Genomic DNA, 68369 nt, shown 5'->3' with positions numbered 1-68369 from the left:
AGAGAAAATCCCCAGAAGTGGCTTTTTTCTCTCTGAGTTCAGAGTAGTGATTTGGGAGGCCCATTAAAAGTCCTGTTTTTGTGGGTGTGGTAGAGCAGGGAAGGGGGGTGATTCATAGTTGCCTTCAAAAGTTATTCTGCTCTGAGATACAGTGGCAGATTTCCACTGGAGTTGCTGTGGGAGTTGTTTGACTCAGAGTATGAACTTTACAAATTGTTTCATCCTCAGAGGTGAAGGTATCAAAGAGTATTTCGAGAGCTAATTTTTACCTTCCTGAGTTTGGTCTGTGGAAATACCTTCCAGGGGAAAAGTCTTGCAGGGTTTGTGTGGGCTGGCACATTCTCTTCTCCCAGAGCAATTGGGTATTAACTTCACTATGTGCATATAAGCTGCTTTTTTGGGCTTAAAGCTTTTTGTATTTAGATTTTTTTTTAAAGGTTCAGGAGCATTGATTGTCTTCTAAATTCTTCCAAAAACACTTCACTGTGTTTCTGTAAGTCCATTAGGCCAGAATGAGTTACCACACCAGTATTTGCTTGTGCAGTTGGCAGTCACTGAGCATGACATCAAAATGTTGGCTTTTGATGTGTTTGAATACAACTTAGCATCTGAAACTTCGAAAAAACCAAACCCTAAATTGAAAGGAGGAATGTTTAGAAAACATGGATTGCATTACTCATAAATAATGTAATGCCACCCAGTGAGGCCAAGTGACAGAAATGAGGCAATTCATGATTTCTGGCAGAAGGAGCTCGATCATTGAAGCTGGCATTTGAATCAAATCTCCCCTATGTATTTTTTTAATCCAGAATTCAGTTATTTTTTTGCTAGTGATGAGATTTTCTTAGAGCTCCACAGGCTGGGCCTCTGAGTAGAGGCCAGAGGCCCTGTGAAAGGGAATCTTTTCATTTTCCCCTTCATGGAGAGCTCTTCCCGGTGCAGCTGGAGGCCAAGACCTGTTCCACAAATCTGCCTCATCTTCCTGAGCCAGAGTAAGTTGTATTTACCTGCTCAGGCCTTGATGGTGTGTTTTGGGCTGTTCCAGCACCCATCCAGTTGGATTTAGAACTGCTGTATAAACAAAAATAAAACTTCTAAATTATCTCTGTTAATAGAGTTTGGCTTTATAATGCTGAAGCCACAATGGGAAAGAAGATAATTTTTTTGAAAGCTTGGTGGGGATGGCCCTTTCTGTAAGGAAATCTGCATTTCCTATTAGCATCCTGCTGGAGATCACGATTTTGCTTCATTCTGTAAAAACGTCGTGTGTGCCAGAAGCTGCAGTTTTTTGTACAATGGTGTGTTGGAAGCATTTGCAGGTTTCTGAGCTCCTGCTCGCTGTGTTCAGGCTTTATTCCGACAGGGCTTCTCTGGTTGCTAGGTAGGTGCAGCCAGCATTTGGATGCAGGCCAGACGTGTCCGTGTGCTGGCTGGGCTGCCGAGGAATCGCCGTCCCTTTCGGCTGTTTAAGCTTGATTGGAACATCGGCACTTCCACGGAAGAAAAGATTCTCACTTAGAGCTCGTTGAAACCATTAGAGGGATTTCCACAGTGGAACTGGGGGAGCTTTAAGGTCCCTCCCAAGTCAGATCATTCCATGATCTTGAGACGTGCTCCCTAGCTGCACAAAGACCTCCCAAGAATCTGTCTGAGGCACCAGTTTTAGTTCCTGTTTGTGTGTTCATTGTTTTCTGTTATAAATCCGTTGAGTTTTAGTGCTGGGGACTTCACCGAGCTGGTTTTATGAATTGAGCTCTGCTCCAGCACACTGAACAGACTTGGTTTGGGGGTTTTTCTTAGATTTTTAGGAACATCCTAGGCATATATCTGAAGGGAGCCTACAGGGAAGATGGAGAGGAACTATTTACAAGGCCTGGAGTTACAGGACACAGGGAATGGCTTCCCACTGCCCCAGAGGGCAGGATTAGATGGTATATTGGGGAAAAAAATCTTCCCTATGAGGGTGGTGAGGCCCTGGCACAGGGTGGCCAGAGCAGCTGTGGTTGCCCCTGGATCCCTGGAAGTGTCCAAGGCCAGCTTGGACAGAGCTTGGAGGAGTCTGGGATAGTGGAAGGTGTCCCTGCCCATGGCAGGGGGTGGAATGAGATGATCTTTAAGGTGCCTTCCAACTCAAACCGTTCCATAATTCTATGGTATGTACATACCTGGTGCTGTAATGGCAGAGTGTAATGGTTTCTTTGACACAGAGAAGTTTCTCCTCTAAAACTTGTGGGCAGCTGAGCAGTGCAGAGCTCCCTGGAAGCATCGAGGGGCTGCTCCATCCCCTGCAGAGGAGGCCTCACGGTGCTGCTGCTCTGAGAAAGGTTTTTGAGCCTTGACCCACTTTGTTTTTGCAATGGTTAAAGGACTTGAAGGAAAGGATCTGCCACTCGGGCATCCTGTACTCTGTAGAATAATAGTACTTTGAATATTTTTGGTTTGTGTGTTTATTTCCATGGGCTTGACACAGGACTTAGGCATGAGATTGGGTGAGTCACTGATAGATCAGCGGTGGAACCATCCCCAGAGTGTCACTGGTTATTTGTGTTTTATTGGTGTTTGAGTCACAGCTTTGAAGCCCCTGACACAAGACTTCCATAACAGAATCTGGCAAGTCAGTGTCTCTTGAAAGTAGGGTCTTCTGAGTGGGTGCTCATGTATTTGGGCACTAATGGCATACTCACGTTTTTAAGTTCATTTGTCCAAGGGAGTGGATGATTCACACAATAATAGCAAAATAGCTGAATTTTTAAAAATTATACCTGAACTGTAGTGTAGACCTGCACTTCTGATTCGTTTATTGGTCACTTAATTCCTGTTTGCCAAAATCTGTGTTCTAACTTCTTCCAGGGTGAGCTGGGTAAGCAGGACACAAGGCTGACCAAAGAACCTTTTTAATGTTATCTTTATTTCAGCAGTTTTGTTAGTCTTTCCTACCGATAGGAACTAAATATAAACTATGGTGTGTATGTCTTCAGAATATTAAAATGAGCTGTTGACTTGTTTATGCCACTCAAATGTTTGGTAGTAACTTCTTTTTGCTTAGGCTTATATTCTGCAAATATAGCTGGAGTAAATTGTAGAGCTGCTTTTACTCATGTGAGAGTATTAAAATGAAGGAAAAGTTGAAGAGAGCAGATGCTTGGAACAAGTTTTGCATAAGCAGAGTCTGTGAGCGGGTTTTAAATGATGCTTCTTGGTTTCTGTTTTGTTTTATCTTGTGGCTCCAAGCCAGCCCCACTCAGAATTTTTCAGTAGTTTTCTGGGTAGAGCCAGACAAATGCTACAGAGGAACTTGGCTTTGATGTTCACCTGTTCTCAGGACACGATTTCCTTCAAGATAATACAGGGGTTTTTACAGAAATTATGGAGATTAATCAAAAGACAAATAAAAAAACATTTTTCCCATCACTTGACATTTTAACTCTGCTATGAAAATGAGTGGGCTGGAATTGCTGCCTGCGTCACTGAGTAGGAGGAGAGGGGAGAACTTTGCACTACCTCGTTCAAATGCTCTGTAAATCAGGACATTTGTACCAAGAGTAAGTTCTTAAAACTCAGGCTACCAAGCATTTTGGGTTTGTTGTTGTTTCTTAAGTGGGAAGAGGTATTTTTAAGTGGAAATACCAGTAGAAATTCTGGGAAATGGGCTGTGTTTACTACTGTGTTGGTTTGTAAGGCATGAGTAATGCAGATCTTGAGTGGAGGGTTCTCACCTAAGTAATGCAAAGCAAATTAAATAGATGAGAATGGACCAAATCTGGGAAGGTATTTTAGCTGCTTTTCAAAATACCCATCTCAGTGCAGATTTTGATGTTTCTCTGAGCAGTTCTGGGTATTCTTCTCTAGCCCACAAGTAATCAGGAGTTTTACAATCCCGTGTCTTAATCTGAGTCTTTACTATTCTGGCAAATTGGCTTTATGGGGGCAGTTAGATGGGAGGTAATGGTCTTACTCTTCATCCATTTTCAGCCAGCAAAGTTCAAGAATAATCTGTCTTCCAAGACTAAGCTGATATTGGCACTGAAATGAAGAGTTTATCTCAAATCCTGTTCATCAGTCCAGAGCTACCTCTGTATTTTTGTACTCTGCAGCCCCTTGGTTATTACCAGGGTGTTCAGAAAAGACTTGAAAAACTTTCTACGATATTTTTGGGGTGGTTTTTGTTTAAGGGTTTTTTGGTTTTGTTTTGGATTTTTGGTTGGGGTTTTTTTAGGAAATCTCCTACACAAAAGCTCCTGATTTTATTCATGCTGATCTCTGAAGCTCATGAGTAAGAGAACAGTCTAGATGTAGGTGGAGGCTTAAGGATTAAAAATGGGCAAGCATTTGTTTGGAATTGCATGGGCAGCATCCTGTTGGAGACAGCTGATTTCCTTTCCTCGAGTGTGCTGGCTCTGGTGCCCGCCTGGTTGTCCTGAGAGTTGGTTCAGGGAATTGTCTGTGGTGCTTATCTCCTAATCTGTGGGATTTTTCCTTCACAGGACCCGTGGGGGCACAGCCCCTGCTCATGGTGCCCAGACGTCCCGGCTATGGCACCATGGGCAAACCCATTAAACTGCTGGCCAACTGCTTCCAAGTTGAAATCCCAAAGATTGATGTCTACCTCTATGAGGTGGATATCAAACCAGATAAGTGTCCTCGGAGGGTGAACAGGTGAGAAGATACCTTTGTCTTGTAAATTGTACCGATGGGCATGTTGAGTGACATCAAGAGCTGTGAAAGGGAGAATTTCTTTCCTTTTCCCCACGTCCCAGCTGGGAGGTGAAAGTGCTGCTGCTCATTCAGCTTCAAGAGGAAGTCAATATTTATTATCTTCCTGAAGTACTTTGGGTTAATATTGCCTGACCAGGACATGGTGTCTGGAAGCTGCTGCTGTGTGGGACGGCTGCTTTGCACGTGCTGAAGGAAAGCGTTTCCATTCTGTAGGATAAGGGAACTGTGGTGTGTCAAGTGAGACGCAGTTGTGCCACTGAAATGCCAAGACTGCCCAAAGAATTCAGATCCCAACAGCCTGTTACAGTTGGAGGTGTTCCAAAAGTCTCTTTCTAACTACTACTCACATCAAGAAGCATTTTTGTATAAGCTGAAAATTTCATGATGGTTTTTCAAGTATAATTTCAGTGCTTGTGTCGGGTTAATCTTTATTGCCATCAATTTATAATAAAGCAAGGGAGATGAATCTGTAATTGTGTGCAAATTGGATAAGGCTTTTACATGATTTTGTAAAAACTCAGGTTATTAAGGACTTAACAGACAAGTCTTTTTTGTTAGGGCATTTCATGTTTATAACAAGTGTAGGCAGAATTCAAAACTCTCATCAACTGAGGAGCAGATAAACATTACTGCAGACAGTACTGGCAGAGCTTCCAGTTGGGGGTTTGTGCTGTTTTTCACAATACCACTTTGTGGGTTTTTTCCAAGGTAACAGTGTCCTTGTTTTCCATAATAAAGATAATGCAAAGGCCTTGGTAATTTCTAGGAGTTTATGAAATTATTTCAGTACCAGCATTTCCCAGTATTTGAGCATTTGCATTGATTCTGGTTTTATTCTGTAGTGTTTATTTATTTAGTTGAAGTATGTGAAGCACCTTTTGGAGGAATAGCAGTGGGTGTTTATAATTCACTCAAGTATTGTTTATTGCAACTACTTCAGCAAAACAGTGGGGAGTGGGAGCCAGCTCAGGTCTGATCCTTCTTCAGAAACATCTTCAATGTAAATATCCCCCTTTCCAGGGACGTGGTGGACTCTATGGTGCAGCATTTTAAAGTGACAATATTTGGGGACCGTAGACCAGTTTATGATGGGAAAAGAAGCCTCTATACAGCCAATCCACTTCCTGTGGCCACTACTGGGGTAAGATAACTGAGAACACATTATGTTGGTAGCAGCTTCATAGGAGAGGAAAAAACCCAACTTTAAATATTGCTGATTTCAGAAAAGCTGGAAGTATCTGTACTGAAACGGAGTCCTTCTGGTATATTTCCTGCAAATTCCAGTGTATGTAAATGTTCATGTAATAGTTGCATTCAGAACTTCCTGTAGAATTTAGTAGCTGCTTTCTACAGGTAAATCTATTAAAACATTTCATTTTATAAACTGTAATACATGGTTTTATGATGAATAAAGAAACAAACCAAAATTTTTCTAGAATGCATTGCTTTCTGATTTGAGGTGATAAAAAGTTATATGATCCTCTGCTGCTTGGTCAGGGCCCAGTTCTCTTCGTTTTGTGCATTTGGTAATGTACTTTCATCAAATGTGCTGTGTCTTCAGTATCAGAGTTTTTGAGTCTCTGACCCAGTTATGGGAAGGAGTGGAATCTCAAGGCTACCAGACTCCAGGTTAAACAGCTGCTTTTTATTTCTGTCTTTTCTCCCCTGCCCAGGTGGATTTGGATGTGACACTACCCGGAGAAGGTGGAAAAGATCGTCCCTTCAAAGTGTCAATAAAGTTTGTTTCTCGGGTGAGCTGGCACTTGCTGCATGAAGTTTTGACAGGAAGAACCTTGCCTGAGCCTCTGGAACTAGACAAACCTATCAGCACTAACCCTGTTCATGCTGTCGATGTGGTGCTACGACACCTCCCCTCCATGAAGTAGGTTCACTGTCTTCCTGCAGTCTGTCTTTACCTGAAGTATCCCCACTGGGAGACCTTCATCCCCATTTCTTCACAGGTGAAAAGAGAAACTGCTCATTCCCCTCTGCAGCTCAGCTGGTGAGCTGAATGGGGAGCTTGTAGCCAGTCTTGTGCAAGTGTTTCTGTAGGCAGAGCAGGTGATGTGTGTGTTGGAAAAGATCAAGAAACAGCAGACATTTATAATAGGCCTTAATTGAAATGCTGAGAGGTTCCAGTGGGCTGTAGCACTGCTGTCCTGGTTCTGCTCAGCTTGAGCCAAGTGATGGCAGTCCCTGTGAAAAGCACGAGTCTCTTTAATCCATCAATACACTGTCACCAGTGCATGCTTCTCATGTCTGAAATACATGGCTGGGACCAGATACCTGTCCTAACAAAGTCTCATATTTATTATTTTATCTCAGAACCCTGAAATTTAGAGGAGGCCAATTTCACTTGATTTGGTTAATGAGAGTTACTTTTGAAGTTTGCTGGCTTTAGGCAGCAGGATGGCTTTGCTCTGATGGGTTTCACTGGGTGTAACTTACTCCTAAAAAAAGTGGCCTGTGGTTTTGTGGAAGCCAGTGTTCCCCAGCTTCCCTGGATCCGAAGATGTTAACCTCTGTACTAATGCCTGTGCATTACAAGACAGGAGGTGTGGAGGCTCAGGAGCAGCTGTTTTCTACCTGTGAGAGAAACATTATTTCCTCTAGTTCTTTGTTTTCCCCCATAGTTTTTGCTTCTCTCAATATATCTTATATTCAAAAGTTCCTTATGAAATAGGAAAAATAGTATTTGAGGGTCAGGCCAGTATAGACAAGGCAGTTGTACAGACTCTTCTCTGATGGAGATTCCACTTTCTTGAAGCAGAAGATCAGGAAGAGTAAGTTAACTTAGTTCTTGATTTGTTGTAAAAACTGAAAGTGGTTTGTGCATTGCTAAAAATAGTAAATGTTTTGTCTAAATTTAAAAGCACTGCAATAGGAACAGAAGCATTCAGAGTATTTTGTTTAAACTTGCTTCTTGGCACAGATTGCTGGTGCACAAAATTAAAAAAAATAATAATGCTGTGTGTTATTGTAGTGGTTATCAAACTATGCTAAACCATGACATTCATAATCTTTGTTACATGAATTTTGTGTTTGGAAAGCAAGAACATAAATATGTGGCCACCTTTTTTACCAGGTACACCCCTGTGGGCCGCTCCTTCTTCTCAGCTCCAGAAGGCTATGACCACCCCCTGGGAGGGGGCAGGGAGGTCTGGTTTGGGTTCCATCAGTCAGTCCGTCCTGCCATGTGGAAAATGATGCTCAACATCGATGGTAAGTGGAGATTCGGGGCTGAGATTCAGACCAGACGTGTACGACAAAGGCTACCTAGAAATTCTAGTCCTTTTTCTTTGCATTTGTCATCATGTCAATGTTTGAGCAGATATTGAGCTACCATATAAAAGCCAATATCCCTGCATAAGAAGGAATTGCACAGGGCTTGTTTTCCTACTTAACTTCAGTGTTGGTACATCCCCAGTGACAGAGGCAGGGGCTCTGTGCAGCTGTACACAGTGAGTGGTGCTCAGTTCCAAGAAAACTCTGTAAAACATACCCCAAACACTTCCCTGAATAGGGCTGATTGGGATGGGCTTTCTTATGCAAAAGCATGAGCTCTGCAGCACTGTACTGAGTCCCAGATGAATGGATCTGGGATCGACTGGTGCCTGTGTCAGACTCCTGTGTCCTTTGAGCACTCGACTATTTAGTTACTGAACACTCATTCAAAAGTGTCAGTGGTGGAGGTGCAGGTGCTGCCTGAGGTTTTCTCTAATTCACATTCAGTTCTCACTGTCTTTGAAATGCTTTACAAACCCAAGGTAAATTGTCTTGCTCTACACTGAGCACTCCAAGTCAGGTTGTGTTTAGCATCTGTCTTGGAGCATAATAAAATATTGCGGATGTTGAGCTGTCTTGCTGAAAATTTGCAAGTCCACGTGTTCTGGTTTACGTAAATTGTGGGTGATTCTCGTGTGATTGAAGTCACATGGTTTATTCTTGTAAAACAGCAGCTGTGGCTTGAAAAACGAGAGTTAACAATCTTAACCTGTCCCAGAAAGAACCAGTGCTGGTATCTATATGCAAGGTACTGAGAGAGCTGCAGTTCAGGTAGGAGAAGAGGATGAATTTACATCAATTGATGATGTACTGTGCTGTTACTTTGTGAGGCAAATTTTTCTTACCAGCATTAGCAAGTGTAGTAGTAACTCTTGGAGTAGAAATTTTTCAGTCCTTCCTGTGAATGAGAAATTTTAAGCCCTTTGTAAGTTGGTGGTTCGTGGAGTTGTTGCTCTGTTTCCTGATTGGAGGCTGTGAAATTGCCTTCAGATCCCATCACTGGAGGTTTTTCAGTTGTTGGGTGAGATTCTCCTTGAAAGTGTTGCTGTGGGAGACAACCCACACACTGCCAGGGTGGGGAGTGTGAGGATTTGGGGTCACTCAGAAAGCCAGAGCAATGTCAGGCATCCGGAGGTGTTGGCTGATGCATCTTGTGAGGTTGTGGGCTGCTCAAGTGACACATGGCTGAGGAATGTTGGGTTGTATGAGCACAGGTGTGTGGCGGGTTTGGTACGTGAGATACAGAAAACTGATAAATGCTTGTTGAGTATTTCTTTTCTGTTGTTGCCATTCAAAGTTTTAAACGTGGAACAGTTCATGTCTGAGCTCTGTCTAGTCCCACCTCACCTTTCCTGCCAAAGGTGTTGTTTCATTTGCTTATAATTTTGTCAAGAAGATGATTTATGACCTTCCTTCCATGGAATAAGTCAGCTGTCCTGTTTAAAACCAGTATATTGTCACTTAAAGTGATTGTGTCGTTAGCATGTGGGGAGGGTAGGAGATTTGAATAGATCAAGGGCTGCACTCCCCACTACACCAACACAATTTGTGCGTAGTCAAAATAGTGCTCATGTCTACACTAGATATTGTTTCAGTAATTGAGCAGATTGTGTAATTGAAAAAATTATATTGCATGTTGAATAATGTTAGCTTTTAATGTTCAAAAGTCTGCAGTAGAGAGGTATTAATCCTGTGTCTGCAGCTCCATACAGAGGTGAAAGAGAATTGCAGCTCTCTAGAAATAAATGTTCTCTGGGGAAAAACCTCTTCAAACCCCTGAAATTCCAAGTAGTAGCAGGATGACTGTATTGGATACAGATGTGTCACTGTGGACCTTCTGCTGGCTTTTTGGTATTTTACTCTCGCAGAGCTTGCTGTTCTGTTTCTAAATGTGCTTGAGGTTTACGTGGAATCCTAAGAAACAATGATGTGAGCTCACAGCGCTTCACAACACCTTGACTGGGGTTTTTTACACTTAATAATTTGCTCTTTGTAGTTTCTGCCACTGCCTTCTACAAAGCACAACCTGTAATTCAGTTCATGTGTGAAGTCCTTGACATTCATAATATTGATGAACAACCAAGACCTCTGACTGATTCTCATCGGGTAAAATTCACCAAAGAGATAAAGGGTGAGTAGAAATGGGTCTGTTTTGTCCTAGGTAACTCAATTAAGTTAATTCTAAGGGAATTGTTTTAACTGGAAGCCTGGTTAACATGCATCAGAAGGGCCTGGAACTGCCAAGAGAATTTTAGTATCCATGTGTGTAGCTCTAATCCTGAGAGAAACAATGCGGCTCTGCGGAAATGGGAGCTGAAAAACATTCCCAGTGGCTTAGAGGGAAAGAGGGAGCACGTTGTTCATTGCCTGGGCAGAGGTAAGTGGCTGGTGCCAACCTCTCCTATCCCAGGGTCCCTGAGGCCACCTGGCATTGTGTGTGGGCTCCTGCTGTTTAAATGCTGTGGCAAAGTGAACACTGATTTCAAGGCTAACACTGATTCTTTGGAAGAGTGTTGTTACAGTGAATTCTAATAACTGATTGCCTTGTGGAAAAACAAGTACCACTTGCAGCTGAAGGCCAAATTCCATTCCAAAGGAATTGCATAAGCTGCTGGTTTGAGTGGTTTCACTCCATATATGCTACTTGGGTTTGTATTTTCCCATATCCTCCATTCCTGTGTAATTTGCAGAGAGAAAAGCCTTGAAGGAGCTCAGCTCTTAAACACTCGATGCAAGATTAGACACTAGTGAAATACTGGGCAGCTAAAAAGTAAATTTGAACTATAGGCATAAAGGGAACAGTCATGACTGAAAAAAGACTTACAGGAGTTATTTTGTGCTAGTCCTAGCATGTCCCCTTTTACATCTGCCTGTCTTCATTCTGTAGGGCAGGTAACTGGAGACTGAGAAACTGCCTCTGCTTGATCTCAGGTGCCTCAGAGGCTCTGTTACCAGAGCCAGAAAATACTGAAAGTTACCCCTTTGCTGCTGTAGGGTCTGGGAGCTCCAGCCAGGATGTTACCCTGTACAGCAAAACAAGCCCTGCATTAGAGCTGGCTGTGTGTGAGCAGCACTGGGGGAGGGCACTGCCTTGGTAGTGTCACAGCAGAGTAATGACAGAGCAGAGAATGAGTTCCAGATATCTCTGTGTTCATCAGCCCTTGTCTGTGGTCACAGTGCCCCATAGTTCTCTATTTTCTCTTAATGCCATGTCAGGGCAGTGGTGGTTTATTTTTGACTGTGCCATCCTCTGAGTTCTTCATGCAATTAGTGTTGTCAGGGAGCAAGGCGGTACAGTCAGTGCTTCTTTGTGGTGTCTGTGTCCCCAGTAAACGAAACAGTCTGGTGTCTGGTACCTGGGGACCTGATTTTGGGTGGGTGTTCAGTCAGTGGTCCCCAATCCACACGAGCCTCGACAAGATGAGCCATCCAGTTGGTCTCTCAAAGGCCTTTACTACTGGACTTCACTAATACTAGACTTTACTACTGTAGGTGAATCCTTTGAGTACCCAGGCTCTGTTTTTAGCTGCCTTCTGTCCTGTGGAGCTGGGGAAAGACAGCAGTGTATGAATGCTGTGCAGCCCTTGTGTGATAAGCTCAGTGCTCCCAGCAGATGTTGAGGCTGCTCTGTGTGAACAGCACAGTGTGTGCACAGTCACAGCAACAGCCCCCAGAGCCTCTCGGAGCTGCCACTGTCATGATTATCGTGGGCAGAGATAAGTCTGGAGAGGCTCTGGTGTGTAGGCTGTGTGCTTTGAGACGAGATGCTCAAAATGCAAAGTTAAACTTGGTCAGTGAAATTAAAGAAAATTACAGGCTGAATGTGGACACAAAGCTGGGGGGAAAGTAGAAACGTTTGTTTTTTGTCTTTTAAATTTCAATTACATTGGAACTGATAGTTTGGAGAGATGTACAAGATTAAGGATGAGAGCAAGAGGATATGGTGAAAACAGCTCTCCAAGTTCAGTCAATGCTGTTTAAATGAAACTGCTACAGAAAATTCAAAAGACACTGAACGTTAAATATTCTAAAATGTTCTAAATATCTTTCTGAGGATAGTAATCAGGATTAGTCAGAACTCAAATTATAATGAAAGTAAAAATGTTTCGAGAATAATAATTTCTTATATTTGTGCTATTTGATGCTGACCCCAAAGCGGTTATGCTCATTTGAAACCTTGTGTCTCCTGTGTACATTTTTGTGTAGTTATGGCATCAGTTTTTTTGATGCTTTTATGCAGGTCTAAAGGTAGAAGTGACTCACTGTGGGACAATGAGAAGGAAGTACCGTGTCTGTAATGTAACGAGACGGCCTGCAAGTCATCAAACGTAAGAGGCTTTTTGTCAGAGCATGAAATGTGTGATAGTTTCACACTGAGTAACAGGACCATTAATTTTGGGATGATGGTATTTGACAACTAATATTTTACTAAAATGTCTGTCTTTTCAGCTTTCCTTTACAACTAGAAAATGGCCAGACTGTGGAGAGGACAGTAGCACAGTATTTCAGAGAGAAATACAACCTCCAGCTGAAATACCCTCACCTTCCTTGTCTGCAAGTGGGACAGGAACAAAAACACACCTACCTGCCTTTAGAAGTAAGAGCCTTACTCTAATAGATCAGCTGGGTTTGGGTGGGTTCTATCAGTTTGCAAAACATTAAGAATCGATGCTCTTTGCAATACAAGTGTGTTTACAGGTTTACATGTTCATCACTCTTGAATTTCCCTAAAGACTGTCTGCAACCCAAAGGGCTTTAAAGTTTAGAACTATGAGAAAGAACAGGCAGTTGCTTAAACGTGCTGGGGTTGTGGTTTATAGTGACAGCATAGTATTGTGTGTGTACAGTGTGGTGCAATCTGAGTGCTTCTGGTGTGAGTTAATACTCCTGGTTTCCCCTGCAGGTGTGTAACATCGTGGCTGGCCAGAGGTGCATCAAGAAGCTGACAGACAATCAGACATCGACCATGATAAAAGCAACAGCCAGGTCTGCCCCAGACAGGCAGGAGGAGATCAGCAGACTGGTGAGTGCCTCACTCCCAGCTCAGTGGGACACTGCTCAGAGTGACATTGGGCTGGATTACATCCATGCAAAACTTCCTAGTCTTTTCATTCCTCCTCATCCTTTAACTTAACAGATTTCAACTACTTTTTTTTAATAGGATTTATTTAAAATGGCCTGCAATGATAGCTTGAGTCTAGTACAGGCTCTTGCATTCTCATCTCTACGCTTAATTTACTGTGAGGAAACAAAATGGTTTTGGATGAACAAACTGAAAATGAGCACTTGAGTAATGAAGGGAGCAGAAACCATCTCATCCAATATATCTCATGGCAGTAATTGTTTTCACTGGGGATGGGTTGATAGTATTGAGCAATTAAATCTGAGCCTTTTTCAATGAAATTGCTGTAACAACGCTTCTGCAATGTTCCTGTTAGCCTGTTGTTTGTTATATGGGTTATAATCAGATACTTCTGTAACATGGAAAAATCTCTCCTAGGTGAGAAGCGCAAATTATGATGCAGATCCATTTGTCCAAGAGTTCCAGTTCAAAGTGCGGGATGAGATGGCCCACGTGACGGGGCGTGTGCTCCCAGCCCCCATGCTGCAGTATGGAGGACGGGTGAGGCTTTCCTTTTCCTCTGCTTTCCGTTTTGAGGAGAGATTTCATGTACACCTTGACTCTTCAGGGATCAGACTTTGTATAATAAACTCTTTTGTTATCCTGAAACTGTAAATAGCACTAGCTGCTTCTTTTTCAGTCACTTGAGTGTCTGTTGCTTTTGTTTCCCCAGAATCGAACCGTGGCAACACCAAGCCACGGTGTGTGGGACATGCGAGGGAAGCAGTTCCACACTGGGGTGGAGATCAAGATGTGGGCCATAGCTTGCTTTGCAACACAGAGACAGTGCAGAGAAGAAATTCTGAAGTAAGGCATGTCGTGGTTCAGGCTTTGGACTGTTCTCTTAATGGAGTGAAACATGAATTTAGGATTACAATGAGCATTTTACCTGAGTTTAATGTGAGATGTTAGGGAGAGAATCCAGGCTGGTTTGCTTCTGTGCTGGAAGCTACAGTCAAAACACTGTACCGGGTACGCTGTGGGGTGTTTGTCCTGTGACATCACTGTATATAGTCCCTTCTGGCATCTTGAACAAAGTATTGAAGGTGTCTAGACTATTTTTTAGCCCATGTGGTGTTTCACAGCTTTACAGCCTGCACATAATAAAAGTTTTTTAAATGCTGCTTTAGAAGCTATTTGGAATCATCCTCCTTTGATGGTTCTGTCCCTTTGTGCTTTGGTTATTGTGTACTGTTGCTACTACAAAAATCAAAAAATCTCCTCATCTTCAGGGGTTTCACAGACCAGCTACGCAAGATCTCCAAGGATGCTGGGATGCCAATCCAGGGCCAGCCCTGCTTCTGCAAGTACGCCCAGGGTGCAGACAGCGTGGAGCCCATGTTCCGACACCTCAAGAACACCTATTCAGGGCTTCAGCTCATCATTGTCATCCTGCCAGGGAAGACACCTGTGTATGGTAAGGGCACACCTCTGTCTTTACCTGCTCGGTCAGGTATCATTCAGAGAAATCTGTTGCCTGGAATATGTTAAAAATTACTCAGAACCATCCTTTAGGCATTAGAAACCACTGTTTGTGTCTGAAGATAACTTGGAAGCAGGTCCGAGTATGCAGATAAGTTAGAAGTTACTGCAGAGTGTGTACACTGAAATATTGTGACTTATCCAAGGTCAAAATGCAGCATTAACAGCAAATGGACTCAAGTTGTCTCCTTGTTGTCCCCTTTGCTTCCCAGCGGAGGTGAAGCGTGTGGGAGATACACTGTTGGGAATGGCCACACAGTGTGTTCAGGTCAAGAACGTCATTAAAACATCTCCACAGACCCTCTCAAATCTGTGCCTGAAGATTAATGTTAAACTAGGAGGAATCAACAACATCCTTGTACCTCATCAACGGTAAGACTCTGGAGACTGCATTGGGTTTTCTTTTAACAGATGTGGTTACGTTTGCTACTTAGCACCCAAAATTTAAACGTGGCCAAGTTTTAAGTTAAAATATTCTGATACTAGTATGGGATGTTTGAGGTAGAATTAAGTTCCTTCCAGCACAGGCTCAGAGTGGTGGTTGGACTGTGCATTAGATCTTCAGCCAAGGTTCTTGTCAAATGTTTGATCAGTATCAAAGCTGAAATATGGGACAGTGGTGTGGGGAAGAATATTTTAGAGGCAGCGTGTAAGACCATCCTGCAGCTCAAGTCCTGGAGAACAGTATAATGTGTATGCTGGTGCTGTAGCTCAGTGGTGCTCGGGGGATCCCCAGGCTCACATCGGGGCTCCGAAGCCCCCAGCTGTGCCATTCCACTGGAGCCCCGGGGCTGCTCCCCACCAGAATCACGCCCCAGTTCTGGCAGTGTGTTTGCAGCGTGTTTTGGACTCTGCTGGGGAGGGCTCCAAGTTCAGCTCTTGTGCACAAAGATCCCATTGTTGAGCCTTGGCCTGGGTACCTGATAAGGCTGAGACGGAAACAACCCCCACGGTGAGCGATGACCTTGTGGCAGCTCTTCAGCTATGAGTGTGACTTAGCACTTTTTTCTTTTTGAAGACCTTCTGTGTTCCAGCAGCCAGTGATCTTTTTGGGAGCTGATGTCACTCACCCTCCAGCTGGAGATGGAAAGAAGCCTTCCATTGCTGCTGTAAGTTTTATTAAATTTACATGGGGTTTTTTTCATCTTGGGTAAATGTTAGAATAGTAAATGCAACTCATGGACTATGTCTGTATCAAGTATCTTTTGGGGCTTATGCCTGTTCTTTGTACACATTCCAAACGATATTAAAAATCATGTATTTAAAAGAAAAAAAACTGCTTGATACTTCAGACTGGTTTCTTAGCTCTTTAATTTTTAAATGAAGGTAAAATGGCATTGTTAAATAATATATTTCTGCAGAAATATTCTCCAGGAAATAACACAGCTTGGTGATGTTAGCCAATAACACTTTTTTGTCTTTTTAAAGGAGAAAAGTGTAATTAAAGGCCTGGTTTGGCAGAAATGTTTTTGATATTTCTTATGTTTGTGTTGATATTTCTTATGTTTGTGTTGGTACAGTCCAGGAACACAAAGTGGTCATTGGAGGCTTGGTCAGTCCTCTCCTACTTCTTTCCCTTGGTATTTTAGTTGTCATTGATTGCAGTTATGGAAAGTGTGTCTTTGTTTAAAGTAACTAAGGGAAGCTGAGGTTTTTCTCTGTGTAAGAGGTGAGAAAACATCACAGAAAAATGTCTATCTGGATTATAAAACTGTGCCTTAGTGAGAAGCCAAATTCTGCAGGTGCATTTCAGGATGCTTTTCAGGGGGCAAAAGGTGTTAAACCTGTACCAAGTACGAGTTCCTGTTGAAAGTGTTACTCTGGTTGTTGTTTAGCACAAGCATCTTGTACCTGCCGCTCTTGGCTTTTTTGCTTTTAATTGTTTTGGTATAGATTTGAGCTTGAAGCCTTCCCTGCTGCACTCTCCCCCCCAGGTTGTAGGCAGCATGGATGCTCATCCCAGCCGGTACTGTGCCACGGTGAGGGTCCAGCGGCCCCGGCAGGAGATCATCCAGGACCTGGCCTCCATGGTCAGGGAGCTGCTCATCCAGTTCTACAAATCAACACGGTTCAAGCCCACTCGTATCATCTTCTACAGGGACGGGGTCTCTGAGGGACAGTTCCGACAGGTTGGTTCAGTTGTGGGTTTCTTGAAAGATTCTGTTACTCCATAATAGCTCCAGGTCTTGTTTAGTACTGTTTGAATTGCTTACATTTACACAAAATAATTGAGACTTTTAAGGAGAGAATTTCTTGATCTTGTTGGGTAACGAGAGTTGCAGCTGCTTTCCTGTCTGGGAAGAGAAGTCTTCAAATTTGGGAAACCACATATCTCTAAGTACTTTCTAAGATTATGAGTTGCATGCCAAAGTTGTGCCTACTGTTAACTGAACCAAGTTAGTAGGTGTTGAACACAATGGAAGGAAAACCTAAACTCCTCTGTTCTTATGCTTGTAGGTTTTGTATTATGAGCTGCTGGCCATTAGAGAAGCCTGCATTAGTTTGGAGAAGGATTACCAGCCTGGAATAACCTACATTGTGGTGCAGAAGCGACATCATACACGGCTGTTCTGTGCTGACAGAACAGAAAGGGTAATCACTGCCCTCTGAGGAGCCTTTTGGGAAAGCTTCATGTCGATCTTTTAGGCTGCTGGAGAAAATATTAGCGTGGGCTTCTCCCATCTGGTTGTCTGTGCATGCAGGGAAGTGTTGATTTGATAAAATGGTGCCCCAAATTGAAAAATCATTGGCCTGAAGTATGTTAAAAACCCCCACAACATCACATTGGAGCTAAAGTCCATGTGACTACTCAGGACCAATCTCCAGCAGTTGTAATAGAAGAAAGTACAAAATGGTGGAACCTTTTTTCTGAGTCCAAACCAAACGGGAGCTGGCAGCTCTAAATACAAATGTCTGTGCAGCTCTTCAGTCTGAGCTGGAAAGTTCTGATGTGCTGGAGGTGCAGTGTTGTGTAAGGTGCTGGAGAGCCTTCCAGTGTCCTTGTCAAACCTCCAAGGCTGATGTAGTGGCACATTCCAAACAGTCCTGTGGCACTTCGTGTGCCGAAACCTTGCCAGTGGTGAATAGAAACTTGTATTTTTCATTACAGTTGAGCTGTATAAACAGCTGAGGCCACACTTAACAAACCTCTTCTCTAGGTTGGACGAAGTGGCAATATTCCAGCTGGGACAACTGTAGATACTGACATTACACACCCCTACGAGTTTGATTTTTACCTCTGTAGCCATGCTGGAATACAGGTACGGTTGCTTTGTGTAAGTAAATGTGAATTTAGAACATGGTTTTTTTCTCCTTTTTGTGACACCTGTTTACAAATAGTTATTTAGGCAGGAAATGTTCTTTTAGCTCAGTTTTATCTGAGGTAAAACATTATTGTGGGACCTAGAGTATGATTTGCTTAAGAGGTGGTCTCTGCTGCACCTTTGAACTTGCACTGATGGTAAGTGATGCTTTTTAAAGTTTATATTAAAGAGTTCGCTTTATTTTGTAACATTGTTATTTCTGAAAAAAAAATCTTTCTACTTGTGTCAGGCTATTGCTTAAAATGTAAAGAAAAATTTGCTCTTCAAATTTTTATCATGTGAGTCTGACCACATTGTCATCAGTTTTGTTTAGGTTGGCTGGGCATGACTTGTCCAGTTTTGAATCATTTCAGTGGGTTTTTTGTCAACCTTTACACTGTGTCTGAGCAAGCTGGGTTTTGGCCCCTTGGAAAAAAAATTGTATTGAAGCAGAAATGCTGGGTGTAGCTGCAGCTCATTGTGTTTAATATAACAAAGCATAAAGAACCTCAACTAAACGAATTCTTTGGATGTATTTGTTTTAAAAAGAGAGACTTGTAGCTTGGCTAAAGCACAACTATTTACCCAATTCAGATGCACTGTAAGATTTAACTTCAGTTTCTAGTGTTCATACTTGCAGTTAGAGTGCTCAGGAACTGGAGGGATGTAAAAGCACCAGTTATTTCTCTGGGAAATGTGTCTCTGAGTTTATCTGAAGGTAGGTAAAAGGTGCTGTAATCATGGTTTAGTCATGTTGGGAGCAGATGTTGATCACTGAGGGTTATGTAGAAGTGGTTTTTTTCCTAGCAAGAATATTTAGAGCAATATAATCATGTATATATTAGACTTATTCATCTTAAAATACATTTAGACCTGACATAAAACTGAACTTGTTTGGCTGCTGTTACATAGAAGTTCACACTAGATAGCCTGGCCCTTTCTGAACATCAAAACCTGACTTGTTGATGGAAACCCAGAGAATTGACCCTCCATGCCCATCTCTGCAGGGAACCAGCCGTCCCTCCCACTACCACGTCCTGTGGGATGACAACTGCTTCACAGCAGACGAGCTGCAGCTGCTGACGTACCAGCTGTGCCATACGTACGTGCGCTGCACCCGCTCCGTCTCCATCCCCGCGCCCGCCTACTACGCTCACCTGGTGGCATTCAGAGCACGCTACCACCTCGTGGACAAGGAACACGACAGGTAAATCACAGGGTGTGCTCAGGGTTTAGTCTCCACTGCTCTCCTTCACTGTCAGGCCTAAAGCCATCTGACTACGGGTGATTCCTGCCGGTCTTGCACTTAGTTTTTGTTACCTCTAGGACTGATGTTAAGATCATCACTCCTGGAAGCTGCTGTTCTACATCAGACCAGAGTGGGTTGGTGGATTCTACTGAATAACACTCAGATTAAAAGAATTCAGTTTACTGAAGAATTTTGTTATGACTTTGATGTGGTCTGAGGGAATCAAGCCACAGATTTAATTTTTTTGCTTTAGGATCAGAGTAGTCATGAATGAACCAAATGTTAAGTGCTTCCACTTATCTAACTCTGTACGTCAGAAATATTTTATAACCTTCAAGCCATCAATGTATTTATAACAGGCTTATTTTTAGATGAACAAGCTGAGCAGCCATAGAAGAGATTTGTCAAAAGCCTCAAGGTTGCTGGGTGAATACAAGAGTTGATATTACTCAGTGTCCAGTTCTGTCACTGGTGCTGTGTTGGTAAAAGGTCTTGAAAATCAGTCCTATGGCTAGCAGCTGGGGGGGCTCAGACTGGAGAAAAGGAGACTCAGGTGGAACCTTAACCTTCTCACTCTCTACAACTCCCTGACAGGAGGGGGCAGCCAGGGGAGGTTGGGCTCTGCTTCCAGGGAACAAGGGACAGGTCAAGGGGAAACGGCCTCAAGCTGTGCCGGGGCAGGGTCAGGTTGGACATCAGGAGGAATTTCTCCATGGAAAGGGTGGTCAAGCCTTGGAAGGGGCTGCCCAGGGAGGTGGTGGAGTCCCCATACTTGCAGGTGTTCAAGGAACAACTGGACATGGCACTCAGTGCTCTGGGCTGGGAGATGAGGTTGGGATCGGTCACAGGTTGGACTCAATCTTAGAGGTCATTTCCAACCTCAGTGATTCTGTGATTCTGTCGAAGAGATGCGAAAGCAGCTTTTTGATCCGAATTAATACAATTTACAGCCCTGCCTGTCTCTCCCTCGTTCCCTGCAGTGCTGAAGGGAGCCACGTGTCAGGACAGAGCAACGGGCGAGACCCGCAGGCCCTGGCGAAGGCTGTACAGATTCACCAAGACACCTTACGCACGATGTACTTCGCTTAAGTCAATGACCCGGGAGACACTCACGGAGAGGAGAACTGAGAACTTAAGCCACATACAATGTATGTTTCCAGGGGGTTGGTTTAAGGGCTGTGCCTCCCATCGTGCTGGAGCTGACGCTGTGCAGGGGCGAGAGGCTCACCCTTAAATTGACACGAGGAAGATTGTTTACTTCATCCAGGAACACAGCACTATTATGCAATATGAAACCAGCCAACTGCTTTTTTGGGGCGGGCTCCTGTGGGAAGCACCGCCATCATTTTTTTTTAATTATTATTTCTCGTAGTTTAACCCTCTTCTGCCTTTACCTCAAGTTGCTCGGCAGCACAACTATTGTTGCAAAAAAAAAAAATAGTAATAATAAACTAAAATCTATTGTGTAATTTAAAACAAAAAACAAACCACCTTTTAGGAACAATCACAGTGATTGTTTGGAGGAGGGAAGTGTGCAAAAAAAGAAAATAATTAAGTTTTTAACCCCCGTGCATTGAGGAATCTTTCTCTCAGTATTGCCATCGAGCATTCGAATGTGAACATATCCAAGTGCATTGGAATGTACAGCACTAGCTAGGAAACAGTGAGGGGGGGAAGATGTTTCGCACACTAATCCAATAATTTGAACCTAATTTAGCCAACGGCTGCCTTTGTGTCTTTTCTCACAGCTTTGGAGTTCTCAGCTCCAAGAGTTCCCTTTCAAAAGCAATCCAAGAAGCTCGTGGTTCATGTGCAGGCAGTAGTGACCCAACTCTTCTTGCTCCCTGGGGGAATTTACTAAAGCTGCTGTTTTACCTAGTCCAAAAGTTTCAATTTTTTCCTATCTGGCATGTCAAATCTGTTGAAGCTTCACGTGAGATCCGATGTCCCAGGTTTTCTGGGATGACATACAGTAACCACCAGAACTGAAACTTTAGAGCTAAGGTCTTTTTGGAAAAAAAAGAAACCTGCTACTTTACTTGCTGCCTCTCACACCTTAATGTGATTCATATGTATGTGTGTTTGAAGTTTAGCTTCCTTTTGTTTCTTTTGTATTTATTAGAGTAATAATAATGCTTTAATTTAATTATTACAGAACATATGGTCAACATCAACTTTTATTTTTTAGAAATGTAATCATGTTTATTTTTTAAAAAAACTGACAACTTGTTTTGCTATCTTTTAGTGCAATAAGCATTCTAAAGAAAAACTGTGTCCATTGAGCTGTACTGAAGCAGTGTCTGTACCACGGACCGTGGGAGAATGGACACCTCCAGGATTTTAAAAGGACAAAGTAAAAGCCTTAATTTTGAAAGGAAAGTTTTATAGTCAGAAGGAATCTTGAATTTTCCTTTTTTAAATCAAAAAAAAAAATACAAAAATGCTTCTAGACTTCTGCAAGCTTTACTTGTCACTGCAGTCTTTTGATTTAACAAAGGAATTGGCCTTATTTTTGGCTTTGAAATGTGGAGCATATTTGAATTAAATGGAAAGGGTTTTGTATTAAGATCTCAGTTTTTACATGCTTAGTTAAACCTATTTGACATCAGTAAAATGTCTGGAATTAATAAAAGTTTTTAGGCTTTTTTCCTCTTTGATAGTGACTTTCCTTTTAAAATTAAGTTATTGGTAACTTCATTTCACTTTGCAAATAAAGAGGGCTGGGATAGTTCTAACATGTTAAATCACTGAAATGTGAAACAAACCAATGGGACTCTTTCATTCCACTTAAAACCAATGTTTAAGATGTCAGAGACGAGCGTTTATTCAACAAGGGGACTGGGGAGTTTTGCACTTTGTAAACTCGTGAACTGCATTTTTGACTGTTTTTATTTGCACTGGTTCATAGTATATTTACTGCAGCTGTTTGTATGGGCATTGCTGTGATCCCAGCCCTCCCGACCTCCACCTGCTCTCACATGAAAACCTGGTTGGTCTAAGTAGCTTCTCTCCTCGTTCTCACCAAATCCGCTGTTTGCCAATATACTGTATTTTGAGCCTAAAATCTGAGCCCATTTTGCTTCACCAGGCATGAACCCTCTTTTTTCTGCCAGGAAACCAAGTACTGTATTTTGTGCATTTGTATATTGTATGGAAATGTCCGTAGTGCTGTTTGCAACACTGTCTGCAAGAGCTTTACTAACAGCTGGTGTAGATACCTATCTTATCTCTCAAAATCAAGGACAATAATGTAAAGAGACTAACTTGGCAAAGCTAAAATTGCACTGGAAACAGTGGTGGGGATGGGCATGGCTGGGGGTGCTCGGAGGGGATGTGGGGGTGGCTGGGGGGCTCAGCAGCCCCCGAGGCGTTGGGGACCCCTGGAGCCAGGGGGTCCCAACTCGGAGTGCTCTGTCCCTGTGAGTGCCTTTGGACACACCTGGTGCAGGGAGAGGGGTGCAACCGAGTCCTTTGAGCGAGGTGGTTTCTCAGTGAGTCTCTCAGATGTTTTTCCCAGTCTGTGACCTGACACTTTTCTCCTAAAGCTCTCTCAGTAGCAGTGCCGTTTGTAAAATGTTCAGCTTAAGCTTTATACAGAAATTTCTTTTGAAACAGAGAACTTTTTTTTAAAAAATAACTATTTTACAAAGAGTTCTTGTGGACTTCTGGCATTTAGCTGAAAATTCCTTTTTACAAAGCCTTCTAACTCTCCTTTCAAAGCCGCTTCTCATCCTGCCCACACTCGGTGACTCGGATTTGAGAAGCTTTTTTGCTTGCTACTTTCACCAAAAACTAAAGAAACTTCATTGGCAAAGTGACTTCAGTTGTCAAGGTAACATTGTACCTGGTTTTCATGTGAAGAGTATTTGGAAGTTTTAATCTCTCTTCTTGGTTTTGCAAATATCTACGTCAAGTGCCGATACTTCTTTGTATTACGATATCAAGTTACTGACGTTGTGAGGGCCACACATTTATGATGCTGTAGCTGCTATATTTATTTAAATGGAGATGGACAATTACTGCACTAAGGAATGAGGAAAAAAGCAAGGAATCAAGGTTAGTTAGATATCTTGGTTTTTTTTCAAAAGAGAATTAATGGTGTGAAATATCAAGTGTAACAAAGGGTGCTGTCATTTTAACTGAGATTAAATAGCCAGATATTCTTCTTTTGTTTAAAAACATATATATTTTGATGTTTGCAGTTTGGGGGTGGGGGGTCGGGATAAATGGTACCTCATCTGTGGTGGCAGTTTCCAGTATATTTTCAGAGTATATGGATTTCTTTTATTTTTGTACCTGCTCTCCTTGAAAAAGAAAAAAAAAAAAAATCTCAAATTTTATGTGCTGTTTGAGGAAATCTTGGGTGGCACAGCAGATCCCCCTCTCTGTCTGGGAGCTGGCTGTGGATAGTCCAAAGAGGGATGTGGGCACAGGCTGATGGCTCTTCTTGCTTTGCAGACACCGGCCTCGGGTTTCTGCCTGTGGAGAAAAGCAGTTCCTGTCTCCTCAGACACTGCACCGAGCCCTCACTTGTACTGAACAAGTGCCACTAAGTGCTCCCGTGGTGGGCGCAGGGCCAGGAGCAGCCCCAGGGTATCTCTGGTTGTGGGGACAGACCCCAGGGCTGCCGGCCGAGCCCCTTCTCACCCAGCCAGCCCTGCCCAAACCTCCCACCTGGCCACTGCTAGATCCAGAGCTGGAGAGAATCACAGAATGTTTGTGGTTGAGGCGTTAAACTCGCGACATTTGCCAACAGGAGGAGTGACTCCACTGTAAGTCGCCTTTTTCCCTTTCTAGGGACTTGAGCCGTGGCCATTTGACTCAGGATCGCTGTGTCACTGTTCAATGTGTCATCTGGTTACACGTGTCCAAAAGTTATTTTTATAGGATTCATTCTGGTATTCTTTTGGAAGTTTGGCCACAGAAATGTTTTTCAGGAGTAAAATGGGTTTCTGGAAGTTGTCAGTCAAATTATTTCAAGATGCTCTTGGTCCTAAATGATTTTCACTTCTTCATGTACAAATACTTGTCCTATAAAATGCTCAACATGAGATACCATATAGTCTGCTGTAAAAATTCCAGCTACAAATACTGGTTTTCTACTAGTCTTAAAGTTCACTCTGGTGAAATTCCAAGCTCAAGCTTGAGGCTTTTTTTTTTCCTTTCCGTACACTTTCTTCATATCTTGTCCACTTTTGATATTTTCCCAGTTTTGTGAACTGAGGGTTTAGAACCTTACTCAAAGCACTTTTATAACCAAGGAATCAAAAGCTCAGATTATGTATGTTGGACCTGTAAATTCAGTTTTCAAAGGTGGTTGTTTCTAAATGGCCATCGTGGTCTCTAGTCAGGCTGGGCAGATGCTCTGTCCCTTTCAGTGCTGTGGGGTTTCGTGGCTGCTACTGGCAGGTTGATTGGATCTAGTGAAAAATTCCGTAGGGGTGTCAAAGGGAAAGATTTCTGTCAGTCTTTTCTACCCAAAGATGGTACTTTAGGTTGATGCTGCATGTTCAGAATATCATTTTTGGTTTAACACATGTTGAAATCAGACTTTACGTAGCCAATTCACTCCTTGTTTTTGTAAAGTATTGTGGTTAGAGCTTGAGCTCATTGATGCTTTCTGCTGGTAGAAGATTTTGTACTTTCTGTAGTTGAGGTATGAGCAAGATGGATACAGGATCCTACATTTTACCTCCCAAGCAGAATCTTAAAAATCCTGATCTCCGTGACACTAAAACCCGAATTGTTGTCCCTTGAGTAGGCAAAGGTGCATATGGAGGGGAAGGAATTGTAAGGGAGAGGCGTGCGAGGGAAAATATCAAAGCATTGGTTTGGCAGGAATGAGGGTGTTGGGGAGAGTCCATCCACTTTCCATCCTATGTGCCCTGGCCTTTCACGTCCTGTCTGAGGTACCCCCTCACCTGACATGGGTTGTTACCGTAGGGTCCTTTTCAAACAAAGCAGTTCCACTGTTTAAAACTTGGAGTGACTTTTATTTTTTTTAAGCAAGACAGTCCTCAGAAAGTGCCTTTTTAGAAGATGGTGCTGTAGATTTTTATTTTCCAGTTGTACGTGGCTGCAAATTTAAGATAAATTATTGAAAATGCCAAGTGTTTGATGGTATCTTTTAGGTACTTTCAAGCATCAGCTTCTCTGAGTCAGGACCAAGAATAACCAGGAAGGTGTTTTCCTTTGGAGGGAGAGGCATTGAGGAGCGATCACCAAATTCAGCTGGTAGGCTGGGGTTGGGTTTGGTTAATGTGATTTACCTCTTCATATTGAGGGGGCTGGGGGTTTGGGGTGTGGGAGAAGCCGTGGGGACATGATTGGTGCCGGAAGGAATCCGTAGCTACCAAAGGATGTCTTCTTTTAGGGGAAGCACATTCCCAGAGATGGAGACAAACTGAAAGGTGTCTTAGGAGGATGTCTTAAGGATGGCCTGGGAGATGGTTGGTCCTCACATGGCTTGTGTGGGTTCAGTATGGATCAGTGGGTCTTCTGATTCCCAGCTGGGAGCTGGATGCCCTGGATGGGAGCAGCTCGGTGGGTAGGCGGTGCCGCGGAGGGGGTGGGTCCATGGTGAATTTGGTGAGCGTTCCTGCAGTCAGGAAAAGCTGTAGACTAGACTATTAAACACTGCACCTCAGTAACCTTGTAATGCTGCATAAAGTAATAATAATAGCAAAGTTTTGCTTTGATGACACTGTAATGTGCTTGCACATGCCTGCAAAAAACACTTCCCTTTCCTTTGGTATCGGTCTGAGTAGCAGTTATGGGACTTTTCTTTTATGATGAGCCTTGTCCTTTGTTGTGGTGTTTCTGTATATTTATTGGTGGTCTGTGTGCAGCTCATAGGTCTGTGTGTCTGCTCTGTGTGTTGCTTTTAACACTTATTTTTAGGCAGGAGAAGTTTCTGAATGTTTTGGTTTTCTTCTCCAAAGAAAGTTGGCTTAACCAGTCGTGTTTGAGAGGAGACAATTAACCCGCTCGCCATAGGCAAGGGCTTCATTGGTACCTTGTTTCTCTACAACTAAAATGATTTTGTGCATTTTATTACTGTTTATAGTGTTGGGCATTTAAGATGTGAAATAACTTGATGTCAGGATATTTTTGAATATCAGGAGCTTAACCACAGAACTCACTGAATAACTCCAAGTGGTCTCTTTGCAGGAATATGTTCATGTCCAGACTTTCTCTAGTAGTAAGCAGAGCTTCTGGACATCGTCAGTGAAATATGTGGGGTTCAGAGTCCCACCACTGGGCAGTGCCCTTGCTGAGTTGCCCACACCTCGTTGTTGAGGGGATGCTGCAGCTCCCTCAGGCACGAGTTGACTCTCTTTCCTCTATAATTTCTTCTGATTCAAGTTCAAGACATGATTCAATGTCTCTTGTAGCTTGTACCAACTTTCTGGTCTTATTACAGTGCCCAATGCCACTGTGTTGGTATTTAAGCTTGCCATGATGTTCAATTATTTTATATTTCCAGTTTCTCAGTGTTACTAGGCTGGGGCTTAGAAAGCATTTTTCAGTCTGAATTCTGAGCCAAAACTGTATCTCCTGACCCTTTTAGTAGTAGCTGTTTCTATCTTTTAGACTAAAAAGGGCCAAAAATCTTGCACCATCAGCTTGCTTGCAGCAATACTATCTCCTCCCTTGCCTGTCAACCACCTGCTTTGTCTCTCTCCACATTTAGTTCATACTGAACCTGTTGAGATTTAGAAGGAAGTTGCTGCCTCTTCTTTCTATCAAAGGGAATGAACTTGCACCTGATGAAGCAGTTTTCTGTTGGACACAAATCTCTTGCCTTGCTGTCCATGAGCTGCCACATGCGAGGTTTAATTCCAGTAGAAATGTTTCTGTTGCAGTCATTGGAGGGTGCACAATGGTTTAAAGTATCCAAATTAAATAAGAGCTAACAAACCATTAAAAATAGACATTATTAAAATACTTTAAATTGAAAAAAACCCAGCAAACTAAAACACCTCAAGGAGCAGCTGCAGGTGGACAGGGAGGACCTCCTCAAGGAGATGGAGAACCTGTGGGACATCGAGATCCTGTGGCTTTTGGAGCAGCTCTGCAAGGGAAAGAATAAAGGTGTGGGAAGAAGCAGCAAGGGCAGACTCAAAGTAACAGAGCCCAGTAGGAGTTACTCAAACTCCTTTAAAAACTATCAGGTAGGAAAATCAAAACAGAATATTGAAGCTAATGAAGAAGCAGCAGAGCCTCCTTTGCCTCCTGTAGCAAATAAAAAAGCAAAACTTGACAGCTGGTGTTTTTCTTCAGTACCTTTCAGTACTTGAAGAGGCCTCTAAGAATGATGGGGTGAACTTTTAGGGAGGGCCTGTTGCCACAGGATGAGGGTTTTAAGCTGAGGGAGGTCGGTTTAAATTAGATGTAAGAAGTTTTTTACAATGTGTGTGATGAAACACTGGCACAGGTTGCCCACAGAAGCTCTCGCTGCCCCATCCCTGGAAACAGCCAAGGTGTCAGGTTGGATGGGGCTTGGAGCAACCTGGTCTTGAGGTCCCAGGTCACAGCAGCGGAGTTGGACTGGATGAGCTTTAAGAGGTTCCTTCCCAGACCCAGACTCTTCTGTCATCCTGTGATTGCTAATTCAAAAACTAACACATGAGGGAAAAAGCATGTTCCTGTATATTTTGAGGGGTGCCTGTTCTCCAGGACCGTGCTGCGAGCAGGTGGAAGTGCCTGTGACAGCTGCCCCCTGAAATCAAACTGGTTTTATCCAAACCTTGGAATCCCTTACTTGGGTCAAACAGATGCAGCTTCCAGTGGATCCACTGGTTCAGATAGCACCGACCCAAGGGGTTTTGTGAGCAATATGTGATCCTTCTGTACAACACAGAAGCCCTAAGAGATTCCTGGTTGTCCTGTGGTGTGCCTGGCTCCCAGGAACAGAAGCAGGCAGGTGTAGAGGTCATTTTGCTGTAGCACTGCAGTTGCTCTGCTCTTACTCAACTCTTACCTACCTCCCCATTCCCTGACCAGGGTTTCTCTCCCTCCACTGCCTGTATGGAATTAGCCATGTTGAGGATGCTGTGGCTGTGTGGAGCACAGATCAGCTCTGGATGTGAGGGTGGGGGTGGGATGGTGACAAAAGCCTGTAGAAACAAAGGACTGGGTAGGAGGTGGGTGGGTGTCAGATGAGCTGTGATCAGCTCAAGCCTTTCAGGGACATTGATGGGGACATCAGACATGAGCTTGGGTGTCCTGAACTGTTTGTGTTGGACTTGAACTCACTGAGAGCAAGTATGTGCCTTTTTCTGACCAGGACCAGAGCTGGAAAAACCTGTATTTGCATTGGTAGGATGGTTAGTATTTTTCTTGAACTGTTTTTTAAGCTCGAAGTCCTTGTTCAGAATAGAGTTGGTTTTGTGTTGAATTACTTAATCAAAGTGAGCCCTGAATTATTTGTGAATTAGAACTACCCAGAGAGGAGAAGCTTTTAAAATAAGTGGTTTCTGGAGAGTAATGTCATCAAAAAACCTACTTTCTGGTAGACTTGCAATTTTTTAAAATAAAATTTAACCTTGATATGTTTATCTAATGAGAATCATTAATTCTGCCTTTATTTGAATGTTGCCTGTCCAGTGATGTCCTCTCTCTTTACTGTGCTCCTGCAGCTTTCCACACACTCCATTGCGTCTCCCCTCTCCACCCATTTGGAAGTTGCAGGGACATGGGGAATGTTGCCCAGTGAATGTCAGGGAGCAGTGCAAAGCTCTGGCTCAGTGGGAACGTGGAGGGCAGGATTAAATGTCACAGATAAGTTCAAAAAGCAGTTTGCCAGCAGCAAGGGGTGGCGATGTCTGGGAACAGAATCGTGTGGTCACTTGGGTGTGGAAAGAGGAACAATCCCCCATCCTCTGACACCAGGTCCCTGTTGTAGACACTGCACTGTGCAGAAGTAGGCACCTGTGTGCTTAGATGCCAGTTTGGGCTTTAAGCTGCTAAAAAAAAGTGGATTTTCAGACCAAAATTGAAGAGCTTTTCCAACAGGTTCTATTTGAAGCTGTTTTGAGATACTGGTGAGTTGTCCAGCCAGGAGCTCTGGAACCAGCTGGCTCTGAAGCAGGTTCCCTTTCTGACCTGGGGGAAACGATTCTGCCTCATTTTTCACCTAGAAGATGTTTGTGAGGATTCACATTGCCTTACAAGAGTGAGTCACTGGGTGGTCTGAGGGTGAACCATGTTGTGACAGTGTAGCCTCGTGATACAAACCCGTGCAATTTGCACGTTTGCATCTTTAGTGAATCCAGTTGTTTGGAGCCCATCCCTGCTGGGAGCTGGAGCTCTTCCCTCCCATCCCATTGCAGCTCTTGGGGTCAGTCCCATGTTTGCCATCTTGCTTTCTTTAAACTAATCCATTTGTTGTAAAACAGATGCTCAGAGGGCAAGTTTGTTTAAATGAAAGGGTTTTTTTTCATTGCTGAGAATTACACAGGTCTTTCAAACACATTTGGCAGTTGGGTAATTAATGCTGTAACACTATCTAGCAACACAAAAATATGGCTGTATGTTGAGTTTTAGGGCCATGCTTGCCCATAAATCATAGATCCACAACCTCTTTCAGTACAGGTGTGCAAAAGTTAGCTTTTAAAATAGTTACTAGTAAACTTTCATTTTGCTTACACTTGCAAATCTCTTAAATATCTTCAAAACCAGTTTCTTTGATAGAAAATACATGTCTTGGTAGGTAGTGTCCACTCAGATGTAATAGCGAAGTGATGCCCCCTGGAGCAATGCCGAACTTAAAGAATTTTTGGATGTTTTGGAACCTGATGGTGTGCCAGCAGAGTGAAAACTTGAGTATTGCTCCTGAAGTAGTGAGGATAATTGAACACCAACAAAACTTGGTGGGAGGAAGAATGCCAGAGATGGAGTTTGGCTTCTGGCAACTTTGCAGTGCAGAATGGCTTCTTCTGGGTACTCGCTTTTGTGCATCACTTCTCTCCTGTGGCTGTAGTATTTACTTTTTTTTGAACTTGATTTCTGTTTTTCAGTGAAATCTTCTCATTTTTGCAGTTTTCAGTGTTGAATCTCACCTTGAGACAACTACATGTTGTTTTTCCTGTAGAAAAACCTGCTTCTAGCTCGTTGTGTTTGGTGTCTGTTTGCAGGCAGGTGTGAAAATCAAGCTGCAGCACAGCAGTGGGGCTGGCAGAGCAAGTTTTGGGTTGGAAATGTTGTTTTTACAGACACTGGTGTAGAGATCAGGGTTCAAGGGGAGTGATGACACTTTGGGCTCATAGGGTACAGACCTTTCTGCCTGTTGTTCTTGTCTCCTCCCTTGGTATAAGCAGTTCAGCTCTCCAGGTAGCCTCATGGTGGATAAATGGCACTTGGTGTAGGGAAAAACGGCTGTTCACCTGGCTGGAGGTGTGTGATTGTGGACGAGGACATTGTCTGTCAGCAGGTGTTACTTCAGAGCTTTCACATTAACTGGTAGCGTTTGGTTATGAGCCAATATTAAAGGATTTTTGGAAGAAGGTGGCTCAGGTGGCATTGTGTGTGCCATAAACATCACTGGCCAGTGAGCTGTGTTAATTTTGGAGACTGCTGCAAGCAATGTCACGCAGAGAAATTTTGCGTATTTAAGTTGTTTTAAAAAAAAAAAAGCTGTTTGGGATTCGTTTTCTGAATAAAATTCTTATAAACCAGTCCAGTGGATTGATCCCCTCCCATGTGTCTGCTCTTTCTCATATGCTGGCAACTGCTCCCCTGTTTTGGTCTCCCATTGCTTCGGCAGGAGCGTGAATGTGTTCCCACCATGGGGGCTTTCGAAGCAAAAGGGAAATGTTTCAAGAATAAAGTAGAGCTGTGACTTGAGACATTGCACAAATAGATTGTAGATGGATGGCAAACAAACTGGTAAAAGCCTTTATTTTTACTTAACCATCTTGACCATGTGTGCCTCTTTGTACCGTGGGCTGCAGCCGTGCGGGGTGGGAGGGAACGTGTCGGTGTTTGAGATGTACTTGCTAAGCAGAAGCCGTGTCCTCTGCCCCTTCTCCCTTTCCGGACAAATTGTTCTTGCCAAAATTTTCTACCTGTTGCAAGAGTTGCTTTCCTTCCAGCACAGTAAAATGTCGACTTCTTTCACTGTTCCTTCCCTCTCGTAGGCATCTGTAACCTCTGTACGACTGTGTATAGGACACAGCAGTCATCGATCTCTGCTGGCTATAGATACCATCAACTTGAGTGTATTGTAAACGAACTGTATTCATTTGAAAAATAAATTTTTTTTGAAATGCACATGTGTGATACTTTATTTATACTTGCATCATTTGGATTTATTCCCAAAACAAGGAGCAGATGGAGGTGTTGGTCTGGGTGCGGGGATGTGAAGGGAGGCACCAGGCACAGCCAAGGAGAGAAAACCATTTACTTTCGGTCTTTTTTAAAATTTTATTTTAATGCCGTTTAAATAGTTAAAAAAAAAAAAAAAAAAAAAGAAGGCAAGAGCTTGCTGCAGTGCCCACAGCCGTCCTGGGGCAGGATGGCTGCTGTGGAAATGGGAAAGGGCTCTGGAACTGGGCACCCCCAGCTCCCTCCTGCTTTCTGGGTCATTTTGTGGGATTTTGTTTAAACAATATTATTTGTCCCTGATATGGGCGCTGCTTTGGTGCTGTTTGCGGTGTCCCTGTCACCGATACCCGCCCAAGAGCCGCCGCCGCCGCACCCGCCGGGGCCGCCCGGCAACGGCCCCGCGCGAGAGCGGGGAACGGTGAGAGGAGAGGGGGGAACCGTGAGGGGACAGCGGGGGAAACCGGCCGGGAACGGTGAGGGGAGAGGGGGGAACGGTGAGGGGACAGCGGGGGAAACCGGCCGGGAACGGTGAGGGGAGAGGGGGGAACCGTGAGGGGACAGCGGGGGAAACCGGCCGGGAACGGTGAGGGGAGAGGGGGGAACCGTGAGGGGACGGGGGGGAAATCGGCCGGGAACGGTGAGGGGAGAGGGGGGAACCGCGAGGGGACAGGGGGGGAAATCGGCCGGGAACGGTGAGGGGAGAGGGGGGAACCGTGAGGGGACAGCGGGGGAAACCGGCCGGGAACGGTGAGGGGAGAGGGGGAACCGGCCGGGAACGGTGAGGGGACAGCGGGGGAAACCGGCCGGGAACGGTGAGGGCAGAGGGGGAATCGGCCGGGAACGCTGAGGGGAGAGGGGGGAAACCGGCCGGGAACGGTGACCAGAGACAGCGGCGATCGGCACTGAAGGGTGAAGGGAGAGCCGAGGTCGGCCGGGAACGGTGAGGGGAAGGGGAGGGGCGGCGGAGGAATCGACAGGAAAAGGTGAGGGGAGAGGGGGGGAAATCGGCTGGGAACGGTGAGGGGAGAGAGCGGCCCCGGCCTGGCCCGGCCCTGGGGCGGGACGGGAGCACGGTCGGTCCGGAGGAGCTGAGTGCCCTCACACCAGCCGGGGTGAGGTCCCTTCCGAGCTAGCGGCTGAGCCCTTTCCCTCTTTCTCCCCTTTCCCTCTTTCCCTTCCACCTGTGGTCGGGCCCCTGTGCCCCGCGGCCCTCTGTGCCCTCCCTCCGGGTTTCTTTTCCTTCAGGAATTCCTGGGCTGCACATGCCGTCAGCCCTTGGTGTCGGTGGCTGTGCTCGAGGAGCCCCGGCTCAGCGCCCTGTGCCCGCGGGAGCTGGGGCAGCCGCGGCATATCCCACTGCCAAGGGGGTCCGTCCCAGGACTGCCCCTGACCGTGGGTTTGGGAAGCTGCGGCCCCCTCGGGAGCTCCTCGGACCTTCTGGAGTGGGGTCTGCAGTTTCTGCCCGTTGTGCGGGATGTGCTGGTTAAAACAGGAGCCTAAAAACTGCTGTTCCTGCAAAGCCTTGGAGTCTCCTGGGATCACAGCCCTGGGCTGAGCCTTCAGCGGTAGCACAACAGAATCAGTCACGTCCTCAGCTGTTTTGTCCAAGCTCAGTAAATACCATACGGGAGCTGGTGCTGTGAGCAGCTCCTTGTCCCTGCAAACAGCTCCATTCCTAGGGAGGGACAGGTGGGACAGGTGCACAGGGTTTTCCCCCTGGCCCGGGGCAGAGGATGGCTCCCATCACCTACCCTTGTGCTTCCCCATTTTAAAGACATGTGTCTGCATTAGGCCAGGTGCCAAGTTGCAGCTTGGTGCTGCTCTTCTCTTGGAGAGCTCAGTAGTTTTTGGCTGCAGCTCCATTCCGGGTGTATTTCCATGAATAAACCCATAAATCTTCCGCTCCTTTACAGTCACCTGTTCGGCAAGATGGCCTCGCTGAGTGTAAAGCCGGGCCAGCGCTTCACCATGCCGGACTGGCAGAACAACTCCCTCCTCATCTCGGCCGACGCTGAACAGCAGCGTTATAATTCCCATCATATCCGGCAGGAAGGACGAGCTCTCCGCAACGAAACTGGCAACCAGGTGGGCCCTCTGGCAGGGGGGCTGCTGCCAGGTTTGTCAGGATAGTGGGCTGAGGAGCTAGGGAGAGTGCCTAGATTTGGGTGTATGGATGAGGGAATAAAGGGCTTTACCTGTACAGAACATGCTAAATATGGACATTTACGCCCTGTAAAACCACCTGCAATGATGTATCTGTACTGTCACGAAATCCCCCTGTGTGTTTCTCACATTCATTGCCACTCGTGTTGTTTTCTGTGCTCTCTGTGTAAATGACTGTGAGACCAAATAGCAACGTGTTGTGTTCCTATGAGAGGCTCAGTCAGTCCTGAAAACAGGGAAGGGCTTCAGCAAGATCCACAACTACAATTTTAAAAAGAGAAATGGCATTTCTCTCTAATTCCAGGCAAGATGGGATGAGCACAACACCCGAACCTGCCTCAACGATCGTATCACCAGCGTGGACAGATGGAGAGAGGCCCTGGCCAGATGCCTCACAGACACAGATTTGGAAATTGATGCCTTAACCAAAGTATGTTGGGAAGGCAGATGGCTGGAAATGAACTTGCACTCTCAACATGGGATGTGAAATAATTGAGGCTTGTCTTGTGCAATGGGCAAGCCCATCTGGAGTTCAAGGGGGGCTTCTCACTAGATATATTTTTATATATTATATGTATATTTTATACTGAGATCCATACTTGATGGAATGACTTCTGGAAAACAAACCACTGTGTTCTTGGCTGAGCCAAGCTATGTCACGCAGCTGTGTATTGCATGCTCCTGTTTGGATTTCTGGGTGGATTTTGTTGTTTGGACTTTTTATAAAGCTCTGAAGGATAATAAGAAATCTGTTAACACCATCCTTCAAAAATGTTTGGGTTTAAATACAGAGTAGCAGTAGGAGATGTCTGATACTGTGAGTTCTAAACCCTGAGGCTGCTGCTACTTCTGGAGTTGTTAATGCCCAGCAAGGTGTGATTCCCAATGCAAATGGCACGTGTAGAGGACTAAGGTGTTTGGCTCTGGCAATTTTTATTCCAGACTTAATAAAAGGTTTCAGAACTGCAAAGACAGTGTGAGTCCCTCTTAATGATGGTATGGGTGGGTTCCCCTTCCTTTCTCTCTCCCATCCCTAAAAGATCCCCTCCACACTGGTTGATTGCTTCTTCCAGATGAAGGAGGCAGCAGAAAATGCCCTCCAGGCAAAGAACTTGTGTTTGGATGTTGCCATTGAGTGCCTGACGTTCCGTGAGAGCCGTCGTGACATCGATGTGGTGAGGGATCCTGTGGAAGAGGAGCTACTCAGAGAGGTGAAGGTGATTGAGAAAACCAAGAAGGAGCTGCAGCAGCGAGTGGACAAAGCCTTCAAACAGCTCTGGTGAGGAGTGACAGCTTTTGGCCAGTGACTCTGCTCTCCTTGCTTGGCCCCAGATATTTAACGTGCCTCTAATGCCATGCTGAGATGGGCAGGCAGGCAGGGAACCACACAGGATGATTTTCATGGTCTGGGGTTTGGCAGGGAAGGGTGTGTCAAGGCAGGCTTCACAAGCACCCTTTGGAAATCTTGTCCCAGATCTCTTGTGCCACCTGCCTTGGTTTAGGAATCAGTGGCTGCGAGGTGCTAAAGCTCCCAGGCCCTGATACCCTGTGGGAATCTGTCGCAGCTCCGTTCTCCAGGGCGACACCAGCGCAGAGCCCGGGGCAGCCAGGCAGGCAGTGCTGGGCAGGTCGGGCCCAGTTCCCAGGGAGGGTGGGAGCTCATCATTCATTTCACAAAGACGACTGACATGGTGATGAAGGCTTTGGGAATTGTGAGCTGCCCCTGCCCTGGGCCTGCTCCCTACTGACTCCAGCCTGTCTCTCCGCAGCCTCTTAAAGGAAGCTCGTCAGCAGCTGAACTGTGACCACTGGCACAAGGTGGAAACACTGGAACTTGATCGGCAGTGCATGTCCTTCAATGTCACCTCTGGCAACATCTCCTTCAAAGTCAAGCCAACACGGATCCCAGACGGGTAAGGAAAGAATCTGTCCTTGTGTGGCCAAAACTGCACCGAGCCCTGGGATGCTTTTTCCTTCTATGCTCTGCCCAGGCTTGATGGGTATGGTTTTGGAGACAGCTCAGAACAGAAGTTGGCTGTGGCATGGGGAAGCCACAGACTTTTGGGTGATAGCTAAATTGTCACTCCAAATGCAGCGGGGTCCAGGTGCCCTGCCTCCCTCTCACCTGGCTGTAGGTGACACTCAGCAGTGTGGTGTCACCTCTGGCACAGCTCAGGGGGACCTGCTGCACATTTTCACTTGCCTGGCATTCCCTTCCATGGTTTGGATGTGTCCCTGGGTGGAGCAGGTGTTGGACCCAGTGGGGTTCAGTCTCTGAGGAGATCAGGCAAGATGTGACCTTCAGCTTTCCAGAATCGTTTTGTGTTGCCATCCTGGCCTGCAGCAGGTGGTTCCTTTAAAATGTCTTGCAAACACTCAATTCATTTTCATAACTGATTTGTTCACAGAACAACTGCACTTCGTGAGTGGGAACTGAACAGCCAGTGCAACAAGGACCGTGCTGAGGCAGAAATGAGAGCCTCAGTTGATCTCCGAGGAGCAATCACACTTAGCATTGCCCAGGTAAAACTGCTCCCTTGGCCGGGAATCTGTGGTGCCATTCTGGATCTGGTGTGGGAGTGTGGCAGGCACGTCTCTGGGTCTGTGTGGGGGCAGCTGCCCTCCTGGTTTAAGCAGGAGCTTGGTTATGCTGCAGAGCTTGCAGCAGTCTCAGCAGGCTGGAGGACACGTCCCTGTCCATCGATCCCTGCCTTTTGGCTACGGGGAGAGTGTGACCTGCACACATGTGGAAGCAGCCAAACCTGGCTGGTTTTGCTCCTGGGCTTGTCCCCACCTTCCAGGACACAGACACCTTGTAGCCATGTGTGACTGGAGCTGTTCTCTCCTCAGACAAACAATGAGCTGGATGCTCAGCGTATAGCTACAGAGTTTGCGCTGAGGAAGAGGATTAGAGACATGGAAGGGGCCCTTAGTGAGCTGAGATGGCAGGAGCAGAATGTAAGTGTTGTTTCTTTGGTCATCGACTACAACCTTGGCTGGGAATGGAATCCCAAAGGCTGTTGGTTACATGGAAAGCAACTCAGCCTGAGCAAAGTTTCCACATGGTTGCTGTTCAGTGGCTCACATGATCCCAACAGTATCCCAGTGTTTCTCTGGCGCTGCTTGGCAGCACTGCCAGGTTTGGGCCTTTTTATTTCACCCCTTGTCTCAGCAGCACCATCCTGGTCTCTGTGGAAGCAGAGGATTCAGTCTTCAGAAGCCCTTGAGTAAAATCTATCCCCAGCACAGCAAAATTCCCGGAGACATGGGGGCTGTTTCCCAGTCTGCATCTCTGGCTGTCGTTTATGACACATCTGTCCTTAGACCTTGGAAGAAATTGCTGAAATGGAGGAGGAGATCCGACAGTTGGAGGAAGATCTCCGGAAGAGAACACTGGATCTGAAAGTGGCTCACACCCGCCTGGAGACCCGCACGTACCGGCCCCACGTTGAGCTCTGCCGGGATCAGGTACCTCACCTGGCACAGTCCCTGCAGGGAACTGACCGGGAAGGGGGCTCTGAAAAACATGGATGAGTTTTGGAGCAGCTGAGCAATGGATCCTACAGCGACATATCAAAGCAAGGAAATAATGTCACAGCTGGGGGAGAGGGAAACGATGGAACTGTGGCCTTTGTCAAAGCCCTGTCAAGTGCTGTCGCCTCCTCCCTGCAGGCTCAGTATGGACTGACAGACGAGGTCCAGCAGCTGGAGGGGACGATCCGTGCGCTCCAGCAGAAGCGGACAGAGTCGCAGTGAGTGTCCTGCCCTCCAGGCACAGCAGTGCCCAGCGCTGCCCTGAGGGGATGTGGCTCTGGGTGCTCTGGGCACACCTCCAGCACCTGCCTTTTGGTGCTCGTGGTTCTTGGGCTCACAAGGGGCAGCACTGTTTGGGCTTGGTGGGTGCGGGGTGCAGGCACAAGGGGTCTGTGCTGAGAGGGGAATGGGGCTCCCACGGCCCCTGCTTAACTCTGACTTCATCCAGGCTCTGACTGTTCCAAAAGGGACAAAAAAGAGAGTGACAAGGAAGGAACAGAAATGCTGCTGTGGCCTGGCAGCTCCCCGGGTGCACATCTCTGCTGCCCTCCCAGAGCAGTGTGTGGGCTCGCTATTCACTGCCCCAAACAATGAGTATCTGATGAGTTTGCTCTTTGTACAGGGCCAAATGCTGCCAGAAAGTGGGAAGTTGGGTGTTTCCTGGCCAGTTTAGAATCATGGAATATCCTGAGTTGGGAGAGACGCACAAGAATCACTGACACCAACTCTTGGCCCTGCACAGGACACCCCAACAATCCCACCCTGTGCTTGAGAGCGTTTTCCAAATGTTCCTTGAGCTCTGGCAGGCTTGGGGCTGCGACCGTTCCCTGGGGAGCTTGTTCCTGGGAAGCAATGCAGCATTTGATCCCAGCTCCTGTCCCTTCTGCTCATTCCCAGGGATGCCTTGGATGCTCTTTACCGACAACTTCACCGCATTCAGACCGATATTGGCTACAAAACCAATTCTCTGCAGCTGGACAACAAGTGCATGGACACCCGGAGAAAACTCGTGATCCCTGTGGAAAAGTTTGAGCCAGAAGTTGACGCTGTCAACCGCACCAGGAACCTGCCAAGGAACAGTCAGCTGGAGCTGGCTTAGCGCGCCGGGAATTCTGCAAGCGTGGGGGAAAACTCCCGGTGATTCAGTTCCGTAGCGAGGAAAAACGACATCTGCGTCGTGTTTGGGGAGAATGGAATCCTCCTCCTAGTTTGTTTTATAACCGTCTGGCCCTTGGATGATGTTTATAGCCTCCCGCGCTCCGAGGAGATTTATAAACAATAAAGGGCCTGTCCCCAGTTGTCATCCGCGGTGATTAAATCCATCTGGATTCCAGGAGGGATTAAGGGAACAGGCGGGTGTGCTGTAGGCACCTCGGTCCTCCGGGCCGCCAGGGGGCAGTGTGCGCGGCAGCGCCTGAGGCGCTGCCGCGCACACTGCCCCCTGGCGGCCCGGAGGAAGAAGGCGCCGCGCGCGGCAAGATGGCGGCGGCGGGTCCGGCCTCAGGCTCCGGGCGGGTGCCGGCTCGTCCCCGGCCCGGCCTCACTCGGTTCCGGGGCTGCTTGGCCGGGGCGTTGTTGGGGGATTGTCTGGGAGCTGTTTTCGAAGGCAGGAGCGTCGTGAAGCTGCCGGAGCTGCTGAGTTTCCTCAAAGGGCTGGAACCTGCGCCGCCTGAGGAGGGAGGGGAGGCGGCGGGGAGCGCACGTGGAGGTGCGTGGGGGAGAGCGGGGAGGGGGGCGGGGGACATGCCCCGGTTCCCCCTTCACACGCCCCGCTGTGCACGGCATTCGGCACCCCAGAGATTCGGGTTAGACCCCAGCATCCCCAGGGCTGACCTTTGGGGTGCGTGTGTCCCCTCCTCCCTCAGCACCTCCAGGACTAGGCTTCGGGGTTTGTGTGTGTCCCCTCCTCCCTCAGCAGCTGCAGGACTGGGTTTTGGGGTTTGTGTGTGTCCCTCCCTCCTCAGCACCTCCAGGACTGGGCTTTGGGGTTTGTGTGTGTCCCTCCCTCCTCAGCACCTCCAGGACTGGGTTTTGGGGTTTGTGTGTGTCCCCTCCTCCCTCAGCACCTGCAGGACTGGGTTTTGGGGTTTGTGTGTGTCCCTCCCTCCCCAGCACCTCCAGGACTGGGTTTTGGGGTTTGTGTGTGTCCCTCCCTCCTCAGCACCTCCAGGACTGGGTTTTGGGGTTTGTGTGTGTCCCTCCCTCCTCAGCATCTCCAGGACTGGGTTTTGGGGTTTGTGTGTGTTCCCTCCTCCCTCAGCACCTCCAGGACTGGGTTTTGGGGTTTGTGTGTGTCCCTCCCTCCTCAGCACCTCCAGGACTGGGTTTTGGGGTTTGTGTGTGTTCCCTCCTCCCTCAGCACCTGCAGGACTGGGTTTTGGGGTTTGTGTGTGTCCCTCCCTCCTCAGCATCTCCAGGACTGGGCTTTGGGGTTTGTGTGTGTCCCCTCCTCCCTCAGCAGCTGCAGGACTGGGTTTTGGGGTTTGTGTGTGTCCCTCCCTCCTCAGCACCTCCAGGACTGGGTTTTGGGGTTTGTGTGTGTCTCCTCCTCCCTCAGCAGCTGCAGGACTGGGTTTTGGGGTTTGTGTGTGTCCCTCCCTCCTCAGCACCTCCAGGACTGGGCTTTGGGGTTTGTGTGTGTCCCTCCCTCCTCAGCACCTCCAGGACTGGGTTTTGGGGTTTGTGTGTGTCCCCTCCTCCCTCAGCACCTGCAGGACTGGGTTTTGGGGTTTGTGTGTGTCCCTCCCTCCCCAGCACCTCCAGGACTGGGTTTTGGGGTTTGTGTGTGTCCCTCCCTCCTCAGCACCTCCAGGACTGGGTTTTGGGGTTTGTGTGTGTCCCTCCCTCCTCAGCATCTCCAGGACTGGGTTTTGGGGTTTGTGTGTGTTCCCTCCTCCCTCAGCACCTCCAGGACTGGGTTTTGGGGTTTGTGTGTGTCCCTCCCTCCTCAGCACCTCCAGGACTGGGTTTTGGGGTTTGTGTGTGTTCCCTCCTCCCTCAGCACCTGCAGGACTGGGTTTTGGGGTTTGTGTGTGTCCCTCCCTCCTCAGCATCTCCAGGACTGGGCTTTGGGGTTTGTGTGTGTCCCCTCCTCCCTCAGCAGCTGCAGGACTGGGTTTTGGGGTTTGTGTGTGTCCCTCCCTCCTCAGCACCTCCAGGACTGGGTTTTGGGGTTTGTGTGTGTCTCCTCCTCCCTCAGCAGCTGCAGGACTGGGTTTTGGGGTTTGTGTGTGTCCCTCCCTCCTCAGCACCCCCAGGACTGGGTTTTGGGGTTTGTGTGTGTCCCTCCCTCCTCAGCACCCCCAGGACTGGGTTTTGGGGTTTGTGTGTGTTCCCTCCTCCCTCAGCACCTCCAGGACTGGGTTTTGGGGTTTGTGTGTGTCCCTCCCTCCTCAGCACCCCCAGGACTGGGTTTTGGGGTTTGTGTGTGTCCCTCCCTCCTCAGCACCCCCAGGACTGGGTTTTGGGGTTTGTGTGTGTCCCCTCCTCCCTCAGCAGCTGCAGGACTGCGTTTTGGGGTTTGTGTGTGTCCCTCCCTCCTCAGCACGCCCAGGACTGCGTTTTGGGGTTTGTGTGTGTCCCTCCCTCCTCAGCACCTCCAGGACTGGGTTTTGGGGTGTGCCCAATCTGCAGAATCCCCAACCTCACTGCCCCCCCCCCCCCGCCCCAAAACGTGGGTGCCCTCAGTCCTTACCCCTCCCCTGGTTGTGGGGCATCTCCGCTGTGACTGCCCTGGTTGTCCCCTGCCCTGCTCTGTCCTGTGCCCTGTGCTGTAGGGGTTCAACACCCCTGGCCATTCCTGATCCCCTGAGGATTCCTTAGGGACACTGCTGATGCAGAGGGACCCGTGGTTTGCTGTGCTCGGCCCGTGCTGCTCCTACTCCAGGGAAGCTGAGGTGGAGTGTGCTTGGAATGGGTGTCAGCAGGGAGCAGAGGTACCAAAACTTGAGGAGGAGAAGAGTGAGGGAAGCACAGAGTTGTTATTTAACTGTTAGGAAGCGATTGCAGCCTTCCCGTGCCTGAGGGGAGTCTGCAGGAAAGATGGAGGTTATTGACAAGGGCCTGGAGTGACAGGACAAGGGGGAATGGCTTCCCACTGCCAGAGAGCAGGGTTAGATGGGATACTGGCAAGAAATCCTTCCCTGTGAGGGTGGTGAGGCCCTGGCACAGGCTGCCCAGAGAAGCTGTGACTGCCCAATCCCTTGAAGTGTTCCAGGCCAGCTTGGCCAGGGCTTGGAGCAACCTGGAAGATGTAGAAGGTGTCCCTGCCCATGTCAGGGGGTGGAACAGGGTGGTCTTTAAGGTCTCTTCCAACCCAAACCATCCTGGAAATCTGTGATTCTGTGTTGGCCTGACTCTCTTGTCCGTATATGCCTCTGGATGTCAGACATTTTCTCCTGATTCTTACTAATCTTGAAGTACATTCTGTGTCATTATAGCTGTGGATGCAGCTCCCTGGCTGTGTCCCCTTACTCTGACAACCGTGGCAGTGTCGAGCTCAGAGTGCCAGGGAACTTAAATTACAGACAGGTTTGGGTTAGAAAAGACCTTAAATCCCATCCAGTGCCACCCCCTGCCATGGGCAGGGACACCTTCCGCTGTCCCAGGTTGCTCCAAGTCTCATCCAACCTGGCCTTGGACACTCCCAGGGATGGGGCAGCCACAGCTGTTCCAGGCAACTTGTGACAATCAGACCTTGGAGATGAGGGTGGTGCTGGCAAAGGGCAGGCACAGTTTGTCCCTGGCTGGAGGCGTCACTCTCTGCCCTCCCATTGCAGAGTCGCTGCCGTACACGGACGACACGGCCATGAGCAGGTCAGTGGTGCAGTCACTGCTGGCCAAGCGGGAGTTCGACGAGGTCGACATGGCCAAGAGGTGAGGATGAGGCTTCCTGAAGGTGAAACCATCACTGTGACTGTCTGCGGAAGGGGATGGGGGCTGAGGCAGAGTCATTACTAATTTGTGGAGGGGAAAAAATTAGGAAAGAGGTGGTTAATCCTTTAGTTTGTTGTTGCTTTGCCGTGCCTTGGACTGTGCACCAGCGTCAGCTTCAGTGTGGAGTCTGAAGCTGCCTTGACAGGACAGCGCTGCTGTATGTCAGCCCTGTGTGTGTTCACCTTTGGGGAGGAGAATGCTTGGAGATTCCAGAAACATTTCATGTTTATTTGTAGCTATTTATGTTTGTACTGCCCTTAATTTAGTGAGGGAATAGGAGTGAGCTCAGCTTCACTCTGTTTATGATCTGTTTCCTTGTTGAATCCCCAGCCCTGGGAGCATTTGGTTCCACTTAAGGGAAAGCATTTCTTTGTTTAGAAAACTCTTCAATTGAACTTGAACAAAAGACTTTCCTTGTGGTTGTGACCCACGGAAATGTTTCTAGTTTGGTTCTATTTTGAGGCAGAGTTGAGAGGGAAACAAGTGGGTTATGGAAGGTGATGTTTATACATCCTGCTTTCACACTGTTCTTTGGGAATTGTTCCTCTGCAGAACTGAATCACTGAACCCTGACTGTCACAGATTTACGTGTGTGTTACTAATTCACTGTAGCAAGAGGCTTCATCCAATCACAACCCTCAGTAACAGACCAAACCCTCCGGGTGTTTTCCCCCCTGCCCACACCAGGTTTGCGGAGGAGTTCAAGAAGGAGCCCAACAGGGGTTATGGGATGGCCGTGGTCAACGTCTTCAAGAAGCTCCTGAGCCCCAAGTGCAATGATGTGTTTGAGCCTGCGAGAGCCCAGTTCAATGGGAAGGGCTCCTACGGGAACGGCGGGGCCATGAGGGTGGCCGGCATCTCCCTCGTCTACTCCGATGTCCAGGATGTCAAGAAGGTAACAGAACATTCTGGGCTCCTCTGGGTGTCCCTGCTGCCAGGGGAGTGTCCCAGGAAGCTTTGCTGACATTGGGGTTCCTTTGGCAGTTTGCGAAGCTGAGCGCAGAGCTGACCCACTCCAACTCCCTGGGCTACAACGGGGCCATCCTGCAGGCCCTGGCCGTGCACCTGGCACTGCAGGAAGGGCTCAGCAGGGAAACCTTCCTGGAGCAGCTCATCAGCCACATGGAGCACGTGGAGGCGGATGACAAGTCTCTCAGTGACGCCCGAGCGTGAGTAGCTGGGGGGAAGCCCCAGCCCTGCTGTGGTGGTTTGTTCTGGCTCTTCACATTCTCTCCTCTTCACTGCACTCTCTGTTTGCAGGCTGGGATTTGAGGATTTACCATTTTCCAGGCGTCTAAAGAAAATCAAGGAATTTTTGGAGCTCAGCAGCATTCCCAAAGCAGATGTATTGTTTGAGTTGGGTGAGTACCTTTCTTAGTACAAGCATTAGGAAAGCTGGAAGCAGGACTAACTCAGCAAGCCTGGTAGATGTGTCTTCCCTCAGATTCCTCTTCAGCCTGTCAGGCACAGAATGTGCTGGAAAAGCTGCCTGTGCTCACCCGACAGGAATTCTGAGTCTCAGCCCAGTGATTCCCTCTCTGTATTGACAGGAAAAAAAGGTCTTATTAAGGAAATGTTATCTTCATAATGTTTCTTAATATTCCAAGATCTCTTAAGTGCTCTTGGGTCGTCATGTTGGATGGGGATGGGTATATGGGTATGCCAGACTATACTGGGGTAACTGGGAATTGTTCTGCAGGATGTGAGTGGTACTGCGGAACTGGGGGGTTTCTGAGGCACAAACTTGCACCTTTTCCTGGTAAAATCCATGATATCCTTATGGAAAGTCACTGGCAGTTACAGTAGGAAGGGAAAAGGAAGGAAGCCAGAGGGTGATGACAGGGTGTGTTCCAGGCAATGGCATCGCCGCTCTGCGCTCCGTCCCCACTGCCATTTACTCCTTCCTGCGCTGCATGGACGCTGATCCCGACATTCCTGACCACTACAATGCCCTGCAAAGAACCATCATCTACTGCATCTCCCTGGGGGGGGACACGGACACCATCGCCACCATGGCGGGGGCCATTGCCGGGGCCTATTACGGGGAGGAGCAGGTGCCCCCGAGCTGGGAGCAGAGCTGTGAGGCTTTCCAGGAGACCCAGAAAATGGCCAAGAGCCTCCATGAACTCTACTGCCAGCGGCTCTGAGCTCCGGGGCAGCTCCAGGGCTTTCCTGAAGGCGAAGGGATGGTCAGCTCTGCTTCTCTGGTCAGACCCAGTGGTGGATCCGCACCATCGGCCGACGCCAGCGAGCCTCACCTGGGAAGGGTGCCTGCTGCTGTCAGCTGGGAGCTGGGAGCATGAGCCAGCTTGGAAAAGAGGGGACATCCCCTTCAGTCACGGATCATCTGGGAAGTGGCTGCACTTGGACAGTTGGTGCAGCTCCCCTGAGTGTACAGGAGCGTCTCATTTTCCATAGATTTTCTGCTTTGTCCACCGTTGTGCCATTTGTCATTGCAGTTACTGGCGGGTGTCTGAATCCGTGGACTTTCTCCCTGTTTTCCTCTGCTCCTGTGTCCATGGGCTGTGTTTTGGTGGTCAATGGCTTGTCCAGTGGTTTTGGGAGTCTCCACACCCCTCGTACAGCAGCAGGTCACTCTCAGCTGGCCAGATAAGGGATGTCACAGGAGTCACCAGAGAGACCTGGTGGCCCACGTTGTCACCTGTGCTGAGTTAGGATCATGGAGCGCAGACTTCCCTGGGAGGTGTGTTGCCCTAAAGGCAGAATGAGAAGTGCCAGAGAAGGGAGAAGGGATTTCTTTGCGTTGCTGATGGCTCTGTGAGAGAGCTTTGATGCCTGCAGACGATCCCAGCTGGCTTGTTGTCCCTGCTGGGAGAGGGTGTCACTAATTGCTGCTCCTCCTGTGTCCTTGGCCCTGTGATCCAACAGGCACCTGCTGCACTTTGTGCCCCCTTGCACAGCTGCTCTCACACTGCTGCAGCCACTCTGGCTGCTCCTGTGTTCCTAACCCATGCATCCTGTATTTTTGAAGTCCTGTGTATGCCCAGAGCACCAAGTGAGATTCCTGTTTAAATCACAGAATACCCCGAGTTGACAGGGACCCACAAGGATCATTGGAGTCCAGATCCTGTAGAGTGCAAATCTGGGAGTGGAGGTAGTACAGGGATAGAATTCCTGGTTCTGCTGCAGTCAGTCACAAAAGTGACTTGAGCAGGATGCAGGAGTTAACTTACCACAGTCTAAGCCTTTGTACTTGGTAAGAATTGCCCCAAAATTAAAGGGAAAGGTGGGTTAATTGGGGGCATCAATGTTTAAAAGAAGCTGCTGCTGGTGGCCAAGAACATTCTAGCACAGCTGTATTCCAGAATTTTACATTTGAAACCTTTTCTTAGTGGAGCTGGTCAAAAAGGGAGAAACAGCTTGGGAATGGCACATCTAGAAAGGGTTGGAAGTTTTTTAATAATTGAAAACAAAATGTCATCATATGGAAATGTTTATAAACTTGAATGTGACAGTGTAACTCTTGTTATTTCTCCACCATGTCTTGTGACACCGGGAAGTGGCCGTTGTGCTCCCCGGTGGCGTCGGCACGTGGTGGCTGTGTCAGGTTGCATGCACATGTGGGAATCTGGCTGCCACAGGTCCTTCCAGTTTTCCCTGTAGTCTGCTTCCTTCAAGTGCCAGTCTTTTGTGTGATGCTTTAATGGGTTTTTTCCTTGTATAAATGGATTCTTGTCCTGGGAACATGTGGAATTTTGGTCTGTTGTATATTTTTGTATTGTGCTGCAGATCTGAGCTGTAAAATATCAGGTTTTCCACATTATTCTGCCAGAGGGGCAACCAGATTCATGGAATTATTGAAGAGAAGATACTTTTCTTTTAAAGCAGCTTTATAATGTTAAATGTTTGGAACTCCTGACAAGCAAAGAGCTCCTGTTTAAAGACTAGAGCTCTTTGGGCCAAAATTTACATGTGTGCTAAACCTTTCAGTTTCCTTGGAAAGTTATCTTTGTTAAGTAGCCACTGCTCCTGTGTTATCACTCAAGTCATGAGGTTGTGCATCCTCAGTGCCAAGAGGACCAGGAGTGGTTCTTGGTACAAGGGTGAGTTGACACTGGGCATTGCAGGGAGAGCCTCTGGAAAGGCCCCTTTTCCTTCTCAGCCTGTGGAAGGAGTTCAGGTGCTGGAATCCAGCGTGTGATGATGGTGCAGAGACCAGGGAATTTGCTGGGAGCCCCATGGATGGCAGCAGGAGGATAGCTTGTTCCTTGGAATGAGCTTTTGAAGGTGCCCGTGTGTCAACCAGGCGTCCCAGGAAATGTTTCGCCTCTGCTGGGTGAGATCAGGTGGGAAAATACATTTTCTTCTCTTTGGACTGTGAACTTGTGAAGGTGCTTTGCAGGTGATTCACCAGTCCTGAGTGTTCCTGACTAGCTCAGGATGGAGGTTGGCTGTGCACAAGGTGTATGATATAGGATAAAAAAATGGAAAAAAAGCACACAGAAAGGAAAGGGACCTAAGACTTCAACTTGAGTTCCTCAAATTAATAATCACCAGGCTGGAAGGATCAGAATTTCTAGAGACAGGAGTCTTTTCCTTAATCATAAGAAACATGCAATAACTTTTTGCATAAGGATATTATTTAGTGAGGGAATCTGCTGGGAGTGAGGAGATTTGAGGTGAAAATAAAGGGTAAGAGAACTGCATGAGACAGCAAGTCCCAGGACAAAGCACAGCTGAGCCCACCTCTATACAATAAGTTTTATTGATGTTTGTCAATACAATCAAGTACTGCAGTTTTAGTTGTGAAGAGCAGGTCAGTTTTGGGTCACAAAGAGTGCATTTTAAACCAACTTTTACTAGGACAGTGCATGTAATAAGTATTTACAAAACTAAAAACCTCTATATACTAGGTTAGAAATGAAGATACTAGAGGCAAATTTAAAAAAAATAGTAAGAATTTGTATATAAAAATGCACATTGTAATGCAGTTTTCAGCATTAAAAATAGACATACCTCATCCAACCCAACCTTTTTTATTCTTGTGATTGAAACCAAAATCCCACGCGCTCACACACACGACAGAAAATAATCCTTTCTGCTGGCTAATATGTACTCAGTATTCCAGAAAAAAATCCTTCTGGAGAGTGAACAGCCTCCCTCATCCTGTGCATCGTTTTTTTAGCCTAACTATGTGCGTGTAATATCTTTGCTTTCCATTAGTGTGTAAATGTAAGAGGTTAAATAGCTGCGAGGGGTGATTATGGGTTCGCTCTGCACGTGAAGGGAAAGTGGAATTGCAAAACAGTATCTACAGCACGAACTTAATCTGGGGGTGGTTACAGTGAGGAGTTTGGTCGTTGCTTTTTGCCAGCTCGAACAAGAAGTTTGGAGTGAGACAGAACAGAGCAAGAGATGGGCTGTAGATTAGGCACAGTATAAATAAGTCACTTTGAGGAGCAGGATGAAGCTCCCACCAGGCGTGGCAGCTCCTGGCCCTGTGCGGGTCATGTGCGCGGTGGGGCTGGACCAGCTCAAATCCCTCTGTCCTCCACAGGAAAGGAGACAGGTCCTCCCTTCCCAGCACCCTCCCCTACCAAACCTGGGCTTGGAAAAATCATCTGAGCTTCCACTTCTAATTTTAGGGACTGTTCCTGCTGGGAAATAACCTGTTAGGATCACAACCCAAATAGTCCTGACCCTGCCCTCAGGAGTTAAAAACATCCAGTGGGATCAGACACCTTTCAGCTTGAGGAGTTTCATCTCTGCTTAAGAAGAGAAATTCCCAGGGAGAGGATCCCAGGGAGGGGACACAGCCCCAACAGGCAGTGCCCAGAGCACTGACCTTTCAACAGCAAACTCTTAATTTCAGGGATAGGTGAGTTTTTAAAAGGAAGGCCTGAATGGCAAGAGGCAGAAACACAGGACAGACTTGAGGAGAAAACAAACAAACAAAACAGAAATGGGAAAAGTTGTTTAAATATCTCGTAGAGTCCATCTGGAAAACAAGCCCAGTCCCAGTCTCGCTACATTTCTTTGGCCATCAAACAGGCTTTAGGAAATTGCAAAGATCAGAGCTGGTGACCAAATTGTTGCTGTTTCTCAGGGATGTGCCTTTGCAGAGGGACATGCAGTGGGATATGCACATGGATTGACTTCAGCAGCATGCTCCTGCCCTGGGATGAGCAGCATCCCTGTCCTGGAAGTGGCAGTGACTGTTCTACTGTGAGAAAACCTGCAGAGCCACAGGATCTGTGTAGGCAGTGCTGTCACGCCTGGCCCAGAGCCCTGCAGCTGATGCTCGGGTCAGTAACGCTCCAAGCATTAGAGAGACAAAGTGGTAACAACAGGCAAATGTTGATTTCTTTAACCTAAGTCACAGGGTGGCCCCGGGGCTGGTGCCCTGTCACAGGTACATATTGCACTACACTTGTAAGTCATGTTGTTAAATGGGTCATAGCACCGTGGTGAAATCACTGCGTGGAAAGTTAGAACCAGCACTATTTTTTCTTAATTCCAAGATCCCCAGAGAAAGGGGGGACACCAATGCAAGAGTTCACACATCCTGAAATAGACAGGAAAAGCAAGTTGTCCATCAGTGGCACTTCCTTATGTCACACCAGCTGGCAGCACCGTGAGCTAGGCTGGCACTGCCATCCTTGTGTGGGCAGAGATGCTCCTGAGGCCAAGCAAGTCTTTGGGCTGCAGAGACAGACGGGACAGGACCAGCCCTTGGACTTCCCAGCAGGTGAATGGAGAGAGTGGATCGTTGTTCATCACGGGGGTCCCAGCTTCCCTCACTGCCTTTGGAACTGGTCGTGGCATCCTCCCAGGTACCAGTGCCTGGATGGTTTTATTCCTAAAGGTGCTGGGGGGGAGGGTTAAAAATAATATTTACTTCTTAGAAGAAGGTGCTTATGCAAAGTGTTCCACTTTTTAGGATTATAAATCCAACCACACTGAATCCAGAGTGAATCGGAGAGACTGCCCCAAAGCACAGTCTGGAAAAACAGGCGTCAGCGAGCCTGGAACTTGGGCATCTGGTGGTTTGGAAGGAAATTTCTCAATCCAGCGTGGATCCCTGCTGCTGTATGGGTTTGTGTAAGTGCCTGGGACCCTGCGTCGGTTACCAAACATGCCAGCCATGACACAGCTGGATTTATTTATCTAGCATTCCAAATGGGAAACGAGGGCACTTGATACAGGCCGGGGGGGGTCTGGTCTTCCAGCTGACCCTCTGGATCACAGAGCCAGATCCTTGCCATCCCAAGCATGTTCCTATGTTTGATGTCCAGTCACTGGGGTAAAATTTATTCCAAATATGCTTTGCTGAGGAAGTCGCTCCCCTCCCTCCCTTCTCCCTCCCCCAAAAAGAGAAAGATAGATGGATAGATGTCTCCTTCCCGATTACCCTCTTGACTCATGGATCAAACAGCATGAAGCAAGGTCCCACGACAATGTCTTGCGCATTCTTCCCAGTGATTTTTCTTTTTTGTATTAATTTTAAAACACTTTTTTATCAAAAAAAAAAAAAAAAAAGACAGTTTATGGCTAAAGTGGGTGTAAAGGAAAAGTGCCCAACAGCCGTTATGTGGGGCAGAGCAGGAACCCGGAGAAAGAGGAGTGGATGTATTCTGTGGAGTACAGCCCGTTGGCCTGGTCCGAGGGCATTTGTACCCAGACCTGGTCATTCTCCTTGAGTTCAAGCACGGCACTGCCCGAGGCCTGGTCCAGGTACCCCTTTTTGTACTCATCGTAGGTGTAGGTGGCCGGCACGTTGTTCTTATACAGGGCCACCCAAACGTTGGTCCCTTTGACGTGCACGTGGTAGGCAAAGTAGTAGATTCCGGATACGGGGCAGGTGAAGATCCCGGTGACCGGGTTGTAGCCATTGTGCCCATTATACAAGGTCCGGTCAAACTTGACAGGCATGCCAGATGCAGGGAAGGGGGAGGTGAGGATGGCAGTGAAAGCCGGCGCAATGCGGGCAGCGAGCTCTCCTTGGCCATACTGTGGCTTGCCCGGCTTCCCGTTGCCCAGCACAGCCCCCTCCACGCCACCGTCCGGCAGGTGCAGCCCTGCGATGCCCGTCTCGTCCAGCACTCCTGGCGCTCCTGGTGGCCCAGGTGGCCCCGGTGGGCCTGGTGGTCCGTTCAGCCCTGGCGTTCCTGGCATTCCAGGTGGGCCGATGGGTCCGGCCATGCCAGGCTCACCGGTCTTCCCCTCGCCAGGAATGCCAGGGAGCCCGGGCTCCCCTTTCAGGCCTGGTAACCCCTGAGGCCCCATGGGACCAGCAGGTCCTTGCAATCCCGGGATGCCGGAGGGGCCCCGCAGCCCCGGCTGCCCCGGGATCCCACCGTCCCCTTTGGGCCCGGGGCCACCCGTTAATCCAGGCACCCCCGGAAGGCCGATGAACCCCGGTTCACCTTTGGGGCCCGTTGGGCCGGGAGGTCCCAGTGACCCGGGCAGGCCCCTTTCTCCCGGCACCCCCGGCTTCCCCGCGAAGCCGTTCGGGCCCTGGTCGCCGCGCATCCCCGGCATTCCCGGGGGCCCGCTCGGCCCCACATCCCCCTTGGAGCCGGGCAGCCCGTGCTTGCCCGGCAGCCCCATGGACCCCGGTGGGCCCGGCGGGCCGATGATGCCGGCAGGGCCCGGCTCGCCCGGCTCCCCATCAACGCCGGGCTCCCCTTTATCGCCGATGGCTCCCTGCGCCCCGGGCTGCCCGCGGTCTCCTTTCAGGCCGGGCAAGCCCGGTTTCCCGTAGCCCGTGGGGCCTGGCAGGCCAGGGAGGCCGCGGATCCCGGGCTCTCCCTTCGGTCCCATGGGGCCCTGTATCCCCGGCACCCCCGCGACGCCCGGGACACCGATCCCATCGATCCCCGGGGGTCCCCGCGGCCCCACAGGGCCGGGCTCCCCGGTGACACCCGGCCCGCCCGGGGGGCCCATGTCGCCCTTGTCCCCCGGCGCGCCCGGCAGCCCAGCGAGGCCGGGCTTCCCAACACCGGCGGGCCCTGGGGGCCCCGCGGGGCCGGGAGGGCCCCCGTTCCCCCGGGGCCCCGGTAACCCTGGCTTCCCCACGCCGTTTTCACCCTTCATCCCTCGTTCTCCGCGGGGGCCCGGCTCTCCTTTCGGGCCAGGCTCGCCCCGAAACCCGGGCAGGCCGGGGCCGCCCTGGGGACCCGGCTTCCCATTGACAGAGAGGCCGGCTGGCCCGGGCAGGCCCGGCGGGCCGGGAAGTCCCCGCGGCCCTTGCTCCCCTCGCATGCCAGGCTCGCCCTTGGCTCCGGGCATCCCTTTCATACCCGCCTTTCCGGGGAGTCCTGGGATGCCGGGTTTCCCAATGCCCGAGAAGCCAGGGGGCCCAGCGGGCCCAGGCTGGCCGTGCATTCCTGGCTTCCCCGTTCCCGGTTTTCCTGGGTAGCCGGGGGGCCCGGGGGGTCCACGTGGGCCAGGCTTCCCTGGTGGTCCTGGCTCCCCTTTGAGGTCCATGGGCAGCAGCGGCGGCATGTCTGTGGAAAGAGGAGACACAGTGTCACTAGAGCTGGCGGTCGGCAAGGAGTGTGCAGGTGCAGGATGTCCTTGGGATGTTGGAGCCGGGGTCTTTGCACGGCCTGGGCAGGGCTTCAAGGGGGACCCTTCCACTTAAACATAGCCACAGCAGCTTCCTGGGCCCCCACATCAGCAGGGCTGTCCTGAGGCAAGGCTAAAGCCCAGGGCTCTCATTCCAGCCTCACATCCCTCCATGATGTCAGGTGACACCATGGAAGGTGCTGTCAGCTCTGGCAGAGCTGTTTTGTGATGAGTTACTGCAGGATGTTTTTGGAGCTGGATTCAAACCTCCTGCTGCCTCATTTCCCAGCAGCCTTGAAAGCACCGTGGGATTCAGTCGCTCCTGCCTGGGCTCAGCTGAGAGGATGGCGACAGAACAAGCCAAGACTGAGGATAATCCCTCACCCCGTCCCGCAAGTCCAGGGCCCTGGGAGACCTTTAATCCTTTTGGATTAAAAAGAAAACTCTTGGACATGTACTCAAGAGCCTGAGGAGGCAATGGGTGTATGGGTTAGGCCATGCCCACAGTGCTTGCTGGCGCAGCTCCCATGTCCAGCAAGGCAGAGAAAAACCAAAAAGGAAAAAAGCTCTGGGGGTGGAGGAGAAGCCAAGAGCTGGGAGGGAAATGCAGCCTCAGCTCCATCCAAATGAGTCAGCCCAGCTGGGAATAGGCTGCAACCACTTGACATTTCAAGAATTTATTGAGGTCTTTTGCAAACGGATATAAGAAAGAAACTAATGGGCTGAGAGACTCCAAAGGCGAGGAGAGGCAGATGACATGCCCACCACAGCTCAGCATGGAAAGCACAGACGTGAGCATAAATAAGTCCTCGAGGCTGACCCAGGCAGGGTGTCACCTCCCACGTGACACCAGGAAAGGGTGAGAAAGAATAAATCTGACAAACTCTTTTCTGGGCAGTTTGAAATGAAGGAAATACTCGACAGTCACACGCACACGGGACGATGATGAGAAGTGCAAAAGGCAGAGGAAAAGGCTGTGAGATCTTGGGTGAATTTAAATCAAATCTGCCCAAGGTAGATCATTCCAGTTGGGAAGAGATCTATATGAACAAGCTCCTGGGATGGGGATGGATCCTGCCTGGGGTGGGAGCAGGATACAAGGCTGCATACCACAGTCCCCAGGGTCTGCCAGTCGGGCCTCCCCAGTGAGCCAAACTGGGCTTTGGGAGCACGGACACCCGTGGTGCTGGGATCCGCCAGCATGGAGATTTCCTCAGTCAATGGGAAAAGCTTACGGGAGATTTGAGACACGTGAAAAGAATAACTGTGGCAGCAGCTCCCGGAGCATCGGAGGTGGCTTTGCCTGCCCTAAACACAGCAATTATCTCTGGCCCTTCCCAGCCTGGTGCTGCTGTGTTTTCCTTTGGGTAATGGAAACATTTTTAGAGCTTATCTATAAATCAAAGCCTGGCCCGCGTCCTCAGCTGTAGCTGCGGTCACTTGGCTCTCCTGATGAAGGAAATACTTGTCTGTCCTGACACTGCCACTGGATTTCTGCAAACTCCTGCTCCTCACCCCGGAAAACGGTGTGGGAAAGAGGGCAAGGGAGCTGTGCAGTGCTGCACTATTTCTGGGGTTTGGATTCTGGAAAAAAATTTCTCCAGAAAATGATTTCAATGTGTTTTCTCCCCCTACTTTTTCTTTTTATTTTTTTTTCTTGCAATAGTTTGAAAAGAATTAGTTTTCTAGGTCATTTTGCATGGAATCAGAACAAGGATCTACAGCTGAGCCCACGAAGGAAGGAAAAAGCACACACACACTCTCTCACACAAGGCAGCGGAGAGAAACGCCAGGCGGGAGCTGCCAGCTTGAAGGCGGCCAAAAAAGCAGACGGGAAAACCAAACCGGGGCCGTCAGCGGAGAGAAACTGGAACACTGCAGCCCCGCTGGTGTCCGATTTCAAAAGCCCATGTCTTACCACAGACTCATGTCTCGGAGCTCTGCGTTTCGCAGCACCAGCGTGGGGTTCTGTGTTCCCCTCGAAGCATGAGCAGAGCTACCGTGAATGTTAACGCGGAGCCAGCTGGGGCAGCGGGAAGGGGACAGGACAGGAACGACCCTTGGGAGCTCCCCCCTGGGCACCACGGAGCGTTCCACCTCCTGAGGAGCACGGCCATGGCCAGGTGGGTGCTGCAGCCCCTCTGGAGCTGTGTTCATCCCAGTAAGGACCCGTCCTGCCTGGAGGAGGGACCCAGCAGCGCAGACCGGCCAGCAGAGGAATAATCCAGCAGGATGGGAAGTGGTTCCCAGCCACGAGCAGCCAGCAGCGGGTCTGGCCAGCGCGGCCAGATGACACTGCAGGAAGGAGAGGTTGGCTGCTCTGTGGCGGACCCCGGCCGAGCTTGTTCCAGAGTTGCTGCCAAGCCCTGTCTCGTGAGAGAGTTTCACAGGCTCACAGGGATGTTGCGTGGGATCAGTGTTTTAGCACCTCTCATACCGTCTCCCCCAGCAGTGGGTGCCCCAGCACAGCACTTGCTCCTGGGTTTACCTGGATGCAGGGCCATGGACATGGTTTAAATTAAGCCAAAATAAACCCCAATGTGCAAATGTCTGCTTCAATATTCTGAGCATTTCAACGTTTAGCAGCATCTCCTTCCCTGAGCTCCCTCTGTGCTCTGGGGCACTCATTTTTGGGTCAGAAAAGGTGTCTGGCACCCTGAGGAAACCTGTCAATCACCAGTTGGCACCTGGAGGCAGGAGGGAACCCCTCGCCCCCCAGCCGGGGGTCCCAGCCCCACGGCCAGGCTGGGCCAGTCTGGGGGGCCCCGCACAGCTCCCGCCGGGTCGGGGTAACCCGCAGGGGCACGGCACAGCCCTGCGCCGTCGCGGCAAGTCAGCTGAGCTCCCCGAGCAGGGCAGAAGGCCAGCAGGGATTTTCCTTGCCAAATTAGAGGTTAAGCAGAGATGGGAGCTCGGTGGGATCCAGGAGGCACCAGCTTCCCCAGCTGCCTCTGTGCGGCCCCACAGCCGGCAGGTCAGGCTGCAGCTGTCCCTGTGTCCCCCTCTCCTGTTCCCCACCTGTCCTCTCTTTCCCAAGGGTTTTAGAGGAGTAATGTCTAGGGGACTTCCATGCTCTGCCCTGCCTCAGTGTCCCCTCTGTGCCTGGTCTAACCCCTCCTTGCCCCAGCCTGGCATACTCTGCTCTCCCCACCATAGGCAGCGTTGCTCAGAGGCAATGCAAGCTGCTCCCATGCATAGGAAGAAGGGAAAAAAAGAAGGGAAAACAGCAGAGAGAGATTTGAATCCAGTCCCACCAGCAGCTGAAGTGTTCCTGTGCTACGCTGGAAGGTTTTGGCTCTGGCTGGGATTCAGGGAGCAGCTTTACAACAGCTGGGAAGGGGGCAGGGAGGGGGGGCTCATAGCACACTTCGGCTCTAGGTTTTGCTGTGTGTTTTCTGACACATGTGCTGAACTCCTGATAAGCCATTCAGCCCTCCAGTAAATCAGCCACCGGTGGCCCAGCCTTCTCCAGTTTCTTCTCCCAGAGCCAATTCTTCAGCTCCTGGGAGGGTCTGGGTCCATGACAACCCACAGGGAGGCTCCAGTGGCTCTTCCCAAGGGCCAAGCACCAACCTGGCAGGTCTGGATACTCGAGCCCAGCAGTGCCCCATCCCGTGGTGGTGGCAGCACTGGGGTGGGTGCAGGCAGGCGAGGTGGGGGCAGGGCTGGGGGTGTGAGCCCTGGCTGTGAGGAGCAGTGACCCTGGTGCCTTGGCCCCTCCAGGTGCACATCACTCAGTGGGGAGCAATTTAACACGTGTGAAGTTTCTGGTCGCTGCTCTTTGAAGGAGGAAATGTCTCTCTCCTGCTCTTCCCTTGCCAGGCTGTGTCTCAGCTCTGGCCTTGGCACTCCTTCTATTCCCAGCTGGTGCAAAATGCAGACAGGGAAACGGAATAGGTGGAGGAGTGGAAAAAGCCTTGCCAGGACAGTTCAGGTTTAACAGCAGGGAGAGGCAGAGACGGTGAGTGCCGGGGCTTCTGTGCCTCACAGCTGCTGGGGTTGGGCTGAAGGGTGGGAGCCAGAGGCTGGAGGGTCCCCTGTGTCCCCTGGCTCCCAGACCAAGGGGCCCGGCGGTGCCCTGCCAGCCCCAGCAAAGGGCTTCACTTCTCTGCTGAGCCTCTACCCGTGTCCATCCTGTCCTTTTGCACTGGGTTAGAGACCCAAATGGTTGCTCCATGCTTGGCCGAAGTGTTTTGGACAGCAGCACCCTCAGCTGTGCCAGGCAGCTCCTGGGAGCTCTGACCCTCAGGGTAGAGGGTGACAAGTGCCCAATGGCTGTGAAGTGCCATGTCCCCTTCCCACTGACCCATGTCATCCCACAGCCCCAGAGAGTGCATCCCTTACCCAGGTACTGCCCTTTGCCTTCACGGAACGGGGGTCCCAGGGGTCCCTTCACCATGGGCTGCATGTACTTGACTTGAGCGTAGCCCCCCACGCCGCCTCCCGTGGCCGAGCGAGGGCCGATCACCATCACCGTCGTCACCATCGTCACCAGCAGCGCCACGACGTCCGGTAGCATCCTGCTCCCACGGCTCCTGCAGACAAAGCAACAGTGAGATGGGGTACACACCCCCCACCTCACGAGGACCAGCTGGGAGCCTGAGAATGATCCCTGTGGGAGCGAGACTCCCTCGAATTTGTCCTTGTGTGGATCAGAGATATCCTGAACATGTCGCCCTTCCCAACACACCACAGCTGGGAGATGCATGGTAAATACACACTTTATAGAATAGAATCACAGAATCTCTGAGGTTGGAAAAGACCTCCAAGAGCATTGAGACCAACGTGTGACTGATCCCCACCTTGTCAACCAGCACAGAGCACTGAGTACCACATCCAGTTGTTCGTTGGACACCACTGGGCTGGGACTCCACCACTTCCCTGGGCAGCCCCTTCCAATGCCTGACAGCCCTTTCCACAGAGAAATTCTTCCTGATGCCCAACCTGAACCTCCCCTGGCCCAGCTCGAGGCTCTTCCCTCATCTTGCACTGTAACCAACCACAGGGGTACCCAGTGGAGTCTTACAGAAGCTGCCCTGAGTGTCTGTGGTAACTCTCACATCCCTTATAGATTTTTAACAAACGTAAGAGGGGGAAAAAAGGCAGATGAGATGTGCAGCCCACCGAGCCCAGCATTGCTGTCACGTCCCTCAAGTGAGCAGGGGATCCTCTCACAAGAGCCCTGGCTCCTGTGGCCATGGCTCCTGTGGGAGGCTCAGGCTGCCACCGCCAAGCCCTGCCTTCCTTGGGGGCAGCCGGTGGGTGCTGAGCCTCCCAAGTGGGTGCTGAGCCTCCCAAGTGGGTGCTGAGCCAAACCCACGATGTGGGAGCCACACACTCACCGCGCTTGTGGCTCAACTGCGGCGCTTCGCGGGCAATGCCGGGAGCTCACGCAGAGGACGAGGGATGGGACATGGGAGCAGCAGCCTCAGCCTTAAGTGCCTGTTTATTTAAAATAAACCCCCTTTATAAACACTCTCTTCCTCCAGCAACTCTCCCTGTCGACTCCACGTGTGGAGCTGCAAACAGATTGATTTGCAAAGAACATTTATTTTTGGAAGCTTAAACAACACGTGATGCCAAAGAGCTTTTTGCTGCTTTTCCTCCTTCTCACAATAATTGACCCATGGTGGTTATTAATGAGAATTAAGCTCCTGGCCTGTCCTGCCGGCAAGCAGGGGCAGGGCTGCTGCGTGCCGGGATTTCATCGGAATTTCCTGAATCGCTTTTGCTGAAGCAGCAGTGAAAAAAAAAAATCTCCTGCCTAGAGAAAAAACAACCCAAATTAAAACAAAATTAAAGCAAATTAAGTCAAGGGAGCAGGGAGCCCTGGCATGGGATTGTTCCTGATGCCACAAGGGCTTGGCAGGTTTTTGGAGTCTCCAGGGACGAGGCAGCCTTGACAGCTGCTCTTGTGCCTGGAAAATGGTCTTGGAGTCAGCTGAGGGCTGGAGGGGACAGGGATGGCCCTGCCATTAGCAGCACGATGCCTGTGAGGATGCAGGTGACTGTGGCAGATGCTGGGAAAGCAGCTCTGCTCTGCCCATCCCACCAGAGCCACGGGCCCGGAGCAGTGCCATTCCCACTGAGACCCCCAGAGCTGTGGCTGTGGGTCGGGTGGCACTGCCAGGGACACGGGTGACAGCCACCCCCGGCCTCCTTGGCAGCATGGCCAGGGCCTCGCCGGCATTATTGTTTTTCTGTCTTCAGGGTCGAGGAGAGGAACGCTTCTTTTTATGAAGCATTATTTTAGAAGGATTTGTTTAAGGGGAAAAGAATCCCATTTTAAGGGATTGCAGCTGTAAAAATACAGTTTCTGTTAAATAAAAGAGGAGAACAAACCCCTGAATCAGCTATTTACTTGTTTTCCTTACCTGGCATGACCCCTGTGCCTCCATCTCTACCTCCCTCCCTTCCTAGCTCTCTCCTCTCCCACCTGGGCTGGATTCTCCCCTGCTCCTCCCATCCACTGGGCTGTTTTCTCGGGATGCTGCCATGGGAGCCGCACCCTGGGGTGGTTCAGCCCCTCGCTGCTGGGCGCTGCATCCCCCTGTCCTTCTGTGACACCTCAGTCCTTGGAGAGGTGTGAGATGCAGGGAAAACAGAGCCAGAGGGAAGGGAGAGGGAGGACAGGGGAATCTGACCAAGGTTTTGTTCTGTGTTGGATGTGAAACTGAGTTCCCTGCTCTGTGTCCTCTGTCACCCAGAGGCTCCAGCCACAGGCTTAGTTCCTGCACACTCCCCCTTGATCCAGCTGGGTCATTCCAGCTGCCACACTCTCTGCAGAGCGATGGGAGGAGCCTGGCCTGAGCCCCCCAGCTACATGTCCCTCAACAAAACGGGTCCCTGGTGCTGTGTGTCCCCCCCAGCAGTGCCCAGCATGGGGCAGGAGGCCTCCCGCTACCCGTGCTCTCCAGGCAGTGATTTAATAACAATAAAATGGAAACATCTGGAGTCTCATATGATGGATAAAGTGTGCACAACGTGCTTGTGGAGAGGCTCTTTCATGCTTGAAATCTCCTGTGTTATGAGCTGATAATTAATCACACGGAGCAGCCACACTACGCTCCCATCTCGCCTGGCAGGTTGCGAAGAGTAGCCAGTCCATCATGTGTGTGGGGTGGCTACAGACAGCTGGGGGTCAGCTGCTCATCCTCCTGGGGGTTACCTGCTGGTCTTCCTGGGGTCTGGGGTCAGGAACCCACTCTGGTATGACCAACAGAAATCCCACAAGAGTCATTTTTTTCCCACCTGGAGCCGGGGAGATGCTTTAGGAGTCCTGATTGCAGCCCCTCCTGGCTCACCCCACTCTGCCTGGGCACTGCAGCCACCAGGCTGGGCACTGTCCAGCCAGGCTGCTGCCCTTCAGAGGCAGCTCCAGCCCCCCCAGCACACTCCAGTATGACCAAAACCATCCCTTGGTGCAAAGCCAAGCGCAGCAGGAGCTGCTGAGCCAGGAGGGTTCATACAGGGGCAGCGCTTGAGGGGTCCATGCTGTTCACTGGGGATGCTGGAGCAGGATGGGGCCCGGCAGCACTGCACTGCTTGGCTCTGGAGGGAGCAGGGCCCCGACTCAGCACCAAGACCCCTGGCACAGCTTCAGAGCCGCCGCCGCCACGCTGACGGTGCGAGTGTCGGCTCCCCTGGCAGGCGGTGAGCAGACGTGTTAAAAACCCCTGGCACGCCATGAAAGCACTGGGAACAGGGAAAAAATCTCACACTTAGAGCATGAGAAAGGAGACAAGAAATGTCACCTTGTTCTCGCAGGAAAACAACCAGCCCGTGCTGCGTCCGTCGCTCCAGAACTGCCCGTGGCTTGTGCTGGGCAGCCTGGTGAGCTCCTAGCGTGTTCTTGGCATGCTCCTGGTCATTCCCAGTGGAAGAGGGCTGCTGCCCCCTGCACTGTCCCACTCTTCCCACAGAGCCCATGTCAGCACTCCCGTGCCTGTGGACTGGGCAACGTTCCTGTGAACACCATGGCCCCGCTTCCCCATGGACACAGCCAGGGCTGTTGGCTGAGCTGCAACTGATTTATGGCCCCTGTTACTTAAATATTAATGAAGGGCCTGGCCAGCCCCGCGCCTGCTCCCTTCAAGGCTAATTATTTTTAAAGTCAATATATGTGATCCACGGGGGATCTGCCATTGTGACTGAAGGTCGGCACAACGGGGAACTTGTTTAGACCCGGCGGTCAAAGCGTGGTCAGTTTGGGGCACAGCATGTGCCTGCTGGCCCTCACCCCAGCTCCATCCTAGGTCCATGCCAGCCTCATGGAAGGGCTCAGGTATGGGGCAGGATGGGAAGCTTGATGCACTTCACCTGCATGCCCAGGCTCACGAGGCCTCATCCCATCCTGGTCCCCGTCCCCATGCCCATTGCTGTCCCCATCCCCTTCCCCATGCCCATGCCTGTACCCATCCCAGTCCCCATTCTGTGCTCTGGGATCACAGAGCCACCACCTCTGGAAGCCATGGCAGAAGCTGGCCCCGGGCCGGGGGCGAGCAGTGGGCAGCACCTCGCACTCGCCCGGGGCGAAGGGGAAGCACCGGGAGCAGCCGGAGCGTGTGGGTGGGCTGGAGCAGGCGGGCTTGGCCGCCGCCGTGTCCCATCGAGCCGCTCCATCCTCCGGTCATTTACAATAAAAAATAAAGCAGGGAGGATTTCCAAGCCCAACACGGGGCTGGCCCGGGTCCAGCGGGAGGTCGATGATTTGCTTTGCGCTACACATGCTTTAAAAATAATAATAAACCGAGTCAAAAACGAAAAGTGAGCTATGAAGAGGCAGAGCAGCACGTTGTTTCCGTAGGCCGGGCTGCGAAAGCCAAAGGCATCGGGGAGAAACTCGGCTGAGCAGCGCGGGAGAGCGGGGGAGACTTGGCACCAGCGTGTCCTTAACTGCATGACACCCGATCCAATCCAAGGCTGCTGTACCCGCTGCCGGAGCCGGAGCCGGAGCCGGAGCCGGAGCCGGAGCCTCGCCCGCCAGCAGCCCAGGGAACAAGAAAACATTTTCCTTGACGAAGAAAAAACACCCCACCCCATCTGCAGGGACCTGCTGCCCCCGCACAGCGCCCGCGCCTGGCCCTGAACGGAACGGGGTAGGCACGGCACGACATGGCACGGCATGGCATGGCATGGCATGGCATGGCATGGCATGGCATGGCACGGCACGGCACGGCACGGCATGGCATGGCATGGCATGGCACGGCACAGCATGGCACAGAATGACATGGCATGGCATGGCATGGCACGGCACAGTATGGCATGGCACAGTATGGCAGGGCACGGCACGACATGGCACGGCATGGCATGGCATGGCATGGCATGGCATGGCATGGCATGGCATGGCATGGCATGGCATGGCATGGCATGGCGTGGCATGGCATGGTACAGCATGGCATGGCATGGCACGGCACAGCATGGCCTGGCACGGCACAGCGTGGCCTGGCAAGGCCGGTGGCGCCAGCTGCCCCGTGGCTCACGCTGCCTGGAGCTGGCGATCCAGGGGGGCTGTGGCAGCACCAGGGGCGGTGCCACCCCTTGATCCCGCGGCCCCGGGTCAGGGCTCGGCTCGGGCGGATTAGGGAGCCCGGGCGTGTGCGCCGGGAGCGCAGCGCAGGGCACGGCTCAGGGCTTAATCCCTCACCTCCGGCTGTCAAAACTCCTCGGCAGCGCGGCAGAGCCCCGGCGCTCGCTGCCGAGGGTGTGCGTGGGGCTGAGGCCATCCCTGCGGAAGGGTGGGCACCGCTGCATCGCCAGGCCCAGACGGAGACCCCCGGGACAGCAGTGGCTGGGGCTCGGGTCTGGGTGGAAAACCCTGGCTCGGAGCTGCAGGAACACCAGGCTCCAGCCGGGGGGCAAGGCTCAGCCTGGCTCATGGCATCCCTGGCGTGCTGCAGTTCCCTCACCGAAACACAGCTGGGAAGTCGCCCATGGAGGTGAGTGAGACCCAGGGGATATGTCCCCCCTTGCCCTGGCCCCAGCGGAGGGTTTCTGCACCCCAAATCCCCGGTCCCATCCCCCCGCCAGCCTCCACTCCACCGAAATAACAGAGCTGCAGCATTAATAGCAGGGTTCCCTGCCAGGTGCATAGTTTGACCAGTCGAATCACACATGCCAAACCACAGGTATTTTATGAGACGTTTCCTGTTATGAAGACATTTTTGTGGGGATTCATTTTTTTCTTCCCTTCTTCTTCCCCTCTCCTCCTCCTCCTCCTCTTCCCAGTGGGATGGTGGCCTGCCCAGGGGGCAGCTGTGATGCTGTCCCTGAGGGCTGGATGCAGCCCAGTGCCAGAGCTGGGCTGCAGTAGGGATGAAGGTACTGGAGGGTCGCATCCCCTCAGCTGGAGCCCCTTCTCAGGGGACTGCACAGGGGCTGTGCAGGGTCCAAACTGCGAAGTGAACCCAGGCTCATGCCATGACCAAGCACAGGCACTTGTGCCCACATCCTGGTGTAGGACGTGGAGCATTTGCCCAGACACCACAGGGAGGGACAGGGGCTGCAAGCCCCAGTGAGCTGCTGGAGCAGCATGCTGGGCATCGCTCTCCAGGGGCCCTGTGGTGGCTGGGCCAGCCCTGCTGCAGGGTAAGTCCTGGTGGAGCAGTGGGAAGCAGCCGGAGTTTCCCCCAGGGCTGCTGGTCAGACCCACTTTGCTCTCACAGCTCCTGTGCAGCAGTAACGTTTTCTGAGGCTACGGGTGTTTTGCAAAGAAATCTGCTAAGCCTGGAGGGACCTGCAGAGAACGATTCCCGTCTCAGGGAATTTGCAGGCAAGTGGCCATCAACCGCAGACATTTAAACTTCCAGCCTCGTGCTGGGGTCACCGGCTTCATTATAATGAGCCTTCTGGGGCAGGGTGCTCTGGGCAGCTCCCTTTGTGGGGCTGGGACATGTGGGGCAGCAACGTTGTGGCTGTTCCAGCCCTGCCCACCCATCCCACGGGAAGGGGACCCCTGCTCAGGGGGATGCAGTGGGAACCCATAACTGCACTTGGGGAGCCCACGGTGGCTCCGGGTGCAATAAGGAGCCTCAACAGCAGCACCTGTTCTCCCAAGGGAAAGATCTGCTGGCCTCACACCATGGCAAATACAAGCTCCAGAGCAGTGGGAAAACGTGGAGCCAGCAGTCGCCGAGCTGGCTCCCAGTGTCCCAGGACAGCTGGTGCTACAGGTCAGCAGCTCAGTCCCTGGCACAGCAACCCCACCACCGTGTCCCCCACATTGTGGTTTTCCCAGCTGAGCTCTCTGCTCCTCCCTCAGCACCTGCTCAGGTACGACAGCAAATGTGTGAATTGCTGTGAGAACATCCCCTCCTGTGTGAAACACCAGGAACATTCCCCATCTCTGCCCCAGCTGCCCGGACGGGAACCTGCCTTGCAGTGTTTATCCTAACAGTAGTTTTATTTTAACATCAGAGTTTGAAATCCTGTCTCCTTGGTTTTGTTGGGTCCTTTGATCTCCATTTCCTCTCCTCTTCCAGCTTTTTAGCAACCCCCCAGGTGAGCCTGGCTGGTGCCAGCACTGCTGCCTGTGCCTGCCCGCCCAGGCAGCCCTCGCTCCGGCACATCCTCCCCGTGTCCATCATCCACAAAACCCACCTGGCAGAACACCCGCTGAGACCCGCTTCACCCTCGGAGCTGCATCTCCTTGGGGGAGACTCCAGAGCTCGGCTCCTGACGCCCAGCAGGGCAAGACCGTGGTTGGGACACCCCCAACTACACCTCCCGCTCCTCCCCAACCACTGCAGACCCTCCCGGCGTGGCCACTCGCCGGCTGCCGCAGCGCCCTGTCCCGCCGGGTCGGTCACAGCCCTTAGGGACCGCGCTGGCCACGGGCACAACGCCGTGGCCGCAGGTGATGGGAGCTGCCCGGAGCGGTGCTGGGGTGCCCTTGCCTGGGGGCCAGCCTGGGCAGGTGCCGTGTGCCCGGCGGGGGCCAGTGTCCCCCTGCCGCCGTGTGGCCGAGCCGGCCCCTGCGCCGCTCCTGGGGTTAACGGGGAGAAAATACTGTTTATGCTTCTCTAATATCGGCCTTCTGTTTTGCATTTGCCGTTTCTTCAAAGATAGGGAGCCGCCTCTGCCAAGATTCCAGAGGAGATATCCTCAGCAATGCCGACCGCGCTCCCCACCGCACTCAAAGAAAACAAATGTCAGGCCAAGGATTGATATGAAATAGTTTAAAAATGAGAAAAAGCTGCCTTACAGCTAGGTTTACATTAAAATAAATTTCAGGAGCGGGAGCTTCGGCTGTGTCCCTCCCTGTCGGGCGGCGCTGGGGGGATGGGGTTACCTGCCGGGGCGGTGCCTCGGTCCTGCCCTCGCCTCGGTGACCCGCGGCCCCGCGCCAGCATCGCCTTCCGCTTTCCCTCATCATCCTCACCCCTATCCCCATGCCTTTCCCATCCCCATCCCCATCCCCATCCCCATCCCCATCCCCATCCCCATCCCCATCCCCATCCCCATCCCCTGCTGCCCCCAGGGCCATGCACCATAAAGGAGCACTCCTGGCACGGCAGCCGTGCAGAGCTGCTTCCCCATTTCCACACCCAGGGAAGGGGATGGAGCGCACGTTTCAGGCAGTATTTATGTTATTTAATTTAATTTAATTTCTGTGAGATGATGTGAGACCCCAGCCAGCCCGAGGTGTTCAGTGGAAACTCTGACAAGACACTCCCATATCCCACGCTCCCGTCCAGTACAGCCTCATGCTCCTGGCTGGATTTCAGATTTCCCTTGTGCCCTGTAATGCCCATTTTGCGGGGCATCCTCTCTGCCAGGCTGCACTCCTGGAGCCCCACAGCACCGTGGGGCTCCATGCCCTCATCCCAATGGACAACCCCCACGTGCCTTTCCGTTGGGACACTTGTGGGTTGTGCGAAATCAAGCTGATTTTTTTCCCAGAATTTTGTTTGGAAAAAATTTTCCTGATGCTGTCACAAGATGTTTCACCATTGCTGAATCAGCTGCTTTGATTTTTCAATTTGAAATTTCTTTTTTTTTTTTTTTTTTTTTTAGTTTCCACATTTCCTTTGTCTTGGAGCCGACAGCCTCACGGGAATTCCAGCAGCCCCGCTTTCCTGGGGATTATGCCAAAGCCCCGTGCCCCAGGACCCCGTGCAGAGGCAGCAGAGTCCCACAGGACAGCTCCACTCCTGGCCAGCCGGGTGCTGTGTCCTGGGGAACACGAGGTGCCACTCAGTGTCCCCAGGTGCACCATCTCTGTTGTTAACCATCTTTCAGCTTCACTTAATGCCAACATCTCATGACCCACAGCCACACTCTCATTTCCAGGCTCCAAATTTCCAGTGCAATTGAGCATCCCATTGAATTTGCTTCAGAGGATTCCAGTCCACCCCCCTTGCCTGGACTCCTGCACCCACAAATGTGTTCATCTCCCACTGCTCTTCTCCTCCCAACGTGACACCATCGGGCAGATCCATCCTGCCCAGGGCACACAGCACCTGCAGAGCAACCAGACCCGGCCTGGGTAGCCCAGAGGGAAATGGTATGGATTTCATGTCTCCCAGATCATCCCAGAGGAAAAACCACTTCTGGGCCCAGGCTGGAGAAAGAAGCAGCTGGGACGGTGCCGGGAACTGGCTAAGAAAGGCCCAGAGGAGCCAGTGACCTTCACGGCTCCAGAGCATCTGCCTTGGGCGTCACTGTTACCATTGACCCTTTGCCAAGCAAAACTGGGGACTTGGAGCTCCAGCGCCAGTGGAAAGCAGTGCAGAATATATGGAATATTTTCTTAGTAGGACTCGTTTGTTTCTGTTAGAGACACTGGCCCTGGATGGACATGCAGCCGTGTCCCTGCAGAGTTCCAGCGGACTGAGAACGGGATGGAGTCCGGTCCCTCAGGGTCAGTCCCTGCTTTTGCACCCCTGTGCTCCCATCTGCTATATTCAAATGCTCCTGGGGAAGCACTGGGGTGCAAAATTGGACACTGAACCCAGGGACAGGGAGATGTTTATTACAAAACCTTTTGTTTAGGCTTCAAGCTGGAAAAACACTCAGCTCACTCCGAGTTCTCCTCCAGGCTGTGTCATGTGGGAACCTCCCTTGGTCTCCACTCGGGACCCACTGCCCAGAGGGTCTCCTCCTGCCGGTGGCACGGTGCTGAGCCCAGCCAGGACCCCCTGCTTTGGCAAGGGGACACTCCCTTGTTTGGGCACAGGTTCCTGAGGCTGCTGTGGCGCTCAGGAGGGGGCTGGCATGGTTACTGCACCACCCAAGGGACCCCAACTGTTATGCCAATCACTTCCCCATGTTAGTAGCAGGCCCAGATCCTGGGAACAGACCCAGGGCTGGGAATAGGTCTGGGGATCAGACCTGATTCAGGGATCAGACCCAACCTGGGGCACGTTGTTGCCTTCTAGGAAGTGGCAGGTGAGTGGCAGCCACAGTTTGAGCAGGCACTGGGCATCTGCAGCAGGTGCCACACTGCCACACTGACCTGGCATTTATGAGCAATGAAACATAGGGAGAAAATTAAATCGACCTACTCAGCCCATTTTTCTAGAGGACAATTATTAAAAAAAACAAAAAACAGAAGAAAAAAGAAGCCTAAAGACCCCATCAGCCTTCATTCTGGAGTTGGTGTGGGAGGAGGGTAGGGAAAAGCTCTGGAGGCAGGGCTGGCAGGAGGCAGCGCCCAGGGAGGGTGAGGTGACAGCCCCGTCTGTGCCCTGAGTGTCTGCAGAGGCCACCTGGGACGGGCAGCACCAGCCTCACCACTGCTACAGAAATAACCGGGATAAGCAGAGCTGGCTGCGGCTGCAGGGGTGTCTCCGGGAGACGTGGGGCTCCATAGGATCCCACCCCATCCCAGCTGCCCTGGCAGGGCTCAGCCAGCGCCCGGCACGCCCACGGCGTGGCCGGCTCCCGGGAGCCTTCCTGCACAAGCCCACGGACATTTTCCACTGCTTTTACAGCGAGAGCATTAAAATGCTGTTTTCCGAAGGCTCGGCACGTTGAAATGTCAGGCCCTGGGTGGAATGTGGCGGGGGCGCGGTGGGAGGAGGGCTCTGGTCGCGGCTGGGAGCCAGGAACCCCCCATCTGTGCTGGCCCTTGCCCCCACGGGAGGCACCGGGGGCTGCGGCCGCCTGCATCCCCCGGCACACTGCGGGCGGAGGCGGCCGGTTCGAGGAGCCCTGGACGGGGTCCTGCCCCTGCTCTTGGCTCCCGGCACTGTCTCCTGCCCACTGCCGGGCTCCTTTTGTTGCGAAGTTACGGCTGCTCCTTCCCACGGCCCCCGCTGGGCTCTGCCAGGGCCGGACCATGGCCCTGATGAGCCAGTGGAAAGCAAATGCCGTGCAAGGCCAGTGTCCCACGGTCTCCGGCCACTCCTGCCCGCACCGGGCCAGCGCCACGGCACCAACACGGTGTGCGGGAGGTGAAGTGGTAAGGCCAGCACTCTCCTCCCACTTCTTCAGCAACCAGAGATGGCCAAGGGGCCACTTGGCGGCAGCCAATGTCTCCTCTGTGCGGTGCCAGCACACAGCGTGCCCTAGGGATGCTCCCGCACCCAGCTCCTGTGGCAAACTCATCCCCGGGCACGGCTGGTGTCTGCTGCCCACTTCTGGACATCGCTACTCACTGTGGGGCAGCCGGGTCTGGGAAACGTCCCGTTGGGAGGTTGGTGGGAGCAGGGGTAAATCCCGTCTGGCCAGGGCAGTGTGTCCCAGCACTTCAGGAGTGGTGGATGCAAGTGGGGCTGGGGAGGGGGATGCAGAGGCTCTTGTGCAAGAGCGGCCGGGATGGGGTGGGGGAGCGGGGAGAGCCCCCAGGTGTCTTTTGGGCACAGCGGCCACAAGCCCTGTGTCAGGGCGGTGAGGCTAATTCAGGAGCTTTCAGCACCACCCAGAGAGGTGTCCGACGCTTTTATTTATAAACCCACTGGCTCCTGCCCAGCTCCAGCCTCTCACATGCAGGAAAAAGCCCATCGGAGCCAAGACAAACAGAGCCATCAGCATCCCTGCACAGCGGGAGGCAGCACCGAGCGGGCCAAGGATGCTCCGGCTGGACTGCCCGGCCCTGGTGGCCAGAGATGGCCATGTCCTGGCACCACGGCCCCAGGGCCCGGCTCCAACAGCACAGGCTGCCATGGCATTCACGCAGCTGCCCTTCGTGTGCCGGCTGTGCAGGGGCCCTTAGGAGCAGGTGGGGGGATGCCAGTGGGATCCCGAATGCTGCCCCCAGTGCAGGGGATGCTGCTCGTGCCCAAAGGCAGAGAGGGATGTGAATTCCCACAGCTCCTGTCAAGCATGAGGGTGAGGTCCAGCCCTGTCCGAGGGGCCAAAAGGGCTGCCCCTGGCTGGACTGCCCCAGCACTGGCTCCAGCCCCCAGCAGCGTGGCAACAACTGGGTTATTGTCAGCATGTGCCAGGGACATGAGTGTGACGGGGAATTCAACAAACCCAGCACTTTTTGCGGGTCCCAGCCCAGGCTAATCCCATAAGATGCCCCGTCAGCACAGCCAGCAAGGATGGACAGCAGCTCCTGGTCCCCCCATCTACCCCAGGCACCATCCAGGGGCAAAGCAGTGCCATGGCCCCAGAGCTCCCAGTGGGCCCAAGGTGGACGCAGACAAAGGCACTGCAAGCGCCAGCTCCAGCTCCAGCTGCTCTGGGGACTCAGCTAATGGGGTCCATTTGCTGGGTAGTTCTTGGAATAGCAAATTGTATCATCCAGAAAAGCAAAACCACAAAAGGGGATCGGCTT

General features: G+C 50.4%; 4 protein-coding genes across 5 annotated transcripts in view; 3 read left to right on the top strand and 1 right to left on the bottom strand.

Moving 5' to 3' along the window:
• Positions 1–22220, top strand: part of LOC138121985 (protein argonaute-3) — a 24515-nt gene extending 2295 nt beyond the window's left edge. The window contains exons 2-19 of one of the 2 annotated variants that reach the window (XM_069036027.1): positions 4485–4656; positions 5737–5857; positions 6390–6598; positions 7802–7938; positions 9998–10132; positions 12242–12329; positions 12451–12598; positions 12905–13024; positions 13502–13624; positions 13797–13930; positions 14356–14540; positions 14818–14977; positions 15624–15714; positions 16540–16734; positions 17063–17197; positions 17764–17865; positions 18915–19114; positions 20137–22220. In XM_069036027.1, coding sequence (XP_068892128.1) covers positions 4485–4656; positions 5737–5857; positions 6390–6598; positions 7802–7938; positions 9998–10132; positions 12242–12329; positions 12451–12598; positions 12905–13024; positions 13502–13624; positions 13797–13930; positions 14356–14540; positions 14818–14977; positions 15624–15714; positions 16540–16734; positions 17063–17197; positions 17764–17865; positions 18915–19114; positions 20137–20245 — 2564 coding nt within the window. In that variant the 3' untranslated portion in view covers positions 20246–22220. Of the gene's footprint in view, positions 1–4484; positions 4657–5736; positions 5858–6389; positions 6599–7801; positions 7939–8704; positions 8773–9997; positions 10133–12241; positions 12330–12450; positions 12599–12904; positions 13025–13501; positions 13625–13796; positions 13931–14355; positions 14541–14817; positions 14978–15623; positions 15715–16539; positions 16735–17062; positions 17198–17763; positions 17866–18914; positions 19115–20136 lie in introns of those variants that run through there. The other variant, XM_069036028.1, reaches the window with a different exon arrangement.
• A 10293-nt stretch (positions 22221–32513) lies between these two features.
• TEKT2 (tektin 2) lies at positions 32514–38421 on the top strand. The gene is made up of 10 exons (XM_069035848.1): positions 32514–32595; positions 33397–33568; positions 33951–34076; positions 34720–34925; positions 35416–35559; positions 36055–36169; positions 36497–36604; positions 36971–37114; positions 37319–37398; positions 38078–38421. The coding sequence occupies exons 2-10, from the start codon at positions 33413–33415 to the stop codon at positions 38277–38279; spliced, it is 1281 nt and encodes a 426-aa protein (XP_068891949.1). The 5' UTR covers positions 32514–32595; positions 33397–33412; the 3' UTR covers positions 38280–38421.
• A 230-nt stretch (positions 38422–38651) lies between these two features.
• Positions 38652–47101, top strand: ADPRS (ADP-ribosylserine hydrolase). The gene is made up of 6 exons (XM_069036058.1): positions 38652–38888; positions 41959–42055; positions 42803–43010; positions 43100–43284; positions 43376–43476; positions 43970–47101. Exons 1-6 carry the CDS (start codon positions 38660–38662, stop codon positions 44260–44262), a joined length of 1113 nt encoding a protein of 370 aa, XP_068892159.1. The 5' UTR covers positions 38652–38659; the 3' UTR covers positions 44263–47101.
• A 1917-nt stretch (positions 47102–49018) lies between these two features.
• COL8A2 (collagen type VIII alpha 2 chain) lies at positions 49019–56331 on the bottom strand. The gene is made up of 2 exons (XM_069036053.1): positions 55991–56331; positions 49019–51585 (listed from the first exon to the last, which is right to left on the bottom strand). The coding sequence occupies exons 1-2, from the start codon at positions 56163–56165 to the stop codon at positions 49664–49666; spliced, it is 2097 nt and encodes a 698-aa protein (XP_068892154.1). The 5' UTR covers positions 56166–56331; the 3' UTR covers positions 49019–49663.
• Positions 56332–68369: the final 12038 nt, after the last annotated feature.

The sequence above is a fragment of the Aphelocoma coerulescens genome, chromosome 23 (assembly GCF_041296385.1).
Source record: "Aphelocoma coerulescens isolate FSJ_1873_10779 chromosome 23, UR_Acoe_1.0, whole genome shotgun sequence".
In the NCBI taxonomy this organism is placed as follows: Eukaryota; Metazoa; Chordata; class Aves; order Passeriformes; family Corvidae; genus Aphelocoma; species Aphelocoma coerulescens.
Note: the sequence above shows the minus strand (reverse complement) of the source record. Positions and strands in the feature narration are given on the sequence as shown.

Bases quoted from the DNA above. Each gene is read 5' to 3' on its own strand.
- TEKT2 (XM_069035848.1), top strand. From the start codon at position 33,413: ATGGCCTCGCTGAGTGTAAAGCCGGGCCAGCGCTTCACCATGCCGGAC. The intron at 33,569-33,950 runs GTGGGCCCTCTG...CTCTAATTCCAG, and splicing joins GCAACGAAACTGGCAACCAG to GCAAGATGGGATGAGCACAA. The intron at 36,170-36,496 runs GTAAAACTGCTC...TTCTCTCCTCAG, and splicing joins TCACACTTAGCATTGCCCAG to ACAAACAATGAGCTGGATGC.
- ADPRS (XM_069036058.1), top strand. From the start codon at position 38,660: ATGGCGGCGGCGGGTCCGGCCTCAGGCTCCGGGCGGGTGCCGGCTCGT. The intron at 43,011-43,099 runs GTAACAGAACAT...TTCCTTTGGCAG, and splicing joins ATGTCCAGGATGTCAAGAAG to TTTGCGAAGCTGAGCGCAGA. The intron at 43,477-43,969 runs GTGAGTACCTTT...GGTGTGTTCCAG, and splicing joins AGATGTATTGTTTGAGTTGG to GCAATGGCATCGCCGCTCTG.
- COL8A2 (XM_069036053.1), bottom strand. From the start codon at position 56,165: ATGCTACCGGACGTCGTGGCGCTGCTGGTGACGATGGTGACGACGGTG. The intron at 51,586-55,990 runs GTAAGGGATGCA...CTCTTTCCACAG, and splicing joins AGGCAAAGGGCAGTACCTGG to ACATGCCGCCGCTGCTGCCC.